This window comes from Triturus cristatus, chromosome 7 (assembly GCF_964204655.1).
Source record: "Triturus cristatus chromosome 7, aTriCri1.1, whole genome shotgun sequence".
Lineage (NCBI taxonomy): Eukaryota > Metazoa > Chordata > Amphibia > Caudata > Salamandridae > Triturus > Triturus cristatus.
The window spans coordinates 607,610,622-607,682,710 of record NC_140590.1 but is presented as its reverse complement, the minus strand read 5'-3'; positions in this window follow the sequence as shown (position 1 = coordinate 607,682,710).

The window sequence follows — 72,089 nt, the reverse complement described above, 5'->3', positions numbered from 1 at the left end:
TCTCTTCGCTTGTTGGTGGGGCAATGTATTGCAATTGTATTGTAATTGCATACATATAGCGCTTACTACCTCTGATGAGGCGTCAAAGCCCTAGTTTGGTGAGTAGCATGCGGCTCCAGAACCCATAAAGGATTAATGGCCAATTAGTACAGTGAAATATGAAATTAATTTGAGAAGTGGATATTTTAGAATGTTATTTGTATTGAGAGCGAAAATGTTTGTATTTATATAGTACTTGCTACCCATGATGAGGTGTTAAAGTGATTTTAGGCAAGTAGCATGCTAGTCCACAACCAAAAAAGAATTAGTGGTGAATTAGTCTGGGGAAATATGAAATTAATTTGAGCGGTGGACATGTTAGTCTGTTATTTGGATTGTAAAGGATAGTGGAGGGATGGAAGAGGGAAGGATTTGCATTTATATAGTGCTTGCTACCCCTGATGAAGTGTTTTTTGGTGGGTAGCATGCTACTCCGGAACGCAAAACAGGATTAGTGGTGAATTAGTATAAGGAAATATATTGATTTGAATGGTGGACATGTTAGTCTGTTATTTGGATTGAAAGGGAATAGTGGAGGGATAGAAGAGGGAAGGGACTAGAAAGTTTAGTTTTTTTGCCATCTAACCACAACTTTACCTCTTTAACAAAATATGCTGGTAATAAGCGCTGCATTGGAACAGCCTTCTTTACATCTTGCTTTTAGAACCACCCCAACATCAGTGATCTAGTTGGCATTTTGGAAATTGTGGAACCAGGGGGAATGGTTTTTAATCCTGGCCTCCAAATGGTACTAGGTTGTGTGATATGTATGCACTCACATGTAATATTCAGCATGCACTCACATGTAATATTCAGCACCTTGCCCAAAGGCAGTCAGGCCTTCTGGAGAGGTGACTTACAAATATCACATGCAGTGTTAAGGGACATGGCACACAGGGATGTGTGACATGTGTTTTCACTTTTGTCTGCACCAAGACGCGCAGAGTGCAATGGCAGCCTTGTATGTGCTTGGTGAGAGGTCCCTTAGGGCAGCACAATTTGTGCTGCTGCCCTTAGGGACCCTCTTTAATACCTCAGGCCCTTGGTACCAGGGATACAATTTACTTGGGACTTACAGAGGGTGCTAAAGGTTTTGCCAATTGAGGGAACAATTAAACATTTTTAGGGAAAGAAAACTGGCACTGGGGACCTGGTTAGCAGTAACTCAGCACACCTCAGTCAAAGTGGAGCAATTTGGGTTGGCCGTTTCTCCTCTCTTTCTGCATGTGCGATTATATGAGTTGTTGAATGGGCTGCCATTGGTGTGGGCCCTGTGGCCACAATGTGTGTGCCACCTGTGATTCCCCCTGATTTGTGCAAGTCGACTTGAGGATTATTTATGGTTTTGAACTTTGTGACCAATGTAGCAAGTACAGATGTAAGCGAAAAGTTTGTCCACAATATCGAGGCATAGGCAGTCTCATGTTGGCTTCACTTTTATATTGGCTTCATTGATTTTGTCAATCTTTTTTTCCATATCCGCCATGGTAAGTGCCATTACTTGAAGTGTTTCCATCTGTATTTTCAAGCTTTTGTGATTGCCATGTTACAGCATTTGTGGCCACGGTCAAGGAGGCAATGATGGACCATAGCAGATTGTCCCATACAAAGAAATTCTGAATGGTGGTAAGGTTTGGTATCTTTGTCGGAAGTAGATTGGCTCTGGCGGAAATAAAGCCGCTGAGCCTATTGTATTGCCCATACGAAGAAGGTCCAATGTTAGGAGGGACCCTCTTGCTTTGGGGTCTTCTATTTACACCTTGTCCTCAAAGGAGTTTCTCTTTCCTTCGATTCGTCCTTGCCTCCATGCACATGGAACTCAAGTGGAATTGAGCAGAGTTTGATTCCTTATGCTGCACTAGGTTGTGTGGGGAAGGAATTGCTGGTTGGCCTGGTGGTGAATTACTTCCACCCTTCCTCATCTGAGGTGTACCCGGAAGATCTGATAAAGTTGAGGAGAGCTTAATGATTGAAATTGTGTCCCTGAGATCAGCTAATTTTGGGCATGAGCATGTCCTTTTCCTTCCCCAGGGGTGGCAAACCTCCCTGGCATGCCTTAAAGTTGGTTGTGCTTGCTGTGAGGGGTGCGCTTTGGTCCCCAGTGATCCGGGTTCTCTGTCTAGAATTGTATCCTTGTCCATGTTTTAAAAATAGACCATAATACCCATGTCTTGTTTATCGGTTCCATACACCTGAGGTCAGGGTAAGCCTTAGTGTGCTTATACCGCCAAGGTGTTTTTTTAAAATGAGGTCCTGATGAAAGCTTAGTAAAATACATTGACAAGCTGAAACATGTCGACCACCTGATCATTTTTAGGATAAACCTGACCAATTTAACGCCAGGAGTTATTATCCTTCTTCACTTTTTAATCTGTCCTTGCCTCGCCACTATTAAATTGTTCTGGTAGATGACACAGGACTTTTAATCCCCTTTTCTTGATTTTCACTCACTAAATCACCTCACTTCTTTAGCTGAAAGTTGGTTGCTCCGCTCTAAAATAAGCGTCGAAGCACACCAGAGGTGCATAAGGCACCCCTGGCTAAACCCCATGATGAAGCATGTCACCAACTATGTTGGTGAGTGAGGGTTTTATTTAAAAGTCAGGTAGATTTGGTCTTTCTGGCATCAAGTCTGGAATTTAGGAGAATCACCGTAGGTTGATTTTCTGTCCATTATCACACTCTTTCGTTGTTTTTCATTGACTTTGGGGGATTAAGAGTGTAGCTCAACCCTCTCTCTCTTGTTGTTCCTAGATATATTTGGGCAGCGTACAGCTGAGAGAGATTTGTATTGATTCTAGTGTTGGAGATCTCGTTTTTGAATTTCTATTGGCACTAAAAATGGAAAACACAGGGCTTACGTACACTGATGCAGAGGTTGATGCTCTTCTAGCTGATTCCTCACTTTTTGCTGACTCTTCTATAGCACAAACAATTTCACAAACGAGTGAATGGGAGAAATTGACTGAACAAAAAAGAAATCGCATACGCACCATTCTGCATGGTACTATACTAACAGAGTACCTACGCAATAATATTGCCCCCAAGGGCCTTCTGGTCACCAACGCCCCTCGTATTTTTCTTGATGATCCAGTGTTTCGTAGGGATTGGGCCCAAATTGCGTGGCAGACAGGGTTGTATTTTGGCACCTTTTCTTTTTAATCAAAAAGGTACTTGGAAAGCAGCAATTAGGGCTAGGAATCTCGCTTTTGCCCGTACGTTAGGAGCAATCAGACAGTTTGCCAATAAATTAGGAGGCAGACCTGTACGTATTCTATTAGACATCTATAAGTCTAAATGTATATCAACTGCTTTATACGGATCTGGCATGTGGGGTATCGCAGACTCACAGGAAATCCAAGTAAAAGAAAACACTTTCCTACGCTATTTGTTAGCGGTTCCTAAATCGACCTCTACATATATATGTCACAGGGAATTGGATTTGGTCTATATTTCAGGTCTCATTAAAATTAACCCATTACTCCTATGGCATAAGATATGGACCTCAGAAGCAACTGTTTTTAATAGAACTATTCTGAGTGACTGCCTTAAATTAGAGCGATGGAAAGACATCCATTGGATTTCCTACGTAAAGGAGTTTATGACTAATATGGGGCATCAAGCTTTTTTTGATAATCCCTCCTCGCTATCTTCGATCTCTAGAAAGGCTTTTAAGATAAGTTGCCTTGCTTTCCTTGAGAATAAAAGATGCCTTGAGGAGAGGATTAAGACATCAGTAATTCAATACAATGCACTTGTTCAGGGCCCCGTCTTGCAGCTTTATCTGTCCCCTGACTACCCTTCTTATGACAGAATGCTGCTATCGCGACTGAGAACTGGTACTTATCATAGGTTGATAACATTTCCAGTCAGAAATGATTGGTCCTCAAAATTAATTAATTGTCCCTGTGATGATCTTGCTCTGCAATCTCCAATACATTGTGTTCTCTTTTGCAAGTATTACGCTTGGGGAAGAAAGAAATATCTGATTCCCCTTCTTAAGTTCTGGGGCCTAAGACGCTGCAGACCTGCGTATTTAAAGTTACTCCTATTAGATGATGAACTAACAATTAGTGCTGTATCCAAGTTTTTAAAATTCGTAATTCGATGTAGATCAACCCTGGATTAATTTTAAATGCTTGTTTTTATGTCTGCCATTTCCTCTTTCATGATGTATATAACTTGTATGTAATTTGATTTTGTTTTTAATTATGTTTTTCTTGATTGTGCTTTTATGATTTTAATTTTAAAATCGAATAAAGCTATCTTTGACTTGACTTGACTTGGCGTGGCACTGTACCCGCGATTGGCTTGTACTAATTATAAAAACTGCTCTCAGACTTTCAGAGGCACTAATGGTGGAAATTCAACTAACTGAAACACATTTCCGGACAACCTTGACTGGGTATAAAAAGAAATTGGATGAGCTTAATAAAGAAATTAATGAATATAAGGAAACACTGACACAGTCAAAAGCTCAAAAATTCCAAAAGGATCTTAAGCGTTTCTCTTTTAACAAAACATATACGTATGCTAACCCAGATTATGTTCCTCCAACTGATAGCAATGCCCAGGAAGACATTACAGATGATAATGACTCCTTTTCAAGCGGCTCAAGTAATGAGAGTACAAAATCCAGACAGCGGGGTAGAGGCAGAAATCGACCTTATCAGTATCAACCAAATTGGCAACCCTTCCCAAACCAAGGGGGTCTAGGTTATCACAATCAGTTTCAACCTCCTCAGTTCCCAATGATGGGCTGGAATCCTGGTTATGTCCAGTTACCTCCCTTCCAAACCAATACATTCCGCCCTCCTTTTTTAGACAGAGGCAGGCGAGGACGAGGGAGAAGGAGAGGAAACAATCAGGTCCACTGGGAGCAGGAGGAAGGGATAGGGAACCATACACGCAGCAAGGCGGGAACCAGCAATCAGAGAGCCTAGTGGTGAATCTTTCCTCGGTCACATTGACACAGACAGAGAGCAAAGTACTTGAGAGAGGATTAGGTTTTGTGCCCACTGCACGGTTGGATCGCTTCCGTTTGCATTGCGAACTTTCAGAATTTTTCAGAAAGTTAAAACTCAAATCTTTCTTTGAGAAAAATAAATCTCTTTGTAGATCATCCCAGTGACACCGCCTTATGTTTGAAATCTACATTCACCCCCCCTCCTCATTTAGTTCCAGCGGGGCCTACTGCGTTCGAACAAGCAGTCTTTAACGATGTCGAAGCCTTCCAGGACCAAGGAACTTATAAAAATATGAGTGCCCTTGAGTTTCAGGCTCTTCAATCGCTAAAGAGTAATTCTGACATTGTGATAAAACCTGCTGATAAGGGGGGTGGAATCGTAATCCAAAATGCCACAGATTATGATCTTGAATGCAGACGTCTTCTAAACAACTTGAAGAATTACATTCCTTTAACTTCGGATCCCTCTCCACTTTTGAGAACTACGATATGCAATCTTGTCGAACATGCCGAGACTAGTGGGTACATAAGCAAACATGAGGCTGATTTTTTGACGAAAGGAAAAGGCATAATTCCTTATTTTTACACATTGCCAAAAATTCACAAAAATAAGTCACCCCCTCCGGGCCGCCCCATAGTATCGGGCATTGTTTTTTTTACTAGAGCCTCTTTCTATATTTTGTGATTTTTTTCTGAAACCGATAATTCAGGATACCCCGACATATCTGAAAGATACAAAAAGTTTTTTGGCATCTCTCCAAGAGCTCAAAGTAGATCATGACAACACTATCCTTGTCTCTCTAGACATTGAGAGTCTCTATACAAGTATTCCCCAGGACGATACAATCAAGGTCATTGGGGAAGCTCTTGACTCTATCAATTGGTCCTTTCAAACACCGAAAGGCTTTATTATCGAATGTGCAACTTTGGCACTCAAGATGAATTTTTTTGAATATCAGGGCACACTATACCTCCAGTCAACAGGGACTTCGATGGGCAGCACTTTTGCGCCGAGTGTGGCAGGACTTTATGTTTTTGATTTTGAACGTAAATTTATCCTAAGCCAACTCAACCCTTTTTCTTCATATCTTTCCTTTTGGAAAAGATATATCGATGATATTTTTATCATCTGGCAGGGTCCCGAGAGTATCCTTTGTGAATTCCTTTCATGGATTAACACCTGTGACCCTCATTTGCTCTTCACCCATTCCTTTCACAAACACCAGATGATTTTCTTGGATGTGGTTGTCACTAAGATCGATGGCGCTCTATTGACTAAAACATATTACAAACCTACAGCTAGAAACAACCTCCTGACTTTTTCTAGCTTTCACCCGCGACCATTACGGGAAAACCTCCCCTATGGTCAATACTTGCGCATCAGGCGCAATTGTAGCAAGGTGGAGGATTTCCGTACACAGTCCAAAGAACTTACACATAAACTCAAACAGAGGGGTTATCCTGAAACTATCTTATCCAAAAGCTGCAAAAGAGCAAGAAATCAACCTAGAGAGGTCCTCTTGCAGGATTATCCAAAAGAGCCCACAGATATACCACTAACGTGTGTAACAACTTATAACGTTGCCTCCAACGCCATTGCAAAATCCATCAAGAAACACTGGAGGATTCTGGAGAGCAATAACATCAAGTGGGAAAAACCTTTAATTGCATACAAGAAAGCTATGAGTATCAAAGACTCTCTTGTCCATACGAGACCGATGATCTTAAATAAGTCCACTGAACCATCTGTCCTTGACACCTGGGGCCTTCCACCCATTCTGGGTCATTTCCCTTGTGGGTCATGCAGCGTATGCCACCTTACTTTCCCCACCAAATCTTTGGCTTTGGAAAATGGAAAAATCTGGACTCAACGTAGCCACACTAATTGTAATACGACTGATGTGGTCTATCTTATTACATGTCCATGTGGTCTAAAGTATGTGGGCATGACCACAAGGAAAGTCAAGTTACGTATTGGTGAACATCGAAGTAACGTTCGATGTAAAAGAAGCATGACAAAATTAACTGAACACTTCTTACGCTTCAACCATACTGTGGATGATTTACAATGGACCATCATAGAACAAGCAAAACCATCCCTGTTGTTTGAAAAGGAACAACGTTGGGTCTATCGACTATCAACACATCTAGTGGGCCTTAACGATAATATTCCATGGGGAACAGTTCTGAGACACAATAGCTAAAGGCTCTCTGTTTTGCTGTTATTTTTCCTGACTCTTTACTTTCTGAATATATTTTTTCCAACTGTCTGTCATAAAGGCTTCAGGTCTCCTGTACTCTCACCTCGCTAGGTCCTATAAATGGAAGCTCCGACTTATGTTCCCAAGATCCTTATATTTAGGGATGTCTACTAATTTATTAGGGCCAGATCAGAGATCTTATTGTATGAGACACAGGTATTTAATACTGCCTCGATCCTGTGCTACCCATGTACGAGTGTTGGTGACAGACAATATTTTCCCAATAAAGTTTTTAAGAGTGGCACATTTCGACATTCCAGCGTAGTTTCCAATGGGCCAGCGACTGAGTCCTTTCCCTCTGCCCATGCTGTTGTCGATGCGTACGCACATTAAGCAAACGAGGACATTTCTGACTCCTCCGCGCTGACCCCAGGTACCCAATCACGATAACTTCACGTATACTTTTAAAACTGAAGCCCCGAGTTTGATTTCCAAGATCTCTATACTCTGGGATGTCCAAAAAACATTTGAGGGCCCTGGCTGGAATATGCCCTGAATTTTGTATCAACTCTGCCTAAATGTTCGCGCTAACCAACACACTTTCAATAAAGTTTTCACGATAGGAGGATTTGACGTTCTAGTCTTTTTCTCTCCCAAGGGCCAGCGAGTAAGTCCTTTCTCCCTGCCTCTGTCATTGATGCGCATGCGCCTCAGGCAGATGAGAATACTTCCGGCTTCTCCGCGCCAACCCTGTGTATTTAAACACTTAGGTTTCATTTCATGTTGACTCCGGGCTCGGCGCTCCCATGTAGGTGAAATAGCCAGGCTGAGGACTTGGACGACGTGAGTACCGCCACACACAAGCATCTAGTGGTTTTTATAGAGCGGTATGCTTGGGTAGTATGGGATGATGGGTTGTTCGAAGTTGTAATTCTTCCTGTTCTGTCCCCTTTTTCTACCACAGTTGTTCTGTAGTTCCGCTAGCTGCCTTCTTGCCTAAGGAGTATTTTTCCACCATCAAATATGTAAGCTCTTTTTAAGTTTTCCAATTGTCTGTTTGTTTGTTTTTGGGATGATTTTGCGCCCCATTTTAATCGTTTAATAGTGCCTTTTTTAACTTGATCCACACTGTCTCAATAATCTCATCCCAAACCTAGACTTCTGATTGAATTTTTTCAAGTACCAGTTGATTTGAACCTGGGTTTGTTTGGGATATAAACCTCACATAGTTTCCTAAACTATACGGGAACTGTTGTATGTTACCATGAGTTCTGTAAATTACAGGGACTACAAGACTGATTCCAACTTGTGCCAAGTTTGATATTGGATCAACCATATGCTACATACGCCTTGACAATTTCTTGTATGTTGAGCCTAATATCTGTACATATATTTTTTACAGATTACGAGGTTTCCTTCGAATCAGTTGAAGACCTCCACTGTAAACCGTGAGTGTATCGGTTCCATACACCTGAGGTCAGGGTAAACCTTAGTGTGCTTATACCGCCAAGGTGTTTTTTTAAAATGAGGTCCTGATGAAAGCTTAGTAAAATACATTGACAAGCTGAAACATGTCGACCACCCGATCATTTTTAGGATAAACCTGACCAATTTAACGCCAGGAGTTATTATCCTTCTTCACTTTTTAATCCGTCCTTGCCTCGCCACTATTAAATTGTTCTGGTAGATGACACAGGACTTTTAATCCCCTTTTCTTGATTTTCACTCACTAAATCACCTCACGTCTTTAGCTGAAAGTTGGTTGCTCCGCTCTAAAATAAGCGTCGAAGCACACCAGAGGTGCATAAGGCACCCCTGGCTAAACCCCATGATGAAGCATGTCACCAACTATGTTGGTGAGTGAGGGTTTTATTTAAAAGTCAGGTAGATTTGGTCTTTCTGGCATCAAGTCTGGAATTTAGGAGAATCACCTTAGGTTGATTTTCTGTCCATTATCACACTCTTTCGTTGTTTTTCATCACCTCCTGGTCCATCTCCTTCTGTCCTGTGCCTTCACTTGGTTTAAGGGGCATTTTTCTGCACGATTCTCTGCCATTGAATCAGTTTTTGCTGCTACTTTCTGTGCCTTCTTTCTGAGCATTACCATAGTGCCCTTGTATGTACAGATCCTGTGGAATAGTTTTCTGGACCTGGTGAGGAGTACCCCGATGAGCCTAGTGATCATGGTGGCCCTAATAATTTTTGTGAGGGCTTTGGAGTGGGTGTCCGCAGCTAGGGGTGGGCGGAATTTGCGAAATCCACTTTCGCAAATTATCGCGAAAATGTTTAAAATTATCGCAAACAAGCGGAAATATCGCGAAGATGCGGAAGTTTTTTTCCCGCATGTTCCCGAGATTTTCTGCATGGTTGCGGGTTGCCAACTTACCCATCTGGTTGCTCGCGGGTGCGGCCATCTTGTTTTGAGTTGTCTCGCGGTGCATGATCGCGAGAAGAAAGACGTGATCGCGCGACGCATGACGTCACTGCGGGCGCGAACTGTCGCGAGACAGCGCAAATGGCTAAAAACAATACAACATCTCATGGAGAACGCGACCGGATCAAGAAAACTTGTCGGCGAACGCAGGGATTCAGGTAAGGCGATCGCGCGCGTGCGAGAATGTATTATTTTACAGCGCGAGCAAGAAACAAATTATCGCCAAGCTGCGGAAAGCGGAAATTTTGACATTTTCACGCTCTCCGCGGAACGCGAAGATGCAAATTATCGCAATTTCCGCAAACGGAACGAAATCTTAGCCCAGGCCTTTCCGCAGCCCTTGGTGTATGTCTCATAGCACTCAACCTAGTGGATTGTACTTTTTGCATGCCATTCAGTTTGCTCATAACTGATTGCCTCTCTGCCTGTCCTCTCATCTGAGTGGTCCTGCAGATATTGTTTGCATTCTGCTTGTCTGTGAATGCCTTCTTGGCCTGCCTCTTGCTGGTGCGAGATATTGATGCGGGAGGTCACAGTGATGCCACGCCATCTAATGCTGGGGTCCTTCTTCTCTCCATGGTTTGATAGCAGACCGTGGGCCTCACCTCCCTTCAAGTGTGTTTTAATGACTGTGAGCATGGAGGAGTGAAATAAACATTGCTTGTTTGTGTTGTTTGAGGAGATTTGTGGGGGAGGCAGACTACAGAGTTTGCTCCTGCGTTGCCAGTATATTCCAGAGAGAGGGGGAGTGCACCCAGCTGCATGCTACACCTGCCCCTAGGCAGTCTGCTTCCACTGCCATGAGGTTCAAACAGGACTGTGGAACTAGCCCACAGCACCACTCTTGATTACTTGCATGTTGTATGGCGCTATATCAGTTTGGGTGGCACCGGGAGGTCTGTGTACATCTGTACCAGGCTGGCTGTGAAACCGCCTGTGTTTTGTCATCTACCACCCGTGAGGATTTGTTTAAAGGAATTAAAGCACTGGTACTGGCAGTGAATTAAGCATGAATTAAGTACTGAGCACTACCCCCGGCTTTTTTGCTAAATACGGGGTGTTGGGTTGCCCAAAGAGGTGTGGGAGTAACCAACCAATGACGGCTATGACTGGGCAGGCTGCTCCCTTGCAGGCCAAGAGCTGGGAGCAGGAGTGGAGTTTTCGGTTGCTGCAGCGGCCACTGGGAGATAGGGGCGAGGAGGCCGGAAGGTGAGTCTGCTGCCAAAGCTCCCACTGTCACATGGTCAGCACAACTGGTGCTGTTTCTCCCGCAATTGCGGTGCAAGTCTCAAAGATCATTTCCTGCAGTAGTGGTAGCAGCTACGGTGAAAGCAATAATCTGGCAGTTCCTTGCTGTCCTCATGGGCCTCAGCCCTTACGTATGGGTGAAAACTAGGGCCATCATGACCAGGACTAGGGAACACAAAGATACCATTCACTGTGCAGGCAGCGCAGCCAGTATATCCAATAATTATAACATGGTAAAAACAACCAGACGATCTCATGTAGACAGTCCTGGAAGCGGACCCATCATGGAATGTAACATCCTTAATTGAAATGGAGCAACTTTCGGTGTTTTGCCTCCATACACACAAACAAGGTCTTAATGACGGGATACTTTGGATTGAGCTGTGATCATGTACTCTTACAGACAGGTGACATATCCCAAGAAATATCAGTGTAGTCTTTTCTATTGGACACCCCAGAAGATTCTTACTCACTTTGAGTCTGAGGCCACCTATGGCCATAATGAGAACCTTGGACACACATTTAAGTTCCACACGCCCCCCTTTTTAAAATGACATGATTGTGAAACCATGATCGCCATATAATTTGGATTAATGTGTTGATTCCCTTCCCATTGATAAGCTTGGCCACACCTTTGAACTAATAATAGATCTTAAAGGAAATATTGCCCATACAGTGAGGATATAACACTCTCACTATCTAGCATTATAACTAGGCTTGGGTGGTGAACTTCGCTCCGTTCATGGAGTTTGCGGTGTTTCTGCACTCCGCGGGGCTCACGGAGTGCAGAAAACTCAGCTTTGCGATGTGCAGCGGAGTTTTTTCCCCGCTCGCGATCGCAAACAGTTCGCGATTGGGGACAGTAAGTTCAGCCCTCATCAGCCAGGATAGCTTGACTCCAGTGGCATGGAGAGCACGGGACCCACGTCTGGCCATACCATCCCACCAGGGGTGACAAATTCAAAAACAACAATTGCAGGCTTAGCAGTTCGGGCTGGACTGTTCCCATGAGGCACAGGGTCAAGACTGATTTGAATATGGCCAGGTCTAATCTGGGGTGACATGTGGCTTAGCAGTTTGCGCTGGAAGTTTCCCATGAGGCACAGGGTCAAGACTGATTTGCATATGGCTAGGTCTAAACTGGGGTGGCATGTTGAGCAAAAGAATGATAGATTTAACCCAGATCTCTTGACTGGGGGTGAAGGTTTTGATTTGTTCTGCATTCCGTCCATCAATTGTGTGTCTTTTGCTTCCTCGTCCTAAGTGCGCCGGGTATGCCCAGATGTGGGTCCAGGGCTCACTGTGCCACTGGATTCAAGCTATCCTGGCTAAAGAGGGATGAAATCTCGAAACCGGTCCTAGGATGCTTATTACTGGTCCAGGGAGGACCTGGTTTTGCAGTTCGGGCTGGACTGTTCCCATGAGGCACAAGGTCAAGACTGATTTGCATATGGCCAGGTCTAAACTGGGGTAGCAGGGTGAGCAAAAGAATGATGGGTTTAACCCAGATCTCTTGACTGGGGGTGAATGTTTTGATTTGTTCTGCATTCCGTCCATCAATTGTGTGTCTTTTGCTTTTTCGCCCTAAGTGCGGCAGGTATGCCCAGACGTGGGTCCTGGGCTCACTGTGCCACTCGAATCAAGCTATCCTGGCTGAAGAGGGGTAAAAGCCCGAAACCGGTCCTAGGATGCTTGTTTCCGGTCCAGGGAGGACCTGGCTTGGCAATTCGGGCTGGACTGTTCCCATGAGGCACAGGGTCAAGACGGATTTGCATATGGCCAGGTCTAAACTGGGGTGGCTTGGTGAGCAAAAGAATGATGGATTTAACCCAGATCTCTTGACTGGGAGTGAATGTTTTGATTTGTTCTGCATTCCGTCCATCAATTGTGTGTCTTTTACTTAAAAAAAAAATACCCATGATTTATGAACTGCCAAAATGCCATGAATGTGGGGCACAGTATGCCTCACACTCACTGAGATCACATTCACCACTGTAGTGTTAATTGACATCATGTCACATGACTCACCCTGCCCGGTTGTTTGCTCAAGCCTAGCCTAAGGCTATGTGTTTGCTGGCTGAGAACCTCACAGCCCTGAAGGCTGTGATGTCATCAGCTCGGCAAAGACCTAGCTGCAAGCAGTAGGGTCCACCCCCTGATAGCGTGGAGGTAAAGTTAGCCCTGGGCGTTTTGAATACAAGCCCGGGATCGCTAACCCCCCACGTCAATCAGAGAGACTGGAGCTTGTCAGCACACCCTTTCCCAACTCGTTACAGGGCGTGGGTGGGACCCCTCCCTGTGACGGGTTGGGAAAGGGTGTGGCAGGTGGGAAGCAGGAATCCAGTCTGTGGAGATTCGACCACCTCAGAAGGTGTCCCGTGCATGAATCTGCACTCTGCAGTGACTGTGGCAGTTGCCAGTCGGAGTGCATTTTTGACTGCGCCATAGACGGACTCTGAATTTCAAAATTATCACCGGACTGCCTGATGACGTTGTCTGAACTAACTCGGGTCAGTTAACAAGCCCAGGTAAGGCCCAGGCGGGCATTTTTAACTAATACCAGTACAGGCACGTTTAGGAGTCCTCTCTGAGGCAACCCTACTTCTGGTCAAGTTTTGAAGCGAAGACCAACGTGACCTAACTATGAGCATGGCCGTGTGTGGCAAATCAGTGGTGTTGCCAGTAGTCACATCCTCGTGTATATAAGAGTGGGAGCTCTGCAGAGACTGCAGGGAGCCCGGGAGGAGAGGCGCCTGAAGAACCAGAACCTTTTGGACCTGGCGGTGCAGGGTACGCCCTCCGTCTTCTGGGTTCACCTGCTTCGTTACACAGAGACACGGGACACTCTGTCGGCGTTAGAAGATTGGATTTATTTAGCTGCAGCTAGTACAGTTATCCTAGAAGTACACAAAGTAGGTTCTCAGGAGACTGCCCCTTTACTCTGTGGCGCATCAGATTAAATACTATACAATATAGAATTATTAATGAAACACACGCCCCAAGCAAAGAAGGAAAGAGCCAATAGGGTAAGTGGAAAACAAAGTGGAACCAGTAAGGAAAGTTCGAAAACAAAAAGATCAGATGTCTCGAAGAGTCCGCTCCTCCAACTATATTTGTTATCCCACCCCCGCACTGATTCATTAACAGAATACGACTGAATTGCAGGTGGTGAGATACGTTTGTGTGTATTGGAGGACGGGCATGACACAAGAGAATGCTAGCAGGAGACAGTGAAGGCCAGTCGATAAGATATGATCAGGAAAGAATGGTGTGAACCTACAGATAGTTGGAACAGGGATTAGGAGAGCCAGACACGGATTAGTGTACTCGGCTAGTCCAAACACCAGCTTCGCAAACAAGGCCGAGGACGTATTTTGACACCAAGCTACGGGAAAGGCAGAATAGACTTCGTTCGCCGTGCTGCCTGAGTGATGGCAACACAAAATGGCGGCGGGTTACAAAATGGCGGGTCGATTCGATCGTGTTCGAGAATCGAAGTTCCTCAGACCCTCCTTTTGCCAGAACTCAGGCAAGATAGACTCACGTTAATCTGAGTCCACATCGATGGCCATGAGATCATCAAGCTGTTGTTGTAGCATCATCTTTATGTTTTCTGCTACTTGGGGTTTGGGTCTTGAAATGCACATAGTGGCACAAAGATCACAGATAGCGGGACCACAGTGCATACAAAGACAACAAGAAAATATGATTGTCAAAATTACTCCAAGGAATGTCAATACTTTCCAACCCCATTTGGACAGTAGTCCCCAAAACCATTCCGTTAAGGACCAATCTCCTTCGTCCTGATGAATAGACTCGGAGATTATATGCAACTTGGAAATCGCTTGGTATACTGTCGGAGCGTCATTAGGAATGAAAATACAACAGCTTGACCCGATCAATTTACATACTCCACCACGATCGGCAAGTTTAAAGTCTAAGGCAGCTCGATTTTGTAAGGTCATAAGACGATCCGCCTGTAGTTCCACCGTGATATTACTCAAGGCTCCTACAGTGATGTCTATTGTAGTCTCTACAACACGGACCAGTTGCCTTATATTTCTGCTGTTGGCCATTGTACCCCAGAAAGGAAGAAAACCTTTAAGGAAATCTCCTCCTTCTTGTCCCGTGGTGTCTTTGGAGTCAATAATTCCTCGGCTGAGACGGGTTTGGTGATAATTGGCAGAAGCAGTGTAAGTAGGAGGAAGAATGAAAGCTATGTAGCAGGTACCAGAGAAACCCGTTGGCAACCAGGTATAAGCTCGATCATAGCAAATGAAATAGGTGCCTTGGGACGGTACCAGAGGAGGCGAGTTCAGAGAGGAATAAATGTATGTATAGGAGCAGTTACTCTTTGGTACAGAGTCAGAAGAATGATCGTTTATTTTTAAACAGAAATTACCTTGGTGTGGTATAGTCCAGATTGGTGAGGATTTCTCTTTTTCCATTTTATTATTAAGGCTCGACATGTATTGGGTGACGTTCCAATTGGTGTAGGCTTTTCTCTCATCGATGGAAATCTTGCCATTCTCCATGATTTTAGCCATAACTACCATACCTTTAATCAAAGAACTATGGCTAAAATCCGGATAATTAATTTGTGAAGCGACAGACCGTCTGAATTTACTTTGATATGCATTAGAGAAAATAACAAAGAATGCCCAAGCGGAACCCTCATAGGAGAAAGGGAGAAATAAATATGGAATTCCTTTCTCAGTAGTATGCGGCATAAGACCACATACCCAACAATCAGTTGTGTTAACCACTAATTGATGCTGGTGTAATAGCTGGACAAATGAATTGGTGTAATATTCGGTTCTTCTGACAAGTTCATGTGAAGGAAAAGTATGAAAGAGGTGTGGAGAGGTAGTAGAAGAAGGCAAAGAGGAAGAAGGGGAGGTGTTTCTTGGCTGCAAAACATAAACAACCCAACCAATAATTGCAAGAGCAATACATAATGATATCAAAATACATAGGGTTATACTGTAACGACTGTACATTGTTTTACAAGATGCTGTCTTTATTTCATTTCTTCTCTCCTCAATACTTGGTGTAGTTTCCATTTTCACTAGTGGATGCTCACGGCAATCTTCCTTAATCACTAAAATCACGATACTCTATCGTCCTATGACACTGAAAGATCCTGCAGACCTATTGTCACTACTCAGGTCGTGACCTAGACTCCTACCGTGACCCTGCAACCTAAACAGAACACTACACAAGGGAGAAGGAAGAAAAAAGAAGTCTCAAGTGTTCTTTTGTCTGGGCCTAAGATTGTAGCGATCCTTCCCATGTACACTCTGATCTTGAAACAATGTTTTTGGTTCAGTCGTGTTCAAGCGACGGTGCAATGGAATCGCTTTCTGTAAAATGTCGTCGTCCTCTTTCTCAGACAATGTCCCATTCAGGTGTGCATCGCTAAAGGGTATGAATCGTGGAACTGTTTCGCCTTCACAGTCACCAATCTCTCTATGAACCCACTGATCGAAAGGCAAGGGCAAAGGTACTTTCTTGCAGTGCACACCGTGAATCCAATTTTTCTTTCCTTCAACTTTAATTGCTGCCCTTGTGGTGAGAAGAACCATTTGGGGCTTCCGCCATCTGGGCTCCAAATTCTTCTTCCTCTGAAAATTGCGGATGCAGACCCAGTCACCTGGATGGATGGAGTGACCTGGATCTGTGGAAGCCTCCGGCAAAGCACTCCGAACCTGTCGATGAAGGACATGCAATTTAGTTGTAAGGTCATGCAAATAGTCAATTAACATTGGGTAGGGCAAATCTGAGAACTTTTTAGGACGAGGTATTCCCCATATGTTGGCCGGACGGCCAAACACTACTTCGTAGGGGCTAAGTCCCAGACGAGAGTGTATTGCAGTTCTGGTGGATAGCAAAGCTAACGGCAAAGCATCAGGCCAATTAAGTCCCGTACTTGCTTGAATTTTCACTAACTTCAATTTCAAGGTCCCATTGTAGCATTCTACTAAACCTGCTGATTGGGGATGATTTGCCGCATGGAACTTTTGTTTGATTCCAAGACCTGCACAAACTTTCTGCATGACTTGGTCAACAAATTCGCTCCCATTGTCACTCCAGACAATGCGCTGCAATCCAAATCTGGGAAAGAACTCTTTTAGAAGGATTTTGGCTGTGGACAAAGCAGTGTTGTCTTTTAAAGGGTATGCTTCTATCCATCTCGAAAAGGCACATACTACTACCAGAATATATTTGAGGTTGTTGCATCGATCCATGTGAATATAGTCGATTTGCAACACTTCAAATGGGTATGTCGGAGGAGCAAAGTGACCTGCTGGAGTGGGGGTTCCCTTTCCTGGATTATACATCAGACAGACAATACAATGCTTTACTATGTTGTCTGCACATTTGGGGATGTTCTCATTCTGCCAAACTGGAGCTAAAAGTTTACAAATGCCTTTTGCACTAAGGTGAGCTGGACCATGAGCCATAGTAACCACTGGAAGTACATAAGCATCTGGTAACAACCATCGTTGATGTTCGGACAATTCAACCCAACAACCCATTTCGTCTAACATTCCCGTACTTTCTTTCCACATGCTCAGCTCTCTTTCTGTAGCCTCTTTCTGAATCGTTTTCACGCTTTCCACTGTATTCTCACACATTCCTCTCTCTCTGACCCAATTCGCAGGACCTGCCATGTACATTCGACTCATTGAATCTCTCGCTGTTTTCTTTGCTGTGTCATCAGCAAATGCATTTCCTCGTCCAACATCATCCGTAATCTTCTTGTGAGCACTACACTTCACTATCGCAATTTGGACAGGTAAAGTAAGTGACTCAAGGAGATCCGTCACTAACTGACCATGCTGTATCTTAGTGCCCTATGAAGTTAGGTAACCCCTCTCTTTCCAAAGACGCCCAAAATTGAACGCGACACCAATGGCATACTGACTGTCAGTATACACGTTCACTCTTTTCCCTTCAGATAGTACACAAGCTCTCGTCAGTGCTATCAACTCTGCTGCTTGTGCTGAATTGTGTCTAACACGCGCAGTTTCCACAACCGTATGCAAGGTAGTTACTGCATAGGCTGAAACTGTATCCCCATTAGGCATCTTAAAACAAGAACCATCTACCCATAGAGTCCCATTTGGATTCTCTAACGGTGTGTCCCTTAAATCAATCCTTCCTTTTGTCTCTTCCTCAGTACGGAAGAAACAGTCATGTTGATCCTCAACACTCTCCTCATTTGGAAGGGGCAACAAGGTAGCTGGATTCAGAGTATTGCATCGTTTGATATGCACGTGACTAGCCAATAGCGTCAGCTCGTAACCAGTTAAACGTGCACTAGTGAGATGTTGTGTCTTTGTCCTATTCAGTAAGGTATCTACTGCATGTGGCACCATGACAATGAGAGTGTTATCTAACACTATCCCAGCGGACTGTCGAATTGAAATCGCTGCGGCTGCTGTGGCTTTGAGACAACTAGGCAATGCTTTAGCTACAGGATCTAGCGTAGCCGAAAAATAAGCACATGGTCGCTGTCTATCTCCAAATTGCTGTGTTAAGACTGATAATGTACAACCTTCTTTCTCATGAACATACAGCGTAAAAGGCTTAGTGTAATCTGGGGTGCCTAGTACAGGAGCAGAACACAGAGCAGTGCGTAAATCAGTGAAACTCTTTTGGCACTCATCAGTCCAAGGCAGGGGCTGAGGCGTATCTTTCAAAGTAAGTGCCAACAGAGGTTTGGCGATTAAAGAGAAGTTACGGATCCACTGTCTACAATAAAAAGTGATTCCCAGAAAAGCACGTACTTCCCTTTGTGTGGTGGGTACTGACATTCGAGCAATCGCCTGAATTCGTTCTTGTGTCAATTGTCGTCCCTCCTTTGATAGGAGATGACCCAAGTAGGTAACCTCTTGACAAACATACTGTAGTTTGGAAGGTGAAACCTTGCGATTTAGCTTGAACAAGTGACGCAATAGTGCTACAGTGACATCCTTACAGATATCCTTTCAATCAGCGGCGACTAACAAGTCGTCCATGTATTGAATAAGGGCAGCACCAGACGGCAAATGAAAAGTATCAAGATGGCATTTCAAAGCTTGGCTGTAAATGGAGGGACTTTCACAGCACCCTTGGGGTGCGCGCTTAAATCGGCGGCTTCGGCCTCCAAGAGAAAAACCAAAAATGTCCCTACTCTCTTCTGCAATTGGAATACTAAAGAAGGCATTTTTTAGATCAATAACCGAAAACCAAGTCGCTGTGGAAGGTATCATAGTCAATAAGGCAGTGATATCTGGAACAACAGGAAATTGTGGAATCACAATTTTGTTTACTTCTCGCAGATCAATCACAAATCGGTACACAGGAGGCTGAGAAGGATCAGTACGTTTAAGAATAGGAAGAATAGGACTCTTGCATGTGTTACCTCTCGTTTCTTCAACCACATCCTTCTGAATAAGATCATAAATGATTTCAAAAAGCGCTTTTTCACCCTCTGCAGAAATTCGGTATTGTGGGATGCGTGGTAATTCAACATTGGGCTTAAGAGTAACAACATAAGGCGGTATCTCAAGACAACCCACATCGTTCGGACCCGTGGCCCAAAGTGCTGTCGGAAGAGAAAGCAACTCGGGAGGAAACTGATCTTTAGACAGATACATTGGGGAGATCAACTTCTGACCTAGGGTGAGATGTAAGCCTGAAGGAGAACAATATATTGTAGCATGCATTCTTTTCAATAGGTCTAGACCCAACAGATTTTCACCACAACCATTCGTTAACAAAAGTGAAGCTTCCAAATCGTAAGGACCAACTGAAATAGGCAAAGGACAAGAAACCGGATTGTGAACAGGGGCGCCAGAAAATCCAACAGAAACATTTGTTAAGCCAGACAAAGGTGCGTCAGGGAGTTTAGAATGAATGATAGAACTTCTCATTGCTCCAGTATCTAGAAGGAATGGCTCTGATACATCCATTGTAGTGATGTTGACATAAGGGCCATTTTGATCTACTGGGATTGGCACAACTCCTCTACTTTGTCCATGGCTGTCCTAGTTGGCATGAAGACTTTCGTTCTCGCCTTCAACATAATGGTCCTCATTATAATATTGAGTGGATCTCACATTCTGCTGATCAAAGTAGTTTATGGAATTAGGAGAAGGAAGGGCACGCTGTTCTTGAGTCAACATGCCTCGACCTCTACCTTTGTTTGCTGACTGGAGGCCAGCATGACCTCGTGGAGCAAATGATGCTCCATTGCGCTGCAATAAAATCGGACAACTGCTCTTAAAATGACCTTCTTCTCTACAATAATCACATTGATTAGGACCTAACAAAGATCGCAGAATGTATGGCTCAGGTTTTTGTTGCAATCTCTGAAACTGCGGTGGCTGTGGAGCCTGAGGCTGAACATAACGTGGCGGATAAGCTTGCTGCAAGAGAACCTTCGAATTTAAATCTTTCGTTTTCTTTTCTTGCTTTTCTTTTTCTTCTTTGTCTCTATTCTCGTAATATTGTGCATTAGCCAATATTTGGGCAGAAGAAGAAACAGCCCAAGAACTTTCTGATTCCTTTAATTTGTGTGACAGCTCGGGAAGCAAATTGAATACAAATTTGTCCACGAATAATCGCTGTCCACCTTCGGTAGCCATGTCTTAACCACTATGATCAATAAATGTCTCCTCAAAACGAGTAAAGAAATCAGAGACACTTTCATCTTTCTTTTGTTTACATGCTGCTAGCTTATCCCAATTCACTCTCAAAGCAGGCATCATAGTTTTCATTAACGTAATGATTCTACCAGGAAGCTCCGAAATCAAAACTTCAGGCTTTGCACCACCCACTTGGTCTCTATCTGTATTAGCTATGACATCCCAAGTGGCTCCCAATTCCTGTGCGTGATCCTCTCTACGAATTTTAGCCCATATTGTCTGTGGAACTACATTACCCATTAGCATATCAATATCTGCCAGATTCATAATACAAGCATCGATTGTCTGCGATAATTCTTTGTAATAACCTGCAGGGTTCTTACGAGGATCTGGTAGAGTCTGTTTAAGGGCCAAAACTTCGGATCTTTTCCATGGTACATGTACCCATATACGCTGGAAATGAGCTGGAATAGCTGGATTAGCACCTACTCCCGGAACATTTTCCTTCCATACTGGAGGAACTTCTCTCATAGGGTAATTTTTCGATGTCAGTTTAACCGACGGATCAGAGTCAAGAAAAATCTGAGAGAACAATAAGGTTCTATAAGAGATGAGTGTCCTTTCAGCTTCCTCAACTTTGGAACCTACAATAAATCCTTTTTCAAAATCGGCTTGGACATCTAACAAATCTTGTGAGATCGGACTCGAACTTACATCTTTCCATTCTTTAATGAGAATATCGCACATTACATTAAAAACATACCTTTGTGTAGGTGCATTCCACTGCAAAAAGGTAGGCATAATATCTGACACACTATATTGTGGACCCTTCTTGATCCATCTTCGTGCAAGAGAATCTAGCTTCTCTCGTTCCTCAAAATCTGGAAACTGACTACGTGAGTGTCTTCGAGCAAAAGCCGGAGACGCATTAAGAGCTCCAAAGAAAGGAGATAAAATACTAGTAATGGAATCTGTGAGACGCTTACGCATAGATGGTGAATTAGACATCAGAATTGAAGACAGAATATTAGGAGAACTAACAGGACTAGAAATTACAGGAGGAGCAGAAGGCAAAGGAGAGCTAGGATCAGGAGATGAAGGTTGAGAAGCTGAGACTAATGGTGAAACCGGCAAGAGCGGTAATGCTGTAGGAGGCAAATGTTGAAGAGCCGGAACCGGTGGGGGCACTACCAGCATTTGAGCAGGCTGTAACGGCTGAGGCACATTAGCATTTTGCGCATAGGGCGGAGGCAACCTTAATAAATGAGACATTAGGGGATCCTCTTCTATATCTTTCTTATTATCAGAGGAAGAAACAGGCAACACCGGATAGCATTTATCTATCGCCATACGATGTTGTCTTTCTGAGATTTCAGTCGCCTTTTCAATTTCTTCATTTTTGAACTGTTGAGCAGCCTGTATAATCGTCATACCCTGTGCTTTCCTATCTCGTTTTGCTTGTTTAATTGCTTTCTGTTTGGCTTCCTTACGCCAAAGGCGAAGAGAGTCAAACATTGCCGGCCGGGCTTTCCTTTTGAACAAAACTGTTTCTAAATTATCTAGCCCATCGGGATCAAAACTACCATTTTCTGGCCATTTAAGAACACCATCTTTCTTCGTGTATCGAGTCCATGTCTCGTTAAAGGCAATGGGGCCGATACCATGTTTCGAGTAGAGCTCATATGTGGGAGTTCCAACCGAAGGAATCGGACAAGAATCCTCAAGTCGGGAGTCCCTATTACAACCAAGACAACAAATTCTTCCAAACTTAGTCAGACCAGGCATTTCACAATGTCTCTGGACTGTTCACAAACTTCAAGGGAGTAAACTCAGTTTACGCAGTACAAATGCACTTACCCTCGGCTTTAGTCTTTGCAAAAACTAAATCTAAGTAACCTAAGGACATCAAACAAAGAACCAAAGTTGTGGGCGCGACCCACGAAAATACTTAACTTAACTAAGGACGTCTTCTTCCACCAACAGAGGCTCGTCTATCGTCTCGCTTTACCATACATCACCAAAGGAATGGGCCAAAGCAGGGCAGCAGTCAGGGCAGCGGTCGCCAGTAGCCGTCAGGAAGGAGTAACCGTGCTGAAAAAGACCTTCGGACCACTTTCGACATACAGGGGTCGCTTAGTGTGGCTCGCGAACCCTCCGGAATTTTCTTGTGAGGTTCCTCACTACCTTCGAGCATAACCAGTACCACTGAAGCCACCCCATGTTGGGCGCCAATTGAAGAACCAGAACCTTTTGGACCTGGCGGCGCAGGGTACGCCCTCCGTCTTCTGGGTTCACCTGCTTCGTTACACAGAGACACAGGACACTCTGTCGGCGTTAGAAGATTGGATTTATTTAGCTGGAGCTAGTACAGTTATCCTAGAAGTACACAAAGTAGGTTCTCAGGAGACTGCCCCTTTACTCTGTGGCGCATCAGATTAAATACTATACAATATAGAATTATTAATGAAACACACGCCCCAAGCAAAGAAGGAAAGAGCCAATAGGGTAAGTGGAAAACAAAGTGGAACCAGTAAGGAAAGTTCAAAAACAAAAAGATCAGATGTCTCGAAGAGTCCGCTCCTCCAACTATATTTGTTATCCCACCCCTGCACTGATTCATTAACAGAATACGACTGACTTGCAGGTGGTGAGATACGTTTGTGTGTATTGGAGGACGGGCATGGCACAAGAGAATGCTAGCAGGAGACAGTGAAGGCCAGTCGATAAGATATGATCAGGAAAGAATGGTGTGAGCCTACAGATAGTTGGAACAGGGATTAGGAGAGCCAGTCACAGATTAGTGTACTCGGCTAGTCCAAACACCAGCTTCACAAACAAGGCCGATGACATATTTTGACACCAAGCTACGGGAAAGGCAGAATAGACTTCGTTCGCCGTGCTGCCTGATTGATGGCAACACAAAATGGCGGCAGGTTACAAAATGGCGGGTCGATTTGATCGTGTTCGAGAATCGAAGTTCCTCACGCCGCCTGAACCCAGTGCTCAAGAGCTACAGGTGGCCAGGAGCTGACACATTGCCCCTCCTAACCCCTACGCAGACCCCAGCCGGGTGGGCAAGAGACACTGTCCTCAGGAGCTGCAGGGATTCCAGGACAGGTGAGCGGGAGACGCTGCTCTCGGAAGCTGCAGGGAAACCAGGACAGGTGTGTAGGTGGTACAGCCTCTAAAACCTGCAGGGACACCAGGACGGGTAAGCAGGCATCCCTGTCCTTAGGAGACGTAGGCAAAGTCCGGGGGCAAGGGCTAATGAGCAATACACACTGCCCTCATGAGCTGCAGGGATATGGCCAGCTATGTCAGGTGACTCGGGAACAGTAACTGCCTACATTTGCTGCAGGTAGAACAGGAACAAGGGTAGATGAGGAGGAGACACTGTCCTTAGCACCCGTAGAAAGACCCAGGAACAGTGACAGATGAGCTGAAGCCATTCCACCGCAATATGCAGGAAGGCTCGGCACAGGCAGCTCAGAGGGAGAAACTGTCCTAGAATATGCAGGGTGGCTTCCTTGGGTAGATGAGAACGAGACACTATCCATGAGCTGCAGGGACACAGAGACAAGTGAAGTCATAGAGACAGTGCCCTCGCCAGGTGCCGGGCAAAAGGACAGGTGAGCAGCAGAGGGACCAAGGGACAAGGACAGGTGAGAAGGGGTCACTGTCCTTACGAGCTGCAGGGTGAGAAAGGGAAGATGAGCAGGATGAAAACCCCATATTCTAGGACAGGGGATCTGGAAACACACCCTTCAAGTGCTGAGGTGAGACAAGGGCGCGGAGGAGGTCATAAAGAACAAACAGGAAGACAGGGGTTATCGTGTATGACCAGGAGCAGTGAAGCACAGGCGCCCTGATCAGGAAACCCTCAAACAGTCGTACCGACAGGAGGGCTATATGGTTCACCACCGACCTCCAGGCTTTCAAGCAGACTTGCCGAAGACTCAAGAAGAAGTGGCACCACGGACAGACACTGGACAACCACGCAGCCCTCAAGATCGCCAGCCGCAAACACCACCAACTCATTCGAACTGCCAAAAGGATCTCCTTCAAGGAACGCATCAACAACAACGCACACAACAGCAAAGAGCTCTTCAACATCGTGAAAGAACAACGACATCCCGCCATCGCAAGACCTCTGCGACTCCCTAGCCACCTTCTTCCATCGCAAGATCGCAGATATCCATGACAGCTTCAACACCCAGACCCCCCGAAAGATGCCAACACTTCAGACTCACCGCCCCCCAAGCAAACCCGCCTCCTGCTCTCCTGGAATCACGTCAACGGCGACAAAACCATCAAAATCATGAACACCATCCACTCAGGCTCACCATCCGACCCCTGCCCACACCACATCTTCAACAAAGCGAGCTCCATCATCACACCCCAACTCCGGAAGATCATCAACAACTCCTTCGAGACCGCCACCTTCCCAGAGAGCTGGAAACACACTGAGATCAACACCCTACTCAAGAAACCCAAGGCGGACCCAAAGGACCTCAAGAACTTCCGGCCCATCTCCCTGCTCCCGTTCCCGGCAAAAGTCATCGAGAAGACTGTGAACAGACAACTGACCCACTTCCTAGAAGAGAACATCATCCTGGACTTGTCCCAATCCGGTTTCCGCAGCAACCACAGCACCAAAACCGCCCTCATCGCTGCCACCAAAGACATAAGGACCCTGCTGGGCAACGGGGAAACCGCGGCCCTCATCCTCCTGGACCTTTCGGCCACCTTCGACACCATCTGCCACCACACCCTACGCACACGTCTCCACGATGCAGGGATCCGCGACAAAACCCTGGACTGGATCACCTCCTTCCTCACCGGCAGAACCCTGAGAGTCGGCATCCCCCATTCCAATCCGAAGCCACCAAGATCACCTGCGGTGTACCCCAAGGAGCATCCCTCAGCCCGACCTTCTTTAACGTCTACATGGCACCGCTCACCAACATCGTCCGATCACACGACATCAACATCGTCTCATACGACAACACCAAGCTGATCCTCTCCCTCACCAAGGACCCGACCACCGCCAAAACCAACCTCCACAAAGAAATGAAGGCCGTCGCAGAATGGATGAGGACCAGTCACCTGAAACTGAACTCTGACAAGACGGAGGTCCTCATCCTCGGCTCCACCCCTTCCGCCTGGGATAACTCCTGGTGGCTGGCCACGCTGGGAGCTGCACTGACACCGACCAACCATGCACGCAACCTAGGGTTCATCCTGAACTCAACACTATCAATGACCTAGCAAGTAAACGCTGTCTCCACCTCCTGCTTCAACACCCTCCGCATGCTTCGCAAGATCTACAGATTGATCCCCACTGGAACCAGGACGGTCACCTAAGCCCTCATCAGCAGCAGGCTGGACTAAAGCAGTGCCCTCTATGCGGGAAACATGGCCAAACTCCAGAAAAGAATTTAACGCATACAGAACGCCTCTGCACACCTCATCCTCAACATCCCCCGCCACAGCCACATCACTGCCCACCTGAGAGACCTGCACTGGCTCCCCATCAACAAGAAGAGCACCTTCAAGCTCCTCACCCACGCTCACAAAGCACTCCACAATGCCGGACCAGCATACCTCAACAAACGACTCACCTTCTACACCCTGAACCGCCAGCTTTGCTCCTCTGACCTCGCCCTCGCCAGCGTTCCACGCATCCATCGAATGACCACCGGCGGCAGATCATTCTCCCACCTCGCCGCCAAGACATGGAACACCCTCCCCACCCACCTTCGACAGACCCAGGACCTGCTTACCTTCACAAGACTTCTCAAGACCTGGCTGTTCGATCAGTAGCAGCACTCCCCCCCTCCTTAGCGCCTTGAGACCCACACAGGTGAGTAGTGCGCTCTATAAATGCTTGATTGATTGATTGATTCAGTACAGAACTCGTGAGCTGGCAGTACAGTGCATGTGAAAATAATTATGCGATGTTCTAGAGACAGAGCAATGAGTGACAGTTCAGACAGGTGAGCAGAGGCACGGGCGCGGTGGCAGGGCAGGAGTCTAGAACAGGTAAAAATTGGGGACGGGCAGCTGAGCGGGAATGAGGACAAGTGAGCGGGAGTTACGTCAGGTCGTGTGGGGCCAGGGAGGTGAGCCATAATCAGGACAGGTTAACAGAGGTCACAACATCCTGTTTCAGGACAGGGGAGAAGGAATGAGGACAGAGGAAAAATAGGTAGAACAAAGGAGCGGGGATCTCATACAGCACAGTCGAGCAGGGGTCACAGGTCAGTTTAGGTGGGGCCAGGGCACTTAAACTATAGTCAGGAACCTGTGGCAAGACAGGTAAGGTGGGGGGCATCATTGAATATTTTACAGGCATCAGCATTCCGAGCCGGGGGGATTAAACACATCATTGTGGATGTGTTGGAAAACATTTTCTGTCAGCAAGCTAACTAATGTAAGTGGTAAAACATAAAGCAAATCAAACGTGGTTGATGCTATCCTAAAGCAAGAAATGAAACCAGATATATAGTCGTGGTTTAGAAAAAAAACCTGCCAGGAGCATTTTAATATTATTATTAAGCAAAAGCTAAAATGGCATGGCAGCTATGCACGCCTTGCAGTCTCCCTGGGACTCATTAGAACAGCGCAGTAGCTTCTCCAGTCAGTGGACTCGTCAGCCACAGGGGAATGTGTCATAAATGCTGCAGATTATGGTAAACTCCATTCAGGAACAAACACACAATGCACAGCTGCAAGGAAGAAATTCCATTGGTAATGTTATGCAGATCAATCCTGTGATTCTCACTGCTGTTTGATACTCTGTGCTTTTATTTGTTGCTTTGATCTGGGAATATCATTTGCTTGACTGAATTGTTTTTGCTCATGTTTAAGTTTTTTGTTAGGAAGAGATTCCACAATTTGTTTATGTGATACAGTATTATGCATAACTCTGCAATCTATGTGCTGGACTGGCAGGGAGGTTTGGGGATATCTATTAGTGATCCGCAATGGTTTTATTGCTGCTCAGTTGTTAGGTCTATTTCTCTTAATGGTTGGCATCGGTTAATTTGTTTCAAGCATCTTACCAGTGTATTACACAAAGGCTTGACTGTTATGCGTTGGTGTTCGAGACAGTTATTGCTGCTTTCGCTGCGGGGTTGAGGATGAGGGGTTGACCCACGTAGCTTGGTTCTGTTCTGGCATATCAACACGGGTATTACTATTTCTGCGCTAGGTATATTTTTTTGAAAGGCTTAACTTTTTACCCCTATGTTATATGACATCTCGTTATTAATGTAATAACTGCCCTTTCACAATTACTTTATTAACCTTCCTGCTTTCTCAAATTTGCTTGAAAATGCACCATTTGTCCACTCTTTTTTCAAAATTTTCTTGGGCGGAGAACCCCCCTACTCCCTTAGGTTGTTCCGGCCCACTCGCTGCGGTGCAGTGTGACAATCATTTTACGACCCACCACTTTCAAATGTCACCAGCCACCACTGGCAGTAACTCCACGTTACAAGCGTAATGCGGAGTTACCCAAATTCTGCCTATTACGCAAGCCCAATTATAATTCTGCCTGGGCCTACTCATTTACTTCTATTCACAACAGGGAAAGTTTATCAATAATACTAAACTCTACTAGAGAAGACCTGGATTCATTTTCCCCTTAGGGAATGACAAATCCACCAGATTCCGGGAACGTGAATATAGCTGTCAGAAGCAGAGATTCGAGAGAGCTGAAAAAATCACTCCATATTTTTATACGAGGCATCATAATTTCCTCCATGCAGATGTTTTCTTTCCATCTATACCACCACTATTCTGACTTCAATGTAGTGAAATCTTGCATAATAGGTGTGACCCACTAATGACCCTCTAGTGAAGGATGGCTTTCGCTAAACCTATCAAACCATAATTTCAATGCATACTCTACCTTTCTTTTGCAGGACTTCATATGTTTTATTTTAAAAACAATTTTATGAAGAAACATTTCTTGGTTTTCTAAAATGGTGGGTAAGAGGCTTAGCTGCCTACGTCTATATCCTAGTAATTCACAACTAAAAATCATCCTGGTTAATATTCTTCTAATACTCTTAATTTCTATTTTCTCTAATTAATGCAAAATCACAATAATGGACTTATGGCCTCATTTACAATTAATTGGTGTAGGGCATCACCACAGGTCTTTTTACTGTATTGCCTATGCCCATTCAGAAGTAGAGGAATGCACCATATTTACAATATAAGGTGCATTCCTGTCCTTTCTGCATGTGCTGCCTCACAATTTGGTGCCTATTGCCAATGAAGGCACCATGGTGATAGGGTGTCTGCGTTGCTGGCAGGATTGTTTTTGTGCAGAAAGGGGTATCTTTCTGTAAAAAAACAATCCATGGAGGCTTTTTCCTCTTTATATGTGTGCAGCATAGATCTATCACCTCAAATATCTGCAGCTGTTAGATGGACTTTTTGTCCAACAAACAAATTGGGAGGCAAACAGACCCGAGGTGCACACCCTTGAACAAAGTTGAGCTTTTATAGAGACATATCCCAAAATGTTATGCATTCGAAGATTGTGATTCACTAAAAAACCAACTGACACACTGGATAAGGAATTTTCATTATTGATAATTAATAATTAGGTCCGATATATTGGCTGCAACGCGATACTCATGCCCAACAGAGTATGACTGAATCCATTTGACTTTAGCTGATTCTTCTATGGTGGGGGCTTAATAGCCCCCAATCTGAGAATATACCCTCCCCAAATGATTCTTTAATCCATCAATCAATCAAAATCACTTTATTCGATTCATTCAAATTAATCATAAAAGTTCATATGTTGATCTCACATATCTAAAATGAAGCACCAATAAAACCAGTTAAAAACTTACAATTCATTTCAACAGGTGTGCAAGTTCCTGGTTTTTAATGAAAGACATAAAAAGGAAGCAACACAGTAGCAGATCAGAGGATCATGCAGCAATCGTAAAAAATACAATCCAAGGCGACATTGCCTGTATTTATATTTACGCATGATTGGAAGTAAAAATCTCTTGCGATGTTTAGCAGAAAACGTGCAGAAAACGAAAATGTGCAAATCAGATTGGGGCGAAACACCATCACATGGGCAACACAGCACAGTGTGGAAAAGATGCTGGGGGAGCCCAGCATACACGGGATATGGTTTGGACGAAACCCGGTGAAAATGAACCTATGATGTGGGTTTGTCACAAATGACCAGTATGATGGCTCCACATCACCGAGCATTAGATGATTTATAAGCCTAGTTTTAGCCGTATGATTTAAAAAGCGCACATTAATTGCTCTTTTAGATATAATTGAACTTTTGTGCGGGGTATAAAATATAGTTCCCAAACCCAGTGCATTTAGGGTGTTTTTAACATACATAATCCAAGGGATCCTCTGGACATGCTCTAATGCAAGGCAGTCCATGATAAAACTGTTGAGAGAGATTAACTGTATCTCTTGTCCATATGGAGTGCTATAGGTAAATTGGCGCCATGTTTATCTGATCAGTTATATAGGGGACATTCAGTTTGTGATCGAAATTAAAGTTAGAGCAACTATTGGGGAGGCCCATCAGTTATTTCCCAAAATTGTCCTCTATTGCTTGTATTGCCTTTGGATTAATGTATCCCCATACTCCAGGCTACTGCACTAGATTTTGCCGCTTATACTTTTTTAACCATGTCTATCTGTTTCGACCCTAGCTTTTTAATAAATGAATATATGGCCCTAATGCCTTTTTCTAGCATGACCCCTCTGTTTGACACCATGTTGGACCATGTTGACATTTGGTCGAAGGTCACCCCTAGATAAAAGAACAACCCTGTCTCGGCCACTTTGCGTTCAGAGATTTTAAAAAAGTTGGAGGTTTCTTGACCTTACAGTCTGAAACAAGAATAAATGATTTGTTTGTTTGTAAGTAGGTCAGAATTTTTCATAACATTTACGTAAGTGTCTAACAATTTCTGGGGCGCCGTTCCCAAATGAGTAATTAAAACCGCATCATCTGTATCAAGTAATTTTGGGATGCAGCCCTTATTCATTGAGGGGACGTCCAGAGTTGATTCTAACAGGGGGACCTCTACTCCATTGGTGCATAAGGAGAACAAGAAGGGGGCGAGGACACACCCTTGACGAACCACTCTAGTGATTGAAAACGATCTAGTGCACTCCCCCTGTTGTCCGTATCGGACACATGATGCAGCCCTTGTATACAGCTGCCTGATAAATACAATTGTTGCTTTGCCAACCCCCATCTCCTTCATAATCCCCCATAGGTGAGAATGATCTACACAGTCAAAGTTTTCGAATAAGTCCATAAAGGCCAAGTATAGGTTACCTTGTTTGACTTGGGTATACTTAGCATTGAGCAGACTTAGGTTAAGAGGTACCTTTACCCTTTTTAAACCATATTAGGACGGAATCATCACTTTGTATGTTGTTGTCCATTCCTCTAGTCTATTCAATAGGACTCAGCCCATAAGTTTCACTGTGCTGTCCAAGAGGGAGATTGGCCTATAATTGTTTGAGTCAGATTTGTCACCCTTTTTATAAATGGGTATTAAGATCACTTTTTGCCATGACTCAGGCGGGCCCACTTTGGCTATTATGTTAAAGACGTTAGTAAGCACTGGGCCCCAAAGTTCAGGAAACTCTGTAAATAAAATCTATCAGGGTGCCATCTGGACCAGGGGCCTTATTACTGGTGTACTGGGCTAGGGCTTCGCATATCTCCAGATGGTTAAAAGAAAGGATAGGGTTGGGCGACAGTACGGTGTCTTCCAGGGGTACAGGAATTCCCTCACTTTTACCCTCAATTGTTTTTACGAAGTGCACCACCATTCCTCGTCCATTTGATTGTCTAAATTAGAATCTGTGGGTGGTTTCAAAAAGGGATGTTAACTACTGCCCAAAAATCCCTGGAGTTGTTTGCAATGGAAGCCTGGTAAAATTGTTCCCAGGCTTCCTCCTTCAGTTAATTTAGTCTAGTCTTTCTGGCAGTAATATACGTTTGGTGGGCAAGTTAATCCATGGCCGTGTCTCTTAGCTCCATCTTCAGAGTTTGATGTAAGTTAGAAAGTGGTTTAGTACAGTGCTGGTCAAACCACTTCTGACCCTTTTGAGTTGGGGCAATACCACTTTTTGCTAGGTTATTTTTTACCTCCTGCAGGATTGATTTGAAGGCGGACATACTGCTCGATGGTTTGGAATTTATCTCAAGACAGGTTAAGATTTCATTATACCTGCTTGCAATGACCTGCGGGATAAAATCTGCCACATTGATTTTCCCCCAGTTAAGTATGATCCCATTCTTTCTTGCAACATAAGGTTTTAAATGTGAGATATGGGAGACACAAATCCCCTCCCAATGCAATTGGCGAGATATGTCCGCATGGTCACTGAAACCTGAAAAGAAAATTTTATTATCAGTGATAGCCCCTCTAATGGATGCTGATACTATTAAAAAATCAATAGTGCAGCTGTTTAGACTGGAACGAAAGGTCTTTTGCAGCTGGCCAGTGGTTTCGCACAGAGGGTTCATTATTTCTAAGTAGTTGGTAATAATAAATCTATTTAATATATTGCCATACTGGTTATGGCTGAAGTGCATGGTTCCCACTCCGTCCTCATCCACAAAGCCACATATTGAATTTGAGGAGAAGGGGCAGCTGAGTACATTACCCTTCAATATAACTACTGAACTTTTCTTGCAATTATTGAATGAAACATTCATTTTTTCCTCAACTCAAGTTTCAACCTTATACTTCTCGCCCCCAAAATGGTTTTTATAAAAATTAATTATTAGTGCGGTGTTACAATCTGGACCTTGAAGGTGTAGCATATTGTACTATTGAGATTCATTATGAGAGGAGAGAACTTTGAATCTCTGTTCTTTAAAAATGTCAAAATGTGCACCCCTCGCTTGTCCAGAATTTGAGGCAATGGCAGGGGAATGGAAAGATCTGTAGGTGTCTATATAGGTGGGACCTATTTCCCAAGTCTCTTGTAAGCCAATTAGATCAAAGGAAGTTATATGCGTAAGCCGTTCTGGGTCTGACAATATGTGTCCCAGACACGCAGTATTCCATATTGATGGCTGAGATCTTGTCTATACCCTTAGGGGATGGAATTAGGGTATCCGCCCCCTCAAGTGCACCAGCAAAAACTGCTTTTTGGGTCACCTCCTAAGTTCTTTGTCAATCACAAGCTTCCATATCTGACAATACCAAGAATCAATTGGAGGTTGTTAGGGTCGGTAAGGGGGATACTTCATACCTCATACTATGTTGAATGTCCAATGAGTGGGGGACAGTGGTGTAGTCCCTGATTCCATTTGATCTTGGCCATTGGAGTGTTAGTTTACAGAAAAAGCAGAGTGGCAGGACAAACATCTGTGATGCTGCTGTCGGTGTTTTGGGCAGTAAGTGTAAGAGTTTCTGGGCCATAACAGGTGACTTGAGGGTTAAAACTACACAACCCCCGAGTGTTTTATCAGAGCTACCCAACCAAGCAACTATTCTTGCCATTAAAATCATCCATTAATATACTTGTAAATCTAGTGGCGTAATTTGAGAATTGAGTGTGTTAGCCAGAATAACAACATAGGGGCACGCAACTAGTGGGAGATCTAATCTTGACCCATCACAGACTCTCCGCGTATTAATGCAGGAACCCACTGGCCTTTGATGTAAATTGCCCTGGTCCGCATCCCATAATATGGGGTGTCTTGGTGCCTCCGCCACCAAGTCTGCGGTTGGAGTTAAAACCATTTCCAGATGAGGTTGGATGCCAGCGATCTGGGGTACTGATGTAGGTGCAGTTTGAGGGGGTTGGTTCACAGAAATAAGACGGGTAGGGCCATCGTAATCTAATATATTATCTGCTCCCTCAGTGGTAGCCGGTTTCGAGACTGTGGTTGAACTTTGAAGGGTGCTGTCCTTACCCCCTTCCCTCATGCTTGATGAGGTTTTATGACTGCAAGCTCTTTATCTGCTCTCTCAATGGACTCTAGACATTGGCATATTGGGAGTAACAGCCCTGTAATTTTATCATTGAGATCATACAAGTTCAAGATCTTTGGTGGCGTGTTGTTTATCTGCAGTTGGGAGGCTGATGTTTGATCAGTTAGCAGATTTGGCGAGGGTATTTTGGACTTTTTGGGTCTCTTAGCATTGCTAGGACGAGGGGCTTTAGCAGGGCCTCTTTTCCTTTTACAAGTACATTTCGATACTAGGACAGTAAGTGTTATTCCAGTAGATATTGGGATAGGAAGAATAGTCTTGGTGGGTGTAAGGGAGTTGGCAGGTGCGTCTTGGATATTCTATGTCTGAACCTCAATATTCGCCTTTGGTATTACCATCCTATTGCTGTCAGCTGGGCCTGACGATAATCTCCTCTCTGTGCGGGCAATCTCTTTAGCTATAGCTGAAAAGGCTTCAGGTAGAAACAAGTCTAGAGAAGTTATAGTTACCTCCTCTGTTGGTGGGTGGGTTGTCTTCTTCTTACCCATGCTTTGTCATCTCTTTTGTCATCTTTCCTCTTCTCCTTGTCGAGACGTTGGGGGGGCACCTCAGCCTCCTCCAGGCTCTGATGGGTGTGGCTGCCCGGGTGTGTCCCACGTGCCGCAGGACTGCATCGTGCTATTTAGTGTGCACAGGAAATCAGGGGGAGCATGGTATCTGTAGTCCCCAACGGTGCGGCACGTCTCACTTCACCACCGGCAGCAGCAATAAGGAGACAAGGAATGTCAGTGGCTACACCGGCCGTGTGACTGTGTTGCTCTATTTAGTGTGGCCAGGAATCTAGGGGGAGCATGAGATGTGTAGTCCCAGGCAGTTCAACAGGTACAGCATGGCTCACTCCCCCACCGGCAGCAGCAATCAGGAGACAAGGAGTGTTCGTGGCTACACCGTCCACTGGACTTTGTTGCGCTATTTACATGCCCAGGAAACCAGGGGGAGCATGGGATGTGTAGTCCCCGGTGGTGTGGCAGGTTCAGCACAGTTCACTCCCCCACCAGCAGCAGCAATCAGGAGAAAAGAAGTGTTGGCTGCTTCTTTAATCAGCCACCTTATGGCCACATACGAAACAATTGAAGCACTTGTCAGCATATTGTGTGCTCTTAGCTCGCGAGTTGTATCCATCTGCATAGGAGTTGATTTTTAAGAATGCGATTAACTCAAAGCTACCGCAAGTAGTGACTATAAAGCAATTCACAAATACCCAGTTTACAATCTGCTGCACTTTACCATTATTTGTCTTACAACGATAATCAATTTCTCATCCAATAGTCATTGCTTTTCCAAATGACTCTATTTGATTAAGAGCTTCCTACGCTTTATGTAATTAAAATTTACAGTCTTAGCAGGAACCCCACTTGAATGACTTCAAAACTTAGGGATCGTGACTGTGGGAAGTTTGTGGATGATTATAACACTTTTTTCTTTCAAGAGACATGGGCTACTGCCTGAGTCCATAGAATAGGATGCATTTATTACTGCCTAGAAGCTGTGCAGTCTAATAGAGGTAGACCTTTAAGGGGTTGGCAATTTGTATGAAGGCTTCACTAGATTGCATAATTAGTCAGATTGATCTGGGGGGGGTCAATGGTATAGAGGAAAATCATTGAAACTCAATAGGGCCCCAAATCTGCTTATATTAAATATTTTTATTTGAGTCTACCTAATAATCAGGATTATAAAACTCTATACTCTCTCAGCAATTATTTAGAATAATGTAATCATTTATGATTGCTGCAGGGGATTTTAAGGTATTATTTGAATCCTAGTGTTTCATGAGTGAGGTCAAGTCACTGGTGGGCAAACATTGCAGTCTAAAATCTCCTCTATTGGTGCCCCTTAATCTGCGGTGCTCTGCAGCCTTTCAACTACTTTCTCTTACAATGATATATGATTATGAACCTGCAATGGCAGACTTTTTCTGCTTGGCAACTCCCACATTTAGCAGAGGCAACATAACAGCAATGTTGGTCACGTATTATTTTATTTATGCCTTTGGTACGGTTTGATTGATATGGAAGTTGTTCTAAGACCCGAAAGTGACCACAATACCCTATCCCTCAGTGTGAAGGGTGAATAGTTGGTGATTTATCACACCTACCAAATATGGCAGTCGAACTGCTGTGAGTTTTGAATAATTGGAGATGTAGCCCTAAAATATATAAAAAATATATACTGTTTAGGCCAAATGATTACTGAGGTCAATAAACTTATATTTTCAAACCTGAGACAACTTTTCACCAACCTAATAAAGGATAGAAAGCATCCTTGAAAACAGCACGTGTTTTGAGGAAATCTGTAAAAAAGCCATAACTATTCTTCTCAGAGCAATAAAGCTTTGCTCCAGGGATTAAATTAAAGTGGTTAGATCATCCTGTACATCCATTCAAAGGGACTGTAAGGCCAGGTCGGAAGACAATCTCTAGTAGGATCTACTCATGGCCATGGCCTCACGCAATAAGGACACAAATATGTTTTAATATTCTGGAGCTACTAAAGCAGTGACAAAACAGGAGATTCATATTGCACCTGAGACCCGGGTTCAGCACTTTTCTTTTTCAGTTCAAAATTAAGTTTATTGAGGAAATTATAAGTCCCAATACAAAGTACAATATAACAGTAAAAAGTAACATGAACCAAGTTAAAACTGAGGAGCAAGATAGTTGGATGTATAAAACAATTTAGCAAATCAATCGGTGTAGCAAAAGAAGATAACAATTCATATAAAGATCATAATACAGAATTCAAAATAGCCATTTAATATAATTGCAATGTAAGGAAAGTCATGGAGGTTTAGAAACTTCTTGTTGTATAGGAGTCAGGGAGGAGGAACGTCTAGCATTAGCATCAATGAACAATGTAATAGGTAACCACAAATTCAGGCATTTCACTGCCATATGAATAGAATACACAAAAGTTGGATCTAATCTATGGTTGTAACAGACAGCGTACCACCATGCTTGATAAGATACTTTGGTAAAATCTTTCCAATTTTTGGTTATTTTTTGAAAGGCAACTGCCAACAACAAGTTTACTATCTTTGTGTTTGAATTAGAATCTGCCCAGATAGGAGATAAGCTTCCCAAAAACACATGAGAAATAGAGAAGGGGCATTTGGAATCATAGATTAAGTTAATTTGAGACCACACATTTTCCCAAAAATTATGAACAGGTGGGCATGTGAAAAGTAGACGATACAGATCTGCATGTGGAGAGGAACATGTCCAGCAGGCATCTGAGAGTTCAGCGTGTTTTGCATTTAAAGTAACCGGGGATAGCAAAAGTCTATTATATATAAAGAAAAGTGTGTGTGTGGTGTTTGCTGCTCTAGAACATTTTCTGGATTTAGTCCATATTTTGTCCCATATAACTGTAGACCAATTAACCTCCAAATCTTGTTCCCATGAGAGCTCCACCTTACTTTTTCCTCGTATACTGCACAAGGTATGTAAATAGTTATAAATAACATAGGCCTTGGGGTTAATGTATAGAAGAGAATGTCATTTGTCAACGGAGGAAGGTGTAAGATCGCCAAGAGGGTTTGGAAGTATGTATTGGGCCTGAGCAGTTAGAATAGCTTGTTTCAGAAGGAGATTTTTAGGTTGGAAAGACGTGGGTAGGCCAAAAGGTCCACTAACTTGCGAGAAAGACATAATCTGAAGCTGTGCATATAGTTGATGGATCCCAATTAAACCTCTTTGCCTCCAAGATTTCCAATACATAGGCTTGCAATGTATCAATATCATATTATTATGCCATATTGTGGGTCTAGAAAGAGAAGTCCAATCCATAGGGTTTAGTGAAGAATTGGGCTTCAAAATCTTCGATGTGTGTTTAATTGCGGAAGTAGATAGGGATTGTAGCTTACGAGAGAAAGATCAATGTTCTTGAAATGAGAAGGGAGAGAGAGAGAAAAGAACGTTCAAGTTCAGCCCAGAGAGGACAATCCACAGAAGGCTGAGAGAGCCATCTTGATGCTTGACAAACCAAAAAGGATTTTTGGTATATAGGGAAGTCAGGGAAATTAACACCACCTTCTGATTTAGGACAGATCAATTTTCATAGGGACATGTGTGATTTTTTATTGCTCCATAGAAAAGTGGATAATATAGAATTTCTTTTCTTAAACTTTTTTAAGGGGATGAAAACTGGAATATTGGAGATTGTGTAAAGAATTATAGGGGACGGCATCATCTTTATGGTATCAAGACGACCCCACCAAGATAAGTATAAAGGGTGCCATTTAGTGGTCAAAGAGGATATTCTCTGTATACAGTTCTCCATACAACATGAACTTGTACCTGAGATAGAAGGAGCGAACTGTAAACCTACGTACTTAATATGTTGAGGGCTCCATGTGAAATTGGAGACAGCGAAATGATCTTTAAATGTAAATTTTGTTAAAGGTAATATTTTGCATTTATCTTTGTTTAATTTATATCCGGAGACAGCTGCAAAGGAATCCACTTTGTGTAGGAATGCAGAGATATAGGACTGGGGTTGTGAGATAAATAATAATACATCATTGGCGTATGCCACCAATTTGATTAAAAAGAAACAGGGATAATGGACAGCCTTGACGAACAGCTCTGCCTAAATTAAAATAAGAGGATGTACCACCATTTGCACACACTGCCACTCTTGGGTTAGAATATAAAATTGATATTAAGGAGATGATTTTAGGTCCAAATCTAAACCATTTAATTGTGTGAAAAAGGTAAGGCCATTCCACTCTATTGAATGTCTTTTCCGTGTCTAATGCTACTGCTGATAAGGAATGTGGGACATGAGAGGATTTAGATAGAATGCCAAAAAATAAACAAGTATTGTCTGTAATAAGGCGACCTTTAACAAATCCAGATTATTCCATTCCTAATAAATCAGATGAATGGGATTCCAACCGTATGGCTAAAGCCTTTGAAAAACATTTGTAGTCGATGTTAACTAGAGAGATGCGTCAAAGGTTTTTACAATACCTCAAGACTTTTCCTTCCTTAGGTATAAGACAAATTAGAGCATCTGAAAAAGAGCCTGAGGATTCACCTGAGTGTGAAAAGGAATTTAGAAGATTATGCAATTTGGGGAGTAATAAATGAGCAAAATGTGTAAAAAACGTAACAGTAAAACCATCCAGTCCTGGGGCTTTATCTTTTTTAAGCGTCTGTAATGCGGTAAGGAGTTCCTTTTGTGATAGGTCAGCCTCCAAGATAGTAAAATCTGGTCGGACAGTAGAGGGTTGCCGAATACCAGATAGAACTGAGATATGTGATGTTCTGTGGGAGTAATTTCTGATGTGTATAACTTCTTATAAAATTGGAGAAATTAATTTTAAATTTCATCATCTTTAAATTTCAATGTTTGTTGTTCATCCATAATAGACTATATTAAGTTTGTGATGCTTATCTTTTAAATAGATAGCTAGTACTTTCCTGGCTTTATTCTGGCTCCCATAAAATGTTGCACTGGATTTTAAAAAATATGTTGATGCATTGTTTGTCGATTCCTTGTTATACTGAAATTTGACATTTATAAGTTCTGCCAAACAATCTTTTGATTTGGATGAATAGTAAGAATGCTCCAGTCTCTTTATCTTGGCTAAAAGGGTTTTGGTAAGTTCTCATAACTTTTCACGTTTTTTGGAAGAATAACCCATAATATAATCTCTAGCTGTTGCTTTAAAAGCATCCCATACCACATGAGAATGTAAAGTATCAAACTGAATTAAAAAAATATTCATTGAAAAAGGAAACAAAAGAGGAGGTGAATGTTGGATCTAAAAGGAGAGCATTATTAAAACACAATTTTCGACGAGTGTTGGGATTCTATAAAATATCAAGCTAAATGGTAATAGGAGCATGATCGGATATTAGAATGGAACCAATGTCCGCCATTTTTAATGATTGAGAGATATTATGTGATATGAAAAAAGAATCCATTTGTGAATGGGTATGATGGGCCAGAGAGTAATAAGTGTATTCCTTTGTGGTGGAATTACAAAGTCTCCAAGCATCTATAAGTTTATAATGTTTAATAGTTTGTACGAAAAGCTTGTGAGCTTAATGGGGGACAAAGGAGACCATTGAATTACGATCTAAAAAAGGGTCAAAAGCTTGATTACAATGTCCTGTAAGGATAAAATTATCATCAATACACTGTGCAATTTGTTGAGCTAAGGATTTCCAAAAACAGAAGTCTCCAGCAGTAGGGGCATATATATTAAGTAAAGAGACCGGAACATTCCTGATCAACAGTTTAGTAAACAACCATCTACCACCTTCAGCAGAACTTTGTGAAAGTAACTTAGCAGAAAGCGCTTTACTGCATAAAGTTATAACACCATTGCGTTTACCATCTCCTGGTGAATAGAACACCTCCCCAACCCAACCCCTCCTTAATTTTGTTGACTCCTCTGCCGTTAGATGACATTCCTGTAAATAGGCAATGTCCGCCCCAATTTAGCTAGATGTGTTAACATTCTTTGCCTTTTAATAGGCGAATGCAAACCTCTGACATTCCAAGAGACAAGATTTAAGGACATAAGATGAGTAAGAAAATAAATGGAAGACACCAATCAATGTACATTCTCAGACAACAAAGAGCATACCACAGAACAAACCAACTAAATGTAGAGTAAATCAAACATATTAGGAAAAGAAAGAAATCAAATAGAGATGACATTTTAAATGTGACGATTGAGATACAGTAAAGCAGAAGAAATTGTGTTTATAACTAAGAGAAGAATAAGGTAAGAAAAAATGAAAGAGAGATAAAGGGATAAGTAAGGGAAAAATATAAAAATACGAGGGATGAAACTTACCTAAAAACACCATACAAGGATGGGGGGGATGAAACCACATGGAATAGATGACATGCCCAAAGTCAGCCGAACAGAGGCCGAAGAAGGACCGCATCACATGTGACGAAACAACAATGGGAAAATATATATCAACAAACCTGTAAATAGGAGAAAAAAAGATGTGTTAGAAAGAACATCACAACAAGAAGCCAACATATAACATATTGAAAACCTTTAAACTATTTCCTCATATATTGGAAGTTCAACAATATAAATAAATGAAGAGGAAGAAGTCGTTCTGAAGGATCATTGGCTTCAAGTGGTCAAAGATGTTGATGCACCAGAGAGGTCCATAGATTCAGCTTTACATGAATTGATGAATCCCTGCAGCTTGACAGGATCCTCGTAAGTCGTAGTTTTGTTCTTATAGGTTACCTTAAAAAGGAAAGGATGAAAAAGTCAATAACATGCTCCCAAAGAATGTAACTCAGGTCTCATGTTGAGAAACTCTTTGCGCCTGTTCGCTGTGGCTTTAGCGTAATCCTGTGAGAAGAATAAGGTTGCACCTGACCATAAGATACGTTGATTCGCCTTCACAGATGTAAGGACCTTCATTAAGTCGGTGTACTCGAGGAACTACAAGATGATTCCTCTCGGTCTTCGTGAAGATGATACACCAGTCAATTGACGACCTAGCCTATGAGCTCGTTAAATATTAAGTACTGAATCCTCCGGTAGATGAAGAATGTTAGGGAGAAACAATCTAAAGAAAAGAAGTGGATCAGAACCTTCTGTTCCTTAGGGCAAGCCATAAATGCATAGGTTATTTCTTTTGTTTCGATTTTCAAGGTCCTCGACCTGTCGTGAAGATACCTGCATCTGGAGACAGTTGAGTTTAGCATCAGGGAGATTAAGGGAAGATACATTTTGCTCTACCACTGTAAGTCGATCATTCATTTGGGACCAATTTTCTGTGAGGAACTGCAGTTTGGTATTTCTCTCTTCAATAAAAGGTCGAAGAGCACGGACCTCCTCCAGCAATAAATCCAGGGAGGCAGGAGAAAAGGATTTTGGTGGAGAAGGTGGATCCTTCTTCAAACGTTTACTGGTGACCTTCCCTATTGCAAGAGGACTAGGAGCTGAAGACGAAGGTCCTTTAGACATGGATAATAGGAAGTCCTCCATTTTAGAAAACTCTGTAAAAATCTTAGAGTTTTTGATAAAGGACTGTGTAGAACATGAAGAAGGCAGACCTAGCTTTTTTAATCTTCCCATAGAAAGTAATGCAGAAAGTAGTGGTTAAAATGAGTATAATACTGTCTATGAGAGAGTGTCACATTAAAGTAGGGAAGCTTCAGACACAATGTTTCTCATAACAAATAGTGTCACAGTCCTGTGAAGGATAAGTTGAGACAAATTCAGACTTAAAATGAGAAGGCAAAGTGTAAGCATACATAATGTGAGGAGTAACCTTCAGCAGAGATAACATGGTGGCCGCTAATTGCGTAGAGATTATAGGCTCAATATAAAAGTCCAGCAATGAAGAAACTGGAAGTTCTTATTGAGTAGACATGCTGGTACCTTGATAAAACAGAGTAAAACTGCTGAGGTGCGTCACAGAATACTTTATCTGGTCTCACATAATGAAGCGCTGACGTTTTTTATGAAGCAGCTCCGAAAAAGGGATGAAGACAAAATGGCGGCCGTTTCCAATATTGCACAGAAAACGGAGCTCCATTTACCTAGAAATGGGTCCGCAGTGCAGGAAAACAGTCAGAAAGGACATCTCTGTGATCGTGGGGACATCCGCAATCTCGGACGTCTCACCCGTTCTGCCGAAAAACCATGCTAATGCAGTCCAACCGCGTCGCTCTGGGGAGCTTCACTGAGGCATCACCATCATTCACGGGCCCCAAGCCATGCCCCCCAGCACTTTTCTTAAATTGCATAGTAAATGCATACTTTGAAGAAATACTCAATAACTCCTCAGGGCAAGACTTACATATAGTCCCTAAGTTAGCTCAGGAACAGCATTTACAATGCGTTCTGCTGAATGTGCGGTCCGTTGGAAGACATAATATCAGATTGAAATCTGATCGAAAATACTACGCCCGACATAATCTTCATGACGGAGACCTGGACCGACAATGCCTCTGGTCCAGATTGGAATGTAGTACTACCGAAGGGTTATGCAGTTATCTCACAGGATAGAGAGAAAGGTAGAGGGGGGTATAGCGATTATCTATCGGGACTACTTAAAGACGCGAGTAGAAGCCATTTCGGACTTAGCAGCAGAAGCGTTATATTTCACCATAAACTTAAACAATCTTTTTAAGTTTCAGGGACTTTTGATTTATCGCCCTCCCGGTCCTAGGGCTGTTTTCTCACAGGCACTAATGACGCACCTTGAGTCCCACGTAGACTCCCACGTAGACTCCCATCCTTTTATTATTCTCTGAGATTTTAATTATCACCTGGAATTAACCGACAATCCGGACTCAGGCAGACTATTAGACAATCTGGCAGCTTTTGGCTTTAGCCAGCTAGTAAGGGAACCCACCCATCAGGCAGGAATTTTTTCTAATAATGCAGATATCAATCTGACCAGTGTGACAGCTCTCCCCTGGTCAGACCATAAAGCGGTATATTTTAAGATTAGGGTCACTCGGCCAATACACCAAACCCATACGAAAGCGCTGAAGGTAAAGACCTGACGATGGACTAGAGTCCAAGCCGACAGTCTAAATATGGCCCTTGGCCAACTTCCCCTTTCGTTGAGTAAGGACAATAATGAGGCAGCGTCTGTGCTTAATGAATGGCTCTTGACAGCAGCTGACTGTGTGGCACCTGAAAAACTGGTAAGTCACAAGATTAAAACCTTCAGCACCCTGGTACAGCTCTGAGCTAAAAGGGTTAAAAGTAAATTGTAGGAGAGCAGAGCGCCTCTGGAGGCAAGACTACAGTATAGACAAGAAAACAATCTATAATTGTGCTCTCCAACAGTATAAAGACGCAATCATTGCCGCTAAAAGATTGTTCTATACTACTAAGATTGAGGAAGCAGGTAATTCTACCAAGGAGCTTTTCAAAACGGTTGCTTTGCTTTCCAAATCGCAGCAAGCCAATATGTTCCAGCCAGATCAATGTATGTGTGATAAATTGGCCGCATACTTCCAGAACAAGGTCCAAGTAATTTATGATGACCTCCTAAATACCCGATTGAGCTCAGATAAGCCAGAGCAATCCCAGGTTGAGGCAGGTATAATACACTCTAGGTTAGCAAGCTTTCCAGCAACTACTAGTGAGGAAATATGTAAACTTCTCGTCCCTACAAAATCAGGCTCACCTAAAGATCCCTATCCTCCGATGATTATGCATCTGGCTGCAAAGAGAATTGGGGATGAACTGACTGATAATCAACCAAGTGCTGGAGTCAGGCATTTACCCAGTCTGCTGGAAGAAAGCCACGATTAAGCCAATTCTGAAAAAACCTATCTAAGATCCCTTAGAGCCCAAGAATTATCGCCCAATAGCTGGTTTGCCTATAGCAGCTAAAATCTTGGAGAAGTCATTGAATAAGGTATTGACTGACTACCTTGACACTTTTAATCTGCTGGACTCGACTCAGCATGGTTTTCGATCACATCATTCCACGGAATCTGCTCTGCTTGTAGCAGCTGAGGAGATCCGAGGAATAGTGGATAGAGGGGGCAGGGCAATCCTCGTCGGCAGCTTTCGACATGAATCACACGGTGTTAGTACAGAGGCTTCTGGAGGTTGGTATCGAGGGCCCAGCTCTATCCCTTCTCTCATCGTTTTTGGAGGTGAGGGAGCATAGCCTATACTGGGAGGGCTTTCAGTCTGACAGTTCCCATCTCCCCTGTGGGGTTCCACAGGGATCAGCTTTGTCACCCACGATGTTTAACATCTATGTCATTCCCCTGGCCAGACTTATCAGGAAGCATGGTTTCGCCCTAGTGTCTTACGCGGATGACTCTCAACTTATAATTTCGATAGCTAAAGAGCCTGAAGACACAGCTGTCAGGTTTCATGCATGTCTTTCCGAAATTATGACCTGGATGAACCATAGCTTCCTGAAAATTAACACAGATAAGACGGAGGCCATTGAGTTTGGTCAGGGGCAATCCCTGTAGAACGACTACTGGTGGCCAGTGAAGGCCAGAGAATGCCCTAGCTCTGTACCCAAGGTGAGAAACCTCGGTGTCATTTTTGACAGCCAGCTAAATTTCTCTGCTCAGGTGAATAGTCTTACCTCCTCCTGCTTCTTCCTAATAAAAACTCCGAAAAAGATTTTTCCTTTTATAACGCAGGAACTACAAAAGACAGTGGTGGTGGCCCTTTTGCTGTCCAAGCTTGACTATTGCAATGCCTTGCTGTTGGGGATTAATAAAACTCAACTGAGTTGGTTACAGTCACTGCAGAATACCGCTGCAAGACTGCTTTTAAAATATTCCTAGAGGCCAATCTACTTCGGCGGGAATCAGAGCACTTCACTGGCTTCCTGTACATCAACGTGTGGAATTTTAGGCATTATGCCTGGTCCACAAAGCATTCTTTGGGGGAGGAGCTAAAGACATTCAAAAAATGTTAATACCCTATATCCCCGGTCGCGCCCTGAGATCCAGTACTTTGGGCCTTCTTTAGGTAAACAGGATTAGGAGAGTAAGATGGGGTGGAAGAACTTTTTCAAACTGTGCAACAAAGCTGTGGAATAATTTGCCAACTGCTATGAGATTTCAGCCAAACCATCAGTCTTTTAGGAAAGTCCTGAAGACCTGGCTTTTTGCCTCAATATAGTCCTCGCAATATAGATTGCACCAATTCCACACTCACCAGCGCCAAGACACCATGGCAATCGAGCGCTTTATAAACTTATATCCTATCCTATCCTATCCTGGATTCTCACATCATTAATGTCACACAATTCCAGAGCCTCCAGTATCCCATGTCCAATGAACCTGTACGGGTTGTCCCTAAAGACAACCTGAAGGCAGCTGATGCACCAAAGCCGGTGAAGGTGTATGGCCTAGACAAATTCCCTGCAGATCTATTCCATTCCAAAACTCTTGTCTGGATCCCGTGCATTAATCTTTAAAGTAACTCAATTGCTTCAGGCTCTCCTATTACAGAACTTGGCAGGTGGCAGAAATGATACCAGTTTTTTTAAAGTGCTCTTGTAATACCTCAGGGAACTACAGGCTGGTTAGCCTTATTGATATTGAGGAAATACATTCACTATCTCATGTATCTATGTATATTTGTATATGGTATTTCTACAACACATTCAAGATATAAGGCAGTGGAGCACTAAACGTGGTCAAAGGAAAGCAACAAGTCAATGAAGTCAATGAATAATAGGAGAGGAAGCTGGGTTGTGGATGGTTAAAGCATTGAGATGTAGTGTTTTTTAAAGAGGTGAGCCTTCAATTCTTACCTAAGTTGTAGCGGCGTTGAGGCAGTTCTGATGGATACAGGAGTGTTGTACCAGTTCCTGGTTGCACAGATTGAAAAGGCCTTCTTGCTTTTCTTTTCTTTTTTACATTTCTTAATCCAAAGTCTGATGGTGTCCTGACTGCGTATATGCCAAGAACCAATAGAGATGTTGAGCTTTTCTGCAAGGTTTGTGGGGCTGTCTCATAACCAAGTTGGCTTTTGGCACAAAAGTAAGCACCATAAATCAGGTTCTTGGTTTTCAGCTGCTTTAGTGGAAAATGGGCATTAGCAAAAAGGATTTCTTCATTTAATACATTTAATTTTCAGATCTAGTTCCTAGTTTGAATATTACATACCTTTTGACAGTCTCTGCATTTCTTATCTGCTTATCTGTCTTCCTAAAGCTAAAAGCAGAATGCAAACTGTGTTAACATATACCTGGAATAATCTGAGACATTAGGGATTTCCTACATTAGATGACAACCTTGAGTGTTGTAACATGTTCTGGAGTTTGGATTACTTTCAATGTGACAGGTTCAAATATTTCATATAGTTCAACATAAGAAATGCTCATTACTATTATAAAGCCCCTCTAAGAACATGCAATCTCTTCCTCTCCCCACCTACGTTGATACCTTATTACCATAATATCTTTAGGAAATTAACCTTTTTGCTCTCCTCATGGAAACAACAAGTGCAAATATGAATTTATGATCATCACTGGATGATTACAGAAAATAGTGACCCGATATAAGTTTAAATCATTGAACACATTTGGTCCTAGAATCCATTTGTGTATCCAGGTCAGTCTTTCATCGACTTCTGAAGACACTGACAATCTGCAAAGTTTCCAAAACTCTAACGTCAAGGTCCCAGTTGCAGAAACTATACATTTTAATTGCTTAGGAAAAATGGACGGCTCACAAGGAACTTATACTGCTAGAATGCAAGAGGGCCCCCACCAACGAAAGTCTTTTCAGAGTCTTGTGACTCCATGGGGCAAGAAGGCTTTCTTGGGTTCATCCATGTGTCTCGTTTACAGCATTCCTTTGAGAAGTGAAGTCTTTTCCAGATGGTTTCAATCCTTGCACACCACCTGCATCTTATACTTCTGATAGCACACACATTCAGGAAGTTCGAAATAATGCACCTCTCGGCAGTACTAGTGCAGAGTCAAGTAAGGGCTCAGGTCATAACAGTAAGTTCTGGTGCCCTAACAACGTCTGAAAATGGCTAAAATGTTCTTGTCAATATTTAGTTGCTTAACTAGTCAGCATTGTTGTGTGGTGACTTATTTATTTCGGTTTTCCAACAACCTGAGGTATATATCATCTCTAACTTTCACACCTTCCAGGCTGGATATGTTTGTGACACAGTATCTGGCAAATAAAGGTGGGGAGTGACAGAGGACATGACCTTGGGCAGTGACTGGAAAAAATGGCAATGACTAGTGCCACTGACGAGAGAGGAGACTAAACATGTGGGAGACTTATCATGCCTGGTTTCTGGGACAAAGTGAAGAAGCAGTTCTTGGTGTGATATAGGGAAATAATGGAGGGCTGTGTTACAAAACTCTAAACCTGCCAGGTAGATCATATGGAGAAAGTGTGTTCTACGTTAATAATGTGTAAAACACGAATGTCAGTCTTGAATATCGTTGCTGTGATATCATGGTGTCATTTATATCGTGGGAAATTTTACAAGAAGATGAGAGTATTGTCTATTTTTTTAAATATTCTAACAATTAATATCGAGTTCTTAAATATTGTATATATTACAATTTATGATTAATTTTAATTGATATTACAATGTTTTATTTATGATTATGTATTTTCCTTTGCCTTTCTTCAGCGTGTAAAGAAACACATTAGAAACACGTTGGAATTGGAAATGGTGAGTTGGGGTTCATGACTTGCCGTCATTACAATAAGAATAAGTGCAGGAAATTGTATATGCTTCCTTCTACATTTCAGTCTTATGTTGCTACTCTTCCTTTCCCAAATGTCTCCCATAGATACATGTCTTACACAATTTTACTCATCCTCCCACCCACATTCTGTGGCATTACTGTCATATTTCTCTAACAAAAAAACCCTACCCTAGAGACACAGGTTAACAATTTACCTCAACCAACTCAGCTTCCTTTTCCCTCGTCAAAGCAAGTATGTTTCAAAACGTGGCAATATAACTCAGGTCTGCCTGTTGGAAGTAGTCAGCGTCTTAATTTCTTAAAACTTATAATGTTTGTAGAGTAGCCTTATCCTAAGCATTCTCTGGATAATCCACGTTCCTAGACTACAAGTATCAACCCCCGTGAGGGAACAGGACCTACTAATCAACTTACAATCTGCCATTCGCTTGAGGTACTCACCCTCTCAGCTTCATCTTGGATGTGACAGCTAGACAGAGACAGTAAAAAAATATTCGTAAGAGGTAACTCTGCCCCACCTCTCATCTTTGTAATTCGTGCTCCTACTTCAACCAGGTGATGTCTCCTTATCTTTTATGCAGTTCCTGATCTCCTCTTGTCTAGTGATTATCAAACCCTCTTTTCCCAGCAGATCAGAATACCATCTAACCCTAACAATTCTAATCTACACTCTTTTGCACAATTCAAATAACATCCAGCATCTCTCTATTTACCAGCTACCTTATCATATCATAGTCTCTTCCTTAAATACTATATACTCCTTGTCAGTCCCCTATTTCTAATTACTGTCCACTAACCCTCTCCGTTTCTTGGCTTGGTTGTTCTCTTACATTATGCTGTCTTTTCCAGGCCTAATACTGGCATGAAATACAGACACATATTTTCAAAAGGACACATTAGACAGTGCATACACAGAATAGAGGTGCATGTAGTTGTTTATCACCATGCTCTGAGCACATATCTCATCACACAATACGAATCAGAACACACACAGTGTCCAACAGAAGACTTCAGAGTAAACATTGCATACACAGCAATACAGTTCAGATTTAGCACATAGTTGGATAACACCATGGTTGCATCATGCATTATCATTCTTCAGAACATATTTAGGCTGAACTCCTAACATATCCAACACAATCTGAATGCAAAGTTAATTCGCTACTGCCAACTCACGCTCATCTACATCTGCTGGCAAAGGACATGCCTACCTTTCAAAAATATATGTCAGTGATGTGTTCACCTTTCCATTAATTCACCAAGAATGTTCACCAACATCTAAGTGAAGTTAATATAGTCACCTAATATGAAAATACACCTTCACACTGCTGATAGCCTTTCTTCATAAGCTGACTCAAGCTTCATTCTTCATTAGAGCCTCCTTTTGATTAAGTCAGAGTGCTAACAATATTAAGGTGGAAAATCTTGCATTGTTAAATACCAAGAGGTGGTGGAGCCTTATTCTAGTAGAACCTTGCATGAACTTTTTAAGGTGCAAGGCCTTTAATACATACATTATCAATTGTAGATAAAAGTTTCCATTTTTATTTGTTTTTTTTAACTTCATGTAGTTTGATTTGACTCTCATTCGTTTTACAGGCTAGGGCTCTGGACTTTCATATAGGCTGTCTCTGTGTCTAGGCAATTTGAACATCATTGCATGATAAGTGATGCAGTCACTGAAGGCCTGATTTACAGAGGGAAACGTGCAATTTTGTATAAATTTGTGATTGTCTACTAGTCAAAAAGATATTTTGCCAGTAGTATCTTTACGACTGTGGAGTGTCCGCAGACAATAAGATAGGACCAACCCCACCTTTTTATGTGCAGCAACTGTCTCTTCTTGCTAAACATATATTTATAGCTGTCCAAGGTTAGAGCTACTGTACCACATCTGTCTGATTGTGTCTTAAAACAGATTTTATGGTTGGTGGCCTAAGTAGAGTGTTTTGCAAATCATTCCTTTTGGGCTCTCTTGAAGACTTTGCAGTAGACTCTTCTGTTTTTGTAGAGGTGCTTACAGATGTGTGGTGGTGGTGGAGTCTTCTAAACGCCTTGGTTCTAGACTGACAATAGTATTGAGTGCAATTTGTGCAGATTCTATTTTTGGTTCAACCTTTGCCAACTCTGGATACCCATGTGCATATAATGCTTTGCTTGACCTTTATTTACAAACTGTTGTGCACACGCATTTCATCCATATCTCCTGTGAGCTCCACAAGGCTCAATTGGCATGATGGTCTTACAGTGAATGTAAGGGGTGATACGGAGATGTTTTAAGGCATGGATAAAGATTAGGGGTGGGCGGAATTTGCGTAATCGCGTTATGCAAATCTCCGCGAAATGGTAAAAAGTCTCCGCGAACATACAGAAATTCCGCGAACACGCGGAATTGCTTGTTTGCGATGCTTTTTTCCTGTTCACAGTTGCTGTTTGCGTGCTCGGGGAGAAATATCTTGCGAACACGCATTTTGAGAACGCGAACAAGAAAAAATTTCGCGAAGCCGCGGAAAGCAGAATTTTGGGCAATTTCGGGTTCTCCGCGGAACGCGAAATTACCGAAATTCCGCAAATTCCGCGAGCGGAACGGAATTTACCGCCCAGGCCTAATAAAGATTCCCCACCTTACAAGGCCCACCTGAAAAAGGTAAACATTCTCTTTATCTAACACACCTCTTTCTCAGTGCCTTAAGGCAAAATTACGCCTGCTCTGCAGAATGTGATAAGGGACCCCTCATTTTCTGATATCTCATAGATATTTTTGACCTTGGGCTGGATGGGCACCCCCAAGAAGAGTTGGGGGCCCCGTGGAGTGCCAGGAGTGTCCTGTTTTCCAGGGGATGCAGGGACCTTCATTATCCCCCTGCTTTGTATAGTTTCGTATTTAGCCCCTCTCCTTTCTGCCTACTCCCACCTCTGAGACTCTCTCTCTTTGCCCTTAAAGATTTTGGGAGCCCTGGGAAGACATATTTTGACTATTTGTGTCTGTATTCCATTTCTGAAAACTTCTTTGGTATTATGCCGGCTTCAATTAGCAGGAAATAGGCAGAAAAATTACAAACAGGGTGTCCCAAAATATGTCTTGCCCAAGGCCCCAAAAATGCATACAAAAACACTGCGGTGACAGGATCTCGTATTACTCGAAGTTTCATTGGCACGTAGATGTTTTGGTTCACTGAGAGGCTACATTCCCAGATGCACCTTTACACTCAGAAAGGCACTTACCATAAAGTCTCCCAAAACATTAATTTGCAATTACCAGCTCCCTGTTTTGATTGGGATAGATAGGAAACAGAGAACAAGCTATGCGAGAATAAGTGCTCCTCCAAATTTGCTCAGCATCTGTATGTTCTAGTTTACCGCCCACACTACTCATGCATTTGAACATGCAATATAGTGGTACATTCACTTAACTCGTGGACCCTGACGACTGGTGTAAGTAGGTTTCAGCTTCCAGCATCGAAAATATGGAGAGCATGCTAATTATAGAGCCTGACCCTGCGCCTCGGTTCGTATTACTATGGAATGCACAACATTAACATAGTGTGAAGAAGCAGTCTGGATGCCACACTGTGGGCCGCCTTTGCAGCCTTGAGCACTGCCATCTACTACGAGTAATAAGACTCCGTGTGTTACGGCTATACGACAATCTAGACAAATAATTAGATAACAGATGAGTCAAAACTGTCTAAATGCAAATGTATCCAAAATTCGTATTGCAAATCGGTCATTCTATACAACACATTCTTTACACTTCTCTAGGGCAGTGTCTGTGTTTAGTACAGATTTGTCACATGGCACTATTAGTCATTCCTTATCCTGTGAATAGTCTGGTCTTGAAGAGAATGGAAGAACTCTCTACTGATGAAGGGTAAAACGCCTAGCAGGCAGAAATACTGAAAAAGAACTAACAAAAAATACAGAGGAATAGATACCAATAGTCGAGACTCAAATACACCATGGTTACATCGAAGTTTAAAATAACACAGCACATTTCGGACAGTGAAACGATGTCCTTTAGCCTCCTGACTCTGATGCGCCTGCAGGAACACAATCTGCTCAGCAGTGCATTTTGCCATTTACTGGTCTTATATGCTCTTGGCAGCAGTCCCTGCGCTTTTCAGGGGGGGGGCATTCACATCTAAATAGATACTGATGCAACACTGTTCCGCTAGGATCCTTTGACTTCATGTGCAGGCTTCATTTCATTAATGCTGTGGCTTAGGCTAGTTCAGAGATCAGTGTGTCTGTGGGAATGGCTGGGTAGGCTTTGTAAAGGATCAACGCGCTTCAAAGGGACCTCACTTCGTTGAAGTGATTTAGAGAAGTACTGAGAGAATCCCACTTTTCAATGTGCTGGTTTCAGCCTGTGAAGGTCGGGTGCATATTGAGAATTTAGCTTCAGATAACCAGATGCCACACATCTTTCACTCTGGTTTACCAAAGACACTCCTCACCTATCAGACATCTTAAGGATTTGTGGGGTCCTGGGCAAGATGTATAAGGGGCCTCCTGCTTGGAACACCTTTTAATTTAATACTGCTATTTAGCTCATTGAAGCCCTCGTGATGCTATACAATGGGCAATTATATGTTAGATTATTTGCTAAATCTTCAGAAATGGGGCATGCAAGAACAGTGAAACGCTCACACTGCCTGGTTTGCCTGGTATGCTTGAAGAATCGTAGATAAAGAAATATCTTTTTTAGCTTGGATCTAGATTTTTGTACTTGCAACAACAACATTTAAAGTGTAGTTTAGTTTCTATTCAGTCTGGTACTCACTTTGTAAGTTATCCCATTGCTAAGGGTGCTTGCCGAATGTTTGGTGCACGAATCCGTCATTGCTGTAATTTTAGACACAAGGTGTGTTTTGTGCTAAGAAACTAGCACAAATTACTGAGAGTAAATTAGGGTAAAATCCTACCCCAAGTGTACATTTAGTGACGATGAGCGGGTGCTCGCTGTTCATGTTATGTTGTATATAGTGCTATTTCCATTTTGAATGCAAAGCGGTATTTTTGCACCAAGAAAATAGCGCTTTTTAGGGAATTATGCAAGTTATGCCCATCAGTTCTCTTAATCTGTGTGCAATTCTCTGGCTAGACAGTTACCTTTGACCCTGCCAAGTAAGAAACATTGGACAGGGCAAGATACAGGAAAAGGACAGAGGTACAAAGAGAAAAGTATAGTAAGAGAGTAGAAGCAGAAGGGGTAGAAACAGGCAGGATATAGTAAGATAAGTGAGATAGGGAGAGACAGTATTTAGTGAATGGTGAGGTAAAAAGAAGCAAATATAAAGTGAGCTAGGAAGAGGAAAATATAGATAGAGAAACAGGTATTGAAATAGATAATGTTTTAGAGTGAGGGATAGAGATAGATGGCAAGAGTAAATGTAGAGTATAGCAAAGGAGAACAATACTCCAAGGATTGAGGTGGCTGAGAAAGGTAATGTAGAAAAAGAGGTGAATTCGAAAGAAGAAAAGGCAGTGAGACATAGAGGTATACTGACATAGACATCAGGAAAACCGAAGAGAACTAAGGTTGAGAGAACAAAATCAGAAGAGGCACAGAAAAATGGGTCAGGTATAATAATAATAATAACAGTCGGATTTGTATTGCGCATGGCTACCCCAGCAACGGGGCATCCCAGCGCCACCAAAGACAATGAGAGTAACCAAGGAAGAAAGAAAGATAGAGTTAGGCCGGGAAAAGCCAAGTCTTTATGGCTTAGCGAAAAGCAAAGTGATTCTGGATCCCTCTGATAGAGACAGGAAGCGAATTCCAGAGTTTTGCCGCAAGACTGCAGAAAGAGCGGCCTCTGGCTCTAGCTCTTAGAACTCGTGGAATACTAACTAAGGCTTGGTCAGCAGACCTTGAAGTGCGCTGCGGCACATAGAGCTCTAGCAAGTTGGACAGCCCCAGGGGTGCATGTTGAGTCAGAATCCTGTGAGACACACAAAGTGTTTTAAACTGGATTTGCTTTTCAACATGCAACCAATGTAGTTTAGGAAGAGCATGGGAAACAGAGTAGGATTTTGGAAGTGCCACCAGAATGCGTGCGGCAGCATTCAGAATTCTCTGCAGGCGCCTAATGCTGGACTTATTGGCACCAAGATAGAGAGAGTTACCATAAACCAGTCTGGATAAAATTGTCGCCTGGATAATGGTTTGAAGCACTTTGGGAGGAAAGAAACCCAGAAGAGGTTTCTGGCCTCGCAAAAGCCCAAAGAAGATCCCTGCCACAGTTTTCGATTGTGTATCGAAGGTAAGGCCACTATCGATCCACACACCAAGGTCCTTTACTGCCTCTTTGGGCGAGGGAGCCGGTTTAAGACTGTCCAGCCAGCAATGCTCGGACCACATATCCCGGTCCTTCCCGAACAGCAGAACCTCGGACTTACTGGCATTCAACTGCAAGCAGTTTGCAGCCATCCAGTCCGCAACCTCTAGCAGGTCCTCCTTAAACTTTTCCAGGTTAGCACTACATCTCTTAGAGAAGGCGATCACCAATTGGGTGTCGTCAGCAAACAACACCAGTGACATCCCACTTCTTTTAGCCGCCAACGCAAGGGGTTGCAGATAAATATTAAACAGTAGGGGGCTCAGTATTGAGTCCTGAGGCACCACCTGTTTCAAGGCAAACTCCTGCGACTGAAAAGGTGGCACCAGGACCTGGAAAGATCTACCCTCCAGGAAGGACCAACACCAGGCCAGAGCCAAACCCCTAAGTCCAATATCCTGTAAGTGCTTAAGAAGTATCTTATGGGAGACATTGTCAAAAGCGGCACTTAGGTCCAAAAGAACTAAGGCCGCAGAATCACCGACATCAAGGCTCCCTCGGATTTCTTCCATCACAGCCAACAGAGCAGACTCTGTACTGTGGTGTGCTCGGAAGTCGTTCTGCGAGAGATCAAGAATGGCATTATGCTCAATGAACTCAGTGAGGATAGTGTTCACATGAGATTCAACCAACTTAGCCAGAAAAGGCAGCTGGGAGATAGGGTGATAATTGCCTGGCTCAGCAGGGTCCAGAGATGGTTTCTTTAAGAGAGGAATGACTTTCATGTGTTTCCACATCACTGGTACAGATGCTGAAGACAGGGAGAGGTTGACCAAATCTAAGCTCACTGGAGAAATCAGGGCAAGAAACTGACGGAAGTGGGCGGGAGTCAAAGGGTCGACCGGCGAACCCGATTTGATTTTCAAACAGAGGGTCTCGAAGTCAGTGGGGGACAGCAGGGGAAAAGAAGACAAACTGTTGCCCACCCAGGGTCCAGAATCCCCTGGCCCACCCATAACGCTTGACCAGGCCGAGGTAGGAAGGCTTTGATATATCTTCTCAACCTTGTTCACAAAATACCTGACCAGATCATTACACTGATGATTCGATGAAATTGGAGAGTCCCCTGATGCACTCGCACTCTTCATGCCCTTAAGCAGAGAGAAAATTATCTTAGAAGGGTTGGTGCTGACCGAGATTTTTTCGGCAATAAACTCTGCTCGTGCTCTCCGAATTAATTTATGGTAGAGCTTAATAGACGCTCAGTATTTGTTTTTTGCTACCAAATCATACGAGTGCCTCCAAGCTCGCTCAAGCTGTTTACAATATTTTTTGGCTTTGGTCAACGAATCGTTGAACCAGGGGTTGGACTGCCCTCGATTATTCCCACCCAATTTAGCCGGGATGCAGCTATCCAAGCCAAGCGTCAACCAGTCATGAAAACGCGAATTTGCAACATCAATGTCTGGTGGCAGCTGTGGCCTGTGGCTGGACCAAAAAACTGAAAGATGACTGATGTCCAGCTTATGCCAGGGACGTTTTAAAACTGGAGCAGGCCGGTTCGAGCCCGGCTTTCCCTGCCACCGCAGTGAAAACGAGAACAGAAAATGATCTGTCCATACCTGCGGAACAGGGGGCTGAACCTTCAGCGAGGTTAAGTTAGAAAATAAAGGGTTCAGTAAGTGCCCTGCAGCATGAGTACACTCATGCACACACTGAGTCAGCTGATAAGCCTCTAGATCAGCCAAAAAACTGGCAATCTCCGCTTTCCCATCATTCTCCAGATGAAGATTTAAGTCACCTAAGATGGTAAAATTCGCTGCTCTACTAGCGTATGCCATTAATTTATTCAATAAATCTTACCAAAACACACAAGATGGTCCTGGAGGGTGATAAATAAGAAAGCCAGTAACAGTGAGGTTATGGTTCAGCATGATTTTAAACAGGGCACTCTCACAGTCCGCTATATTCTCCTTAATAAAACTACAGGAGTATGCGTCTTTCACAATGACTGCAATCCCGCCCCGTCTATAACCCACTCTGTTTACGCTCTTAATTACAAAACCTTGTGGAAGAGCCAGCCAGGGCTCTGCAACGGAGTCTTGTGAGAGCCAAGTCTCCGATAATAATAGAACATCCGGAGATTCTTCAGCCAGAAGGTCAAAAACCTCAGCATGGTGTTTTACTAACGAAAGGCAATTCAGACTCAGAAACTTAAAGTCCGTGTGGTCTGGAGGGCATGAAACAGACTCCCCTCCTTGGAGTTGGAACAAGCACAACTTACATTTAAAAGAGCCATCCAGGGGAACCCATGGTGAAGAGGGGCAGTTGATCTCCAACTTCAAGAGCTCGGCACGCGAATACCTGAGAGGATCAGCCGGGGAAAGGGCAGGGGTTCTGGCGACTAGCGACGGTCCGGTGCGGACGGGCGCAGACGGGCTTGCCTTTGGCGCACCACCGGCATGCCCGCAGCGTGCGTCCGCTGTGCGGTCGCGTCAGTGCCTCCATTAGTAGTGTCAGGGGTGGAACAACTGTCCCGCTGACCTACATTACCCCCAAGATGGCGGTCGCGCTCCTCAGTCCCAGAGCGTACTGCTGCCTTTACCCCCCTCCAAACCGCCACCAATCTCCGCGATGCCCTTCCCAGCAATACACAGATTAGCAGCAGTCATGTAAGTAAAAAGATGCTTTAACACGGCAATGATTAAAACAATAAAAAAGAAGTGCAAAGGTACGCTAGCTAACTCCCGGCTCACGCCTCAGGAGTCTAAGGTCTGTAACAGGTAAGAGAAAAAGTTAGAGAGACATGCGCAAATAAGAGACATTCTGGCACATGCATCAACAAAGACTTTTGCGATTCCTTAATTGCGATTTTTAAGGAATCGCAATTAAGGAATTGCAAAAGCCTATGCATGTAGGAATCGCTATAAAAATAGCGATTCCTACAAATTCCTTAATTGCGACTCGCAAATAGCGAGTCGCAATTAAGGAATGCCGTCCCATTCATTCCTATGGGCCTCCAGGCCCATAGGAATGAATTGGAGATTGCATGAGCAATTTGCGAGTACCAGTAGGTACTCGCAAATTGCTCATGCAATTTCAAGGGTGCAAGGGTGTCAAAATGACACCCTATTGCACCCCTGAAATTGATCTGTGCACATATGTTGCACACACACATGCTCTAAGGGCATGTGTGTGCGCAACATGAAACTTTGAAAAATGCACAAAAGTGCTTTTTTCAAAGTTTTAGCAAATTACCATGAAGTTCAACTTCATGGTAATTTGCTCCCCCTATTAGCAAAATCGCTAATTTTTTCACTTTCATGCATTGCATTTAAGGAATCTCAATTTGGGATTCCTTAAATGCAATCGCAATTTAAGGAATCGCAATTTAGAGATTCCTTAAATAGCGATTTTGCATCCCAAATGCAAAAATACCGGTCGCAAAGGGGCAGATTTTGAGAATCTGCCCGTTTGCGACCAGTTTTTACATTGATGCATGTGCCTGTTAGGGCCAGATGTACGACCCTAAATTGCGCTTGTAAATGGGCAAACAGCCCGGTTGCGAACGCAATTTAGGGCATGGCCATGTACAAATCTCATTTCACGAATCAGTAAATTTGACCGATTCTCAAAATGAGGTTTGCGACTCGCTATTAGGAAGGGGTGTGTCGACTCACATTTTTATGTATGAATGTTTTGCAACCACAATTGCGGTCTCAAAACACTTGTAATTTACCACCTACTTCAAGTAGGTGGTAAACCACTTGCAAACGAGAAGGGGTCCCTAGGGACCCCTTCCCCTTTGTGAATGGGTCCAAAAGTATTTTTTAAGGGCATGCATGCCTGCCCTTAAAAAATGAAACTGAAATGTTTTTTTTAAATGCCTCCCGTTTTCCTGGGACACTGTTGCACATCCCAATTTTTGAGTCGCAAACTGCGAGTAGCACATGCAACGCAATTTGCGAGTCACCAATTGATGGGTCGTACATCTGGCCCTTAGACAGGTGAAGGAAAGAGGTAACTAGAGATAAAGAGTGCTGGAGAGGTGAGGTACTGAACTACTAGTGAGGTAAATTGAGAGGCTACGTAGTTAGAGAGAGAGAGCTGTGGTGTAGCAATATGTAAAGCAGTTATGCAGCACACATGTTAATAAAGTGAAAACACAACACAAGAACATTTTCAAACCAATTCAGAAAAATGAGTACATTACATTTTAATAATTAAAATTATACCAGAATGACAAATATCCAATCGGTAGACTTGGAGATATACAAATTCAAATTTTCTAATGACAATAGCTCCTGAAAGTACAAAGCAGCACTCGTAGTCATCTGATCATACTCGATCATACTCAACTGGGGGAAAGTCACAAGTTTAGGTCGACTGGGACGACGTGGGTCAGATACAGGCACCAGGTTAGATTTTCTGAAAGAGTTACCTTCTGAAAGTCCAGCGCAAAGAGTTTCATCTGTGGTGGAGGAGGCCGCGAGGAGCAGGGAGAGCATTGTGGATAGTCATCACCTTAGTGTGAAGAGCAGGCTGGAAGTCGCGAGCTGTCATCTCTGTAGCATGTAGAGCCGGTCTCGCATTGTAGATTGTTACTGCTGGGACTTCAAGTTGGCAGTCACCATGGGCTCTCATTTTCTGTAGCGCAAAGAGCAGGTCTCACCGTAGCTTTGCATTGGGAGTCATCGCAGACAGCAGAGTTTCAGTACGAAGTGGCTTGTTTGCAGTCACAAAGACCCCAAAAAAACCTCAGGATATCCACCTTTTTTGGGAAGTAGTACACTCTGATGCCAGCCAAGGATCCAGGACCTAGGAAGGCATCTCTTTAGAATCAGGCAGCTTTAGAGATCTACAGGGCTCAGGCCGCTCCAGTTACAAGTGTAGGCAGGTCCAGCTGCAGCAAGTAAACTGGAAGCTGCAGGGATGCCTCTGGAGCTTGTTATGTCCCTGAATCTCAGACAGGAGACAGGCGAGATCTGAAGTCACTTAGGTTAAACTGTGATGAAGGGAGCAGGTCCAATCTTCCTTCTTAGAGAGCTGGACAGTCCTCAAGCAGCAGGGCAGTCCTGTGGTAGGCACAAAGAGTGAGAAAGAGGCAAAGTCAAGTGAAGGAGATAGAGGGAGATAAAGTTGTGTGAAGAGTAATGGGTATATTGGGAAACAAGACAGGCAGAAAGAGATGGGTTAGAGAGGCCTGTGGTGAAGAAGAAGGATGTACAGTGATACAGCCAAAGAGGTAGATGTAGAGCTATTAAGAGAGAAGAGTAAGGAAGGAGGTGAGGGGAGGAGTGGTAAAGTAAGGTGAGAGAAATGACTCAGGAAGATTATTTTCAGCATCTGACAGAGAGTGCAAGGGTTAGGATTGCGAGGTCAGGCATGCACATTAAGGGCTAGATTTGTCAAAGTGATGGCACAAAGTGTTGATATGGCATTTGCTTTCTGGCGCAAAACTTGATTTCAACTGGAAAGCTGCTTAAAATGAGCAAGAAGTAGCACTATACGCTGTTTTGAGTTGCTTTGCATCAAGGGGTGTTGCAAATTGGGCTGTTAGTTGTGTGGCCAACATAAGTAACAGATCCACAATTGTCCTTGTGGGAACCAAACACCCCATTGTTGCATTTGACTCTCACAGGATAGCGAAGCAGTCCAAGGCCTACTCAAGGAGGTGGTGTGGGCTAGTAATCAGCAATCACTGGCAAGTAATGGTAACACTTAATAAATGATAGTCCAGTCAGTACGGGCTCTTTAGGAAAAAGAAGTACATTTATTACGAGCATATTACTAAACACTACGCAGTAATTTACAGATATACATTGGCAGATGGAACATAGCATAGATGACATTGTTTAATTAATGGAGACCCACCCTAAAGGGGTCCCCCCAAACATATTAAGTGAGTTTCAACAGTCATTGTGTAATACCTATATTATTTTGGCATGAATCATTGTCATAATTGTGATAATGATGAATCAATAAAACATGTGCAACCATTATGATAACCTAAAAAAACATTTCTAAGGATTAAATCTTGTGTTTGTTCATATGTTTCATACATTAGGCATCAAACTGTAACGGCAAAAACAAAAAAAATCCCTAGGGAGCATCACAGTGAAACAGCATGGTGAAAAAGCATCGCAATGCAACCACTAGAGGATGTAACCACATGAACAGTGCATTGTACACTAATTTGGCCTTCCTGGCCTTCTAAAATGCTACCATATGCAAGACCCCTAGAGGGCAAACTACTCCCAGCTGTAAAGCACAGGCTTGAGTCATGAAAGAGCTTGAAAATGCCTTGAACAGTGGAAAAGGTGATGATTTTGTGGTTCCCCCCAATTTATGATGAAGACCCAGAAGATGACCTGCAATGCAAGAGCATGTCATGCTGGACGATTTGGTGGTGATCCCATCATCCTAGGGCAACCACAGGGTGAGTTATGGGTGGCATTGTGTTTTAAATGAAACCCCACACGGCATTATGAGGAGAGTTTCAGTGAAGGTCATGCATGTTATAGCAGTGACTCTCCTGCTGTGCCGGAGAGAGCATGAGTGATGTTTTTCTGGTTGGTTTTTCCTTGCGAGCTGCCCTGTTTTGTTGGGGGGTGTCTGGTCCTACCCAGGCACCCCAGAGCTTGCCATTGTTGAAGGACAGCACGGGGAGCCCACCCCTGGCGGCTTCCCCTGGCTCCCTGTGTCAGAAGCATGTCCGCATGCTGATGCAGGAGCAAGCAGTCCTCCTGTGTGTTTGCCTGCTCAAGCAAGCAGATGGGTGTTGCTGTGGTCACCTCTCCCCCCCAGACATGGCATGGTTAGCAGGGAAAGGGGACCTCATAGGGAGAGTGTGGCACTCCATCCCTCAGAGAATGCAACGGGGGACATGGATGGGGTCCTGAACCCCTTATCTGAATCTTGGGGAAGCTCGATGGAGCTTACCTGTACTTGAAGTACACAAGGGTTGGGTCGAGGTCCTGGCCCCCTCCAACATGTACCACCCTGGGGAAGGTGCCCCCAGGTGTGACAGGAACACGGAGGGGTCCCATGCACATCCTCTCCCCCTACATCCCAAAACACAGCTTGCTTGTGCCATCCTCCAGGCTCTGGTCCACTCCGGTGGAATTTGATAGAAAAGGCAGCGGAGCCCTATGTGCTACGAAGGAGAAAACTAGGTTTAAGGTCACCAAACTTTAGAATGCCGTAACTCGGATGCTGTTGGGCTGATTTGGACGATCCTGGGCTCATTTTACTCCTGGTAGCGAACTCTATCCACCCTCCTCACCTCCAAAGCAGTAACGTCCTTCAAACGGTCCTCCTGGCTCCCAGTGCCAATTCTCCTTTGTGGCTTTGCTGGTGGGTGCAGAAAAGTCCAGGACTTCCCCTAATTGATCCTCAGGAGGATTAAGGGGGCACGCTTCGCTGGCCCTTGGGGAGACCCACTGGTCCTTGGGTCAAATGAAGAGAGTCCTGGGTCCTGTGTGGGGTCAGGGAGGTTCCTCCTTCCAGTTCTAAATGGCAGTCCCAGGATCCAGCAGTGAAGTAGGTAGAAAATATGCAGGCAAGAGAGTGGCTTACCCTTGTGCAAGAGTTTATAAAGGGGAGAGGAAGGGTCCAGAAGACAGGCACCCCTAGCCTGTCCTGGGGTGCCACATCACCTCTCCACCCCTGTCTCAATGCACAGCATATTGGGACAATCCAGAATGCCATCATCCAGGAGCCACCGGTCACATCAGCTCCTGGGGCCTCAGCTCCACCCCTCACTGACATCAATGCTAAGGGCGGGCATCAAATTCCGTTCCGCTCGCGGAATTTGTGATATTTTCACGTTCCGCGGAGAGCGTGAAAATGGCAACATTTCCGGTACTTGGCGCGTTGCGAAAAAAAATTCATGTTCGCTCTTTGAAAACGCGTTCTCGCGCTCGCGAGCGCCTTAACGGGATCCCCGCGTTCGCCTATGAGTTTTCCAATCCGTTCGCGTGCTCCACGAGATCTTGATAGTCGGTTGCGCTATCCCGTGAGAGTTCACGATCTCAATCACGTCATTCACCTCACCATCAGACACCGCGAGAGTCTGAGATCGTGAACACGTCATTTATTTTCCACCGCGAGAGAGAGCGTGAGGTCGGAAACACATCAATCTCCACCGCGACAGAGAGCATGAGATTGCGAACACATCATTTTGGACGCGCCATCGACATCCGGCGGAAGTGTGGTGGAGGTCACGATCGCGAACACGCCAAATTTTCAATTTGGAGAAGAATATTAACTCTAGCTGCATAAAACCTTCTGTAAATGATGATTTGGATGGAAAAAACTTCTCAGATTGACATTTGGCGGTCCTTTTTTGTGCAAGGAGTCCTTTGTAAAAAAAACACTTTTGGGGGGAGAGGGAGGAAGTGCCACAGAGCCTCCAACTTCCTGTTCCTGTCCAGCAGGCACCTCCCAGTGCTGTGTCCCTCTCCTCTTCATTCTGCCTTTGTATTTGAGCTGGAAGGATCACTCTTTTTGTCTGCTGCATCATTATCATTGGATTTGAGGACTTTTGAATTTGATATTTTACAAGTAAGTTGGTGATGTGTCTGTTTGATTGGGAGCGTTGCAGTTGCTGAAACTACATTCTTTTTTTTTAATTGTTGGGGGTAGCCAGTAGGCCCAGAGCTAGTCATGGGTGGGTGCATGATGAAGCAACTGTTCCTTTGGTGTGTGTTGAATGTTTTTCACACATCATTTAGGGCATGGATGGCATTGGATTGAGTTGGAAAATGTGTTTTTTGGGGGGTATATCTGTTTTCGGGTGTGTGTTAAAGAAATGCCTTTGTTGTGTGGGCCTGGTGTGTTGGTGTGCACCCTGCAGACCTTGTTTTGCCCTGTGGATTTTCATTTTTGCATTCTATTGCATTAAAAAGGCACAGCAGTGTGGGTTAGCATTCATCTTTTGCCTGGCTTCTTTTATAGGCCTTTTGTCAGTTCATTGTTTCCCAGGCCTCCTGCTTGTTGCTTGTGATTTTTGAGTGTCCATGTGGCTGGTGGCGTTTTCTGGTGGGAGTTATTAGTGTGCTGCTTTTGCCATATATAGGCCTGCATGGTATTCCTTTGTGGCCTAGGCTTCTTGTTGTGGGCCTGGCCAGGAGGCTGGCAGCCATTTTGAAGGCAGGCAGTATGTTTTTTGCAACAGGCCTGCATTGTCTGGCTTCTGTTTCTTGTAGTTGGGTGGGCATGGCCATGTGGCTGGTGGTCATTCTGAAGCCTAGGCCTGCAAGCTTGTGTGGCCTTGTCTGCCCATGGGCCTGCTTTCATCCAGTAGGCTCAGAGCAGGTAGCCACAGGTGCATTAAACAAGTGTTTATCTGTGTGTTCTGTTGAATGTAAACATCATTTAGGGTATGGATGGCATTGGATTGAGTTGGAAAATGTGTTTTTGGGGGGTATTTCTGTTTTTGGGAGTGTGTTAAAGAAATGCCTTTGTTGTGTGTGCCTGGTGTGTTGGTGTGCACCCTGCAGACCTTGTTTTGCCCTGTGGATTTTCGTTTTTGCATTTTATGGCATTAAAAAGGCACAGCAGTGTGGTTTAAGATGCATCTTTTGCCTGGCTTCTTTTATAGGCCTTTTGTCAGTTCATTGTTTCCCAGGCCTCCTGCTTGTTGCTTGTGATTTGTGAGTGTCCATGTGGATGGTGGCCTTTTCTGGTGGGAGTTATTAGTGTGCTGCTTTTGCCATATATAGGCCTGCATGGTATTCCTTTGTGGCCTAGGCTTCTTGTTGTGGGCCTGGCCATGAGGCTGGCGGCCATTTTGAAGGCAGGCAGTATGTTTTTTGCAACAGGCCTGCATTGTCTGGCTTCTGTTTCTTGTAGTTGGGTGGGCCTGGCCATGTGGCTAGTGGCCGTTTTGAAGCCTAGGCCTGCAAGCTTGTGTGGCCTTGTATGCCCACGGGCCTGCTTTCATCCAGTAGGCTCAGAGCAGGTAGCCACTGGTGCATTAAACAAGTGTTTATCTGTGTGTTCTGTTGAATTCAAACATCATTTAGGGCATGGATGGCACTTGATTGAGTTGGAAAATGTGTTTTTTGGGAGGTATTTCTGTTTTTGGGTGTGTGTTAAAGAAATACCTTTGTTGTGTGTGCCTGGTGTGTTGGTGTTTGCCCTGTGGATGTTCGTTTTTGCATTCTATTGCATTAAAAAGGCACAGCAGTGTGGTTTAGCATGCATCTTTTGCCTGGCTTCTTTTATAGGCCTTTTGTCAGTTCATTGTTTCCCAGGCCTCCTGCTTGTTGCTTGTGATTTGTGAGTTTCCTTGTGGCTGGTGGCCTTTTCTGGTGGGAGTTATTAGTGTGCTGCTTTTGCCATATATAGGCCTGCATGGTATTCCTTTGTGGCCTAGGCTTCTTGTTGTGGGCCTGGCAATGAGGCTGGCGGCCATTTTGAAGGCAGGCAGTATGTTTTTTGCAACAGGCCTGCATTGTCTGGCTTCTGTTTCTTGTAGTTGGGTGGGCCTGGCCATGTGGCTGGTGGCCATTTTGATGCCTAGGCCTGCAAGCTTGTGTGGCCTTGTATGCCCACGGGCCTGCTTTCATCCAGTAGGCTCAGAGCAGGTAGCCACTGGTGCATTAAACAAGTGTTTATCTGTGTGTTCTGTTGAATTCAAACATCATTTAGGGCATGGATGGCACTTGATTGAGTTGGAAAATGTGTTTTTTGGGAGGTATTTCTGTTTTTGGGTGTGTGTTAAAGAAATACCTTTGTTGTGTGTGCCTGGTGTGTTGGTGTGCACCCTGCAGACCTTATTTTGCCCTGTGGATGTTCGTTTTTGCATTCTATTGCATTAAAAAGGCACAGCAGTGTGGTTTAGCATGCATCTTTTGCCTGGCTTCTTTTATAGGCCTTTTGTCAGTTCATTGTTTCCCAGGCCTCCTGCTTGTTGCTTGTGATTTGTGAGTTTCCTTGTGGCTGGTGGCCTTTTCTGGTGGGAGTTATTAGTGTGCTGCTTTTGCCATATATAGGCCTGCATGGTATTCCTTTGTGGCCTAGGCTTCTTGTTGTGGGCCTGGCAATGAGGCTGGCGGCCATTTTGAAGGCAGGCAGTATGTTTTTTGCAACAGGCCTGCATTGTCTGGCTTCTGTTTCTTGTAGTTGGGTGGGCCTGGCCATGTGGCTGGTGGCCATTTTGACGCCTAGGCCTGCAAGCTTGTGTGGCCTTGTCTGCCCACGGGCCTGCTTTCAACCAGTAGGCTCAGAGCAGGTAGCCACAGGTGCATTAAACAAGTGTTTATCTGTGTGGTCTGTTGAATTTAAACATCATTTAGGGCATGGATGGCATTGGATTGAGTTGGAAAATGTATTTTTGGGGGGGTATTTCTGTTTTTGGGTGTTTGTTAAAGAAAAGCCTTTGTTGTGTGTGCCTGGTGTGTTGGTGTGCGCCCTGCAGACCTTGTTTTGCCCTGTGGATTTTCGTTTTTGCATTTTATTGCATTAAAAAGGCACAGCAGTGTGGTTTAGCATGCATCTTTCGCCTGGGTTCTTTTATAGGCCTTTTGTCAGTTCATTGTTTCCCAGGCCTCCTGCTTGTTGCTTGTGAGTGTCCATGTGGCTGGTGGCCTTTTCTGGTGGGAGTTATTATTCGTGTGCTGCTTTTGCCATATGGGCCTGCATGGTTTTCCTATTGGCTTACTGCTTCCATCCATCCCCTTTGCCAGCAGCAGCTCCCTTCCATTACATTTGTAGTTCGGTTGTTGTTCTTATTTTTTCCTATCCTTCCTGAGAGTGTAGTGTGTACACTGTACACAGTAAGTAATATACCATAGCCCTTGTTGCCAAAGTCTCACAAATGGCTACACTATATCTTTTATTTGTTTATTTTTACTAGTAGTAATTGAACCACAACAACAAATGCAACATTTCACTGATGTTCTTCTCCTGGCTTATTTGCTTTTAGGTGCACAAAAAGACAGAGGAGGAGGTAACTATCAACATCATCCATGGTACTGCCAGACAGAAGTCCTGCTGCACACCACATCACATCCACGTGTGACCACAGACTTATCTACAACTTGTGCTCCTGCGTCCTGTCTGACCTCTGAAGAAGATGGCCCCAAAGAAAGGTACCAGGTCCTCCAGTATCAAGAAAGTTGCCGGTGAGAAGAAGAAGGAACAGAAAAAGCAAGAGGCACTAACCACGACTGGTGTGCGGCAAATGTGTTTTTTGGGACCAAAAAACACACGCCTGCAGCAGCGTTGTCCGGCGGGAACCAAGCTGGGAGCAGCACCTCCGCACCAGTGGGCCAACCCCACCAACATAGGCCCAAGCCCATGAGTGTCGCAGAGGTAGCCAGTCTACTAACGAGCAGCGATGTCAAAATGTCATTATCGCAAAGTAGTACACAATCAAAGCAGGCGGAAACTCAGCAGATAAGTCTGCAGCAGCAGGCGCAGCCGCAAGAACAGCAGCAGCCGCAAGAACAGCCGCAGCTGCAAGAACAGCAGCAGCTGCAAGAACAGTCGCAGCCGCAAGAACAGCTACAGCCGCAAGAACAGCAGCAGCCGCAAGAACAGCAGCAGCCGCAAGAACAGCAACCGCCAAAAGAACAGCAGCAGCCACAAAAACAGCCACAACAACAGCCCACAATAGTAATTGTTCCTCCTGAAGTAAGGGCATTTCAGGAAATCAAGCTTCCTGCAGACAAAGAGGGGCAAGCCACTGTTTCAGAAGATCCATTGTCTTCCAGACCCCCAGCAAGGAAAAGGAGAGTTAGTCCATCATCTTCTACTTCAAGCCCTGCTTCTGATGATCTTGATGCCACTTGGAAGCCAACAGCTCAGTCTGAGAGTGATGCACTCCACAAGCCAAGGCTACTGAAAAGGAAGGTTCCAGAAAGCATTAGTGTTATGAAGGTAGATGTACAAGAGAGGGATGATGATGATGATGAGCCAGTCATCACGGACATCACTCCCGGCCCAAAGGATATGGAGACCAACATTATTACCTTATCCAAAATGGCTGCAAGGGATGTAGCACGATTACCACCAACACAGGTAACACCACCACAACCTCCAGCTTCCATATTTTCATTTGCAAAGGAAAGGCAGGGACCTACATCCAGCTCAACCACCACCTCAGTAGGTAGTGGTAGAAGTCACAGTGTAGCTGCACAGAGTCACATTCCAAGCACACCCTCCAGTTCATCAGGTATTGAAAGTGGCACATCCAGCAGCACCAGAAAGTTCTCCTCCCCAGTTTGGGACGTCTTTTCGGTTAGCAGTAAGGAGGAGAACATTGCTATATGCTCAATTTGTTGACATGCTGTTGGGCGGGGTAAGCTTGGTACAAACTATGGTACCGGAGGGCAAACAAGTCATCTCAAAATACACCCCACTATCGTGTGGGAGGCTCACCTACTTTGCTTAGAACAAAGTAAAACTCAACCCATTGTTGTTGGGCATGAAGAATCAGGGGACGATATTATCGCGGTGGAAGGTGAACAAGAGGGAGACATTTCTTTTTTTTTTTCTTTTCATTTTTTTTTTTGTCCTCATACACCGTGGAGGGCATTCTTGATGGGAAACAGGACACCCCCTCTCTCAACCGGCCAACCTATTCCAGCCCATACTTCAAGGCCCGTGCTGAGAGTGGGGAGTGAAGAGAAGCCCACAAGCTGATACTGTTTTCCCAGTCCTCTCCAGTTCACACTACTGATGGAATCCAGTGTTACTATGGAGACTAAGAACCAACAGTGCCCGGGCAAAATCATAGGACCACCATTACCTATTTCGCCATGTGACTAAAGCCACCCAAATCGTATTGTAGCTTGTACTGTCACAGGCCATATCTGATTCACTGGTGAAGATTATATGTTTCAAACATTCTGTAAAAGTTGGGGGATTTACATCTTTCCATGCCCTGCATATCTCACGCCTTGCCAGAATAATGACATAGAAGATGGATTTAGAAACTAAATCATTAAGATTGTAGTCTGTCGTAAGACCAAAAAAGACAGTCACCGGGGTGATCTCCACTTGTTGATGTAGCACATCCTCCAAAAATTCCTGTATCTCCATCCAATAATTGGAGATCTTCGGGCAGTCCATAATCATATGGACGTCGTCCGCAGCCGGATGCTTACACCTGGGGCAGTAATATTCTAGACCCGTGACCTTCGCTAGTTTTCTAGGTGTTAAATATACCCTATGTGTGGTATATAGATGGTTTCTTTTCAGTTCTGCGGGTTTAACAACTGCCTGTAACATAGTAAAGGAGTCTCTCCAAATACTCTTGAATTCATTGGAGTTGAACGTAATGGCATTGCCCCAAAGTTTTTGGAGTTCAGATTCAGTCACTCCTCCGGTTTCTAGAAGGGCCCAGTACCAAAAGGAGACCTCCCGTTTCCATCCCCCCCTCCTTGAGACAGAATCGAACTTAGAATTGAGTTCACATTCCCAGGATTTCGTTGCCCACCATCCTGACAACTGATAATACTTAAATGTAGTGAGAGTCCCATCTGTCAACCCTGAGAGGGATTCCCATCTCAAGAGCTGTGAGTCTTTCTGCAAATCGCCCCAGCAAAATATGCCTGCCGTTTTTAAGGGCCGGGACAGTTGATCATTAAGGCAGTCAGGGGTACCGGGGGAATCCCAAATTGGGGCCTGGGGTGCGTAGTAGGGGATTTTAAGACTTTTCCTGATGTATAGCCAATTCTTCAAGGCAGCACCCAGAATCTTAAGCCTAGCCTTTTTATAAAACTTCGGATCCCCGAATTTGAAAAGAAAACACTCTTGGCCCTGGGGGATGTCATGCAACAAAGCCTGAAACAATGAACCCAATGAAGAAACATCCTTCTTATTGGCCATTATTCTAAAGTTTTTAAAATGAAATGAGTGACAGTAAGTGAATAGATCTCGTAGAGCTAGACCGCCCATGTATAGACTTCTCCGAAGCTTTTTCCAGGAGATTAAGAGGGAGACATTTCTAGCCCTGTTCCCAGTAGTGTAGTGGTACCGCCCACATCATCCTCAGCAACATCTCAGTGGCACCGCAGTAAGAGTCAGAGTCAGGCTGAGACAAGGCAACCGAGTGGTGCTGCAATGAAACAAAGTGCGCCGTTGAGCCTAACTGGGTTTAAGAAAACAACTGCACCACAAAGGAAAATAATCCAGCCTACCATTGACAGCATGCTTAGGTTGGAGGGGCAGTACCAACGCAACCACCCAACGGCACGGTTATACAGTGCAAAGCTGGCTAAAATGTTAGCGCTGGACCTTTTCCCTTTTTCATTTGTGGAAGGGATGGGTTTCCTCAAATTTGTGTCAACCATCTGCCCTAAATGGAAGGTTCCTAGCCGGTCCTATTTCGCAAGAGTTGCTGTTCCAGCACTACATCATGATGTGCTGGAATTGGTTGGACACGCTTTGCAGCAGAGTGCTGTTCACAATATCCACCTAACAACAGACATGTGGACCAGTTGCCAAGCCACTGATTACATGTGCATCACTGCACACTGGGTCTCATTTGTGGGGTTAGAGATAAGCTATCTGAAGTAGGTGCTGTTGACACAGCTGAGATTTTTAAAGCTACTCGGAAACATGCAACTGTATCCATGTTTGCCATGGAGAAATCTCATACTGCTGTAAACATATTGGAAGAGTTTCACAGCAAGGTTTTTGAATGGCTGTGCCCAAGAGGGCTTAAGATTGGTTTTGATTCCACAGATAATGGCAGTAATGTACTTAAGGCCATGGAGCTTGGTTCCTATTTCAGGGTTCCATCACCACCGTCTTCTAATTGTTTTATTGCCATATACAATTTCGGCTGCCTACATATCACAGTACACTCCTCCGAATCCTGCTCCTCCATCCTCCTGAATCTCCCTAAAATCATTGCCCTCAAGAAGACAGATGATGATTGGATGATGCAAAATAGAAGAAAAAAGAAAATATTTCCTAGTCCCTCCAAAAAAAGTGGAACATGATTGATGATAACTAATATAGCTATCCTCCTTTCTGATCCGAGAGACACTGCCCATTAACTGAAGATGAGAAGGAACAGGTAATGAATTATGCCATGCATTGGACGCTGACTGAGTGATTTTGTTGTTGTTTGTTGTGCATGAAGTAACTTCATTGTGTACTTTATGTAATAATCTACGGACTAAAAGTAACTCAAGTCCCTTTTCCCTTCTTGTATTTTTAATAACAAATTTGTACTTCTACTGAAGGCCGATACATTGCATTTTGAATATAGGAAGGGGACTCACTCGGTACACTGCAGACTGAGTTGAACAACACCATCATGATTAAGGGTGGGCGGAATTTGCGAAAGTGCCTTTTGCAAAATATCGCGAAACGGCAAAAAATCTCAGCGATCACTGAAATTTTGCGTGATCGCAGAGATTTTGTGCTGATTAATGCATTACTGAATTTGACCTTCAACTCGGGCACCTGCTTTATTTATATCTGTACGTGCTTCCTGTTGAGGTTTAATTTTTGTGACAGGAGCATCGTGCCAGAATGAATTCTGCCCTGCATATTTATCCAAGAAGATGCCACCATTTTGTGTAATACCTCTACTCAAATGGAGTACTTTCAACTGGTGAATCGGTAAGTGCTACCTCGTTGGGTAAATGTATAGTGCTTTTTCTACACTACAGCTGCATAAAGGGCCAGAAGAGTTGTCTCCAGCGACCATGTGTGTCTGTAACTTTGCCACCGCGCCGATGGGCGCCGGGGTCCCTCGAGAGAGCTGTCCATCATAGTTGGGAAAGGGCGGGAAGATGTTGCACACCGCCAGTGTGTGGGGCGGGGCTTCTATGCAGTTCACATGCCTCTTGTTTATAAAGGGTCAGAGACCGACCAGAGCAGCAGATGAGGAGACAGAACCTCCTGGTGTCAGGAACTACACGGGGATTGCGCTCGAGAAAGCCATGGATGCACAGACCTCCATCAATGATTGCAGCAAATTTTTGATGGTAGATATGAGGAGAAAGCACACCTGCCTAGCCTCCACCGTGCTCACGAATCTTTTGTGTTGATTAATGCGTTACTGAATTTGACCTTCAACTCGGGCACCTGCTTTATTTATGTCTGTAAGTGCTTCCTGAGGTTTAAAATGACAGGAGCATCTGCCAGAATTAATCCTGCCCTGCATATTTCCGTTTTCTCGTGGAAGTTTCGACATTTTCGCATTCCGGTCGGAACGCGAAAATGCGGAAATTTCGCAATTACCACGAGCGGAACGGAAATTGTTGCCCACCCTTAATCATGATGACCACAGTGACATAGTATCTTCACAGTCACTCAGTACACGGCTCGAAGATGATTGATGGAATAAGTCAGGGCGTTTCATGAGTGGCATAAAAGGTAAACAGGTAAACAACAACCACAGCAGACCTAAATGTCTGTGTAGTGGTGGAGTCAAGTGTAGCAGTGGTATGACTGCGGTGCATTGATTTAGTCACTTAAATTGTAAAATGCTATGTTGCTCGATATGTGCTTTGTCCAACTCTTTCAAAAAATGTAAGCTAAATGGAGGATGTGCAAAGGGTGCCATCACCGTGGGCCTGCTCTGTCCTGTTAGTGTTGTAGGTTAATGCTGGAAACAGACTACAGTAGAGACGATGCATCCATGCCACCTCGGAAAGTGTTCTTGTTGCACTACACCATAAATTGTGCATTTTTTTCAACTTGGTTTCTCAATATCCCTTTTGTTTTTGCATCTACAATTACAGGCCGGGCCTTACCCTGTGCTATACTTGGGAAAACAATGCACACTTACCTTACCAATGAATCTACATCTGCCTGGCAGGCAGAGGCGTCACCCAAAATTGATGGACGAAGCATCCATGGAAGGGAGAACCAAGAGGAATGCCGAGATTCAACTCCCCATTTGACCAGGATAACACAGTAACAGTATCAACTTTCATCATCTTTTAAATAATTTGGTTCATTTTTTTGTCCACAATCATTACAACAGTGTGTTCTTGTTGATAATATTATTGTTATCATTAGGTTTGCTCTCTGTCTATAATTCATCCCCACAGATATTTTAAAATGTTGTTTGCTATCATATTGATATGGATATGGTAGTCTAC